General features: G+C 32.0%; 3 protein-coding genes and 1 pseudogene across 3 annotated transcripts; 2 read left to right on the top strand and 2 right to left on the bottom strand.

Annotated features, from left to right (window-relative positions):
• Positions 1-12,177: 12,177 nt before the first annotated feature.
• On the bottom strand, positions 12,178-16,983 carry LOC114750274 (1-aminocyclopropane-1-carboxylate oxidase-like; annotated as a pseudogene).
• A 21,986-nt stretch (positions 16,984-38,969) lies between these two features.
• Positions 38,970-40,348, bottom strand: LOC114750265 (1-aminocyclopropane-1-carboxylate oxidase 3-like). Its single transcript, XM_028938834.1, has 4 exons — positions 40,244-40,348; positions 39,928-40,154; positions 39,490-39,823; positions 38,970-39,257 (listed from the first exon to the last, which is right to left on the bottom strand). Exons 1-4 carry the CDS (start codon positions 40,346-40,348, stop codon positions 38,970-38,972), a joined length of 954 nt encoding a protein of 317 aa, XP_028794667.1.
• Positions 40,349-48,788: 8,440 nt separating this feature from the next.
• On the top strand, positions 48,789-50,876 carry LOC114750264 (1-aminocyclopropane-1-carboxylate oxidase-like). The gene is made up of 4 exons (XM_028938833.1): positions 48,789-48,929; positions 49,336-49,562; positions 49,670-50,003; positions 50,394-50,876. Exons 1-4 carry the CDS (start codon positions 48,825-48,827, stop codon positions 50,670-50,672), a joined length of 945 nt encoding a protein of 314 aa, XP_028794666.1. The 5' UTR covers positions 48,789-48,824; the 3' UTR covers positions 50,673-50,876.
• A 17,184-nt stretch (positions 50,877-68,060) lies between these two features.
• Positions 68,061-69,840, top strand: LOC114750276 (1-aminocyclopropane-1-carboxylate oxidase-like). The gene is made up of 4 exons (XM_028938849.1): positions 68,061-68,258; positions 68,380-68,606; positions 68,845-69,178; positions 69,344-69,840. Exons 1-4 carry the CDS (start codon positions 68,148-68,150, stop codon positions 69,620-69,622), a joined length of 951 nt encoding a protein of 316 aa, XP_028794682.1. The 5' UTR covers positions 68,061-68,147; the 3' UTR covers positions 69,623-69,840.
• Positions 69,841-72,089: the final 2,249 nt, after the last annotated feature.

Here is a 72,089-nt window from a genome sequence, read left to right as displayed (position 1 = left end):
AATCCTTAGAGAGTGATGCTCGAATGACCTCTGATGAGATATTGACAGCTGTTCTTGGTGAGAGGTCAGAATATGTTAGAGGAAAAGGTTATGGAGCAGAGCCTCAAAGGAAGAGACTTCACACTCAATCTAGTGATTCACTTGAGAACATACGCATCCAATTGTATGAAGAGTTTGAAAGAAGATTTCAGGAGGAGTGAGAAAAGATGGAAGCAAATCTTGCTGCAGAGCGAGAGAGGATGGAAGCAGAACGTGCTGCAGAGTGAGCAAAGATGGAAGCAGAGCGTACACAACTTGAACAAAGGATGGAGCAATTGATGGAACAGAGAATACAAGCTCAGTTCACTGCTTTCATGCAAAAGATGCAACTAAATGCTCCTGCACATACCCCTACTTCTAGCGTCTCTAGTATTGGTCCCTCTACGTAATTTTTCTTTTGTATTATGTAATGTATCTTTTAATTGAACAATTTTTTTTAGTTAAAGACATAAAAACACTGTGATGGTTATAAATCTTATTATTTAATATACTATATTTGTGAGTTAATTACTTTATTTTTATTAAATCTTTTGATAATATTTATCAGGAATATAAATAAAATTTTTTTGCATAACTAATATATTATAAAAATAATTAAAAAGACAATCAGCAGCGACATTATGGTCGCCGCTGAAACATGCTTTAGCGGTGACGGAAGTGTTGCCGCTGAAACTGGACATTCAACGGCGACATTAGTCGCTGCCGATTCTTATGTTTTAGTGGTGGGTGGCAAACTCATCAGCTTTCAGCGGCGACAAAATGTCACCGCTGAAAGGAGTTTCAGTGGCGACTTTTTGTGTCGCCGCTGATAAGTTTCAGCCACGACCGTTACGGCAACGACCTGGTGGCGACCAAATGTCGCTGCTGAAGCTTTTGAGCGGCGACTTTTGGACTTTCAGCTGTGACATTTGTCGCTGCTGAAAGTCAAATTTTTTATAGTGACTATACATGTCATGATAAATCAGAGGAAATATCCAACTCTAGAATAAGAGCAGAAAACAAGAAGAAATGTTCTTGCTAAAAGAAAAAGAGTAAATATTTGATGCAAATTGATTTATTTGATGTCAGCAAAAAATGATTGATTTGATTCCAATTTTATCACATTGACTTTTTTGTCCCTCTCTTAATATTGGTTTTCTCCTTCTTAGTACCATTTGGAGCCTGACTGATAGGTCTTCAGAACGCAAACGTCCACATGGAGGGCCCTTGCAAATTGGCTCTTCCAAGTTTCAATTGTGGCTTTGATATAACTATATATTTAAAATATTTTACCAACTAAAGTTATTTACCATTTACGCCAATGTAAGACTACTAAAGGGGAAAAAAACAGAGAGAGAGAGAGAACGACATATCGTCCTCTTGTAATGCGCGGGAAGTTCTGGATTGCGCCAACCATTCCATATAAACATAAATTGAGCAAATTAATCATGGAAAAATGGCACTAAGGTCCCAAAAAAGAATAAATACTGCAGAAAGGTCCCACATAAATTACAAATTAAATAGACTATAAGTTCCAAGGGGACTTCATTGCAAAAGAATGCAAAGCTATAATTATTTTTCTATCCTTAATGATTGAGAAACAGAAAGTGAAAGATAGGGTCATTTTTGTGCATCTTCCTCCAAATGATCCATAAGAAACAAAAGAATTTCAGATTAAACAAATGGATTTCATCGATTATCTTCCTCATCACCTTCTTGAAGTCAAAACACTTTTCCTCTTCATTGTCTCAACAGATTTTTTTATTCATAACATTCATCTCCCTCTTCATTATGCTATGTTGATAGTTTAAGTTAGATTTCATTATGGGTGGGTAGAGTGATTAAAGGTACTCTATTTTTAGGTATATTGTTGGTGGCTTGATGTGTTTGGCTATGATTAAGTGGCAGTGAATGAAAATGATGAAGGTTGTTATAGGTAGAATGCCTATACCATGGAATGGAAAAATGTGGCGTCAACACAGCCCGCAATAATTGTCAATTTAGTTGCTTGACTTGTTAATGATAACTATATGGTATGTTTACATTACAAATGGTAAGTATGTTCGGAAAGCACGTATTTTGTTTCTTTCATATAAGAAGTTTCTAAATGATGATGAAAAAGATGATATGCAATATGTTGAGAGTAGTGTAAGAATAAGAAGCATAAAGGAAGGTACAAGTTATGAAGGGTTGAAAACAATAATAACATCATTTGTTGCAAAAGAAAGTAATTCATTTATTTTGAAAAAATAGACACATTTATATTTTATGTCACTTGTTACTATAAATGATATATTTTGTATCAAACTATTTCAATGTTGTAATGAAATATTAGTTAATGAGTATGTGTTGATAATTTAAGGTGTCATTATTAATAAATCTAATAAATAAGTCTTATATTTAGAAAAAATTAATAAATATAAGAAATAAATCTTATATTTAGGACCAAAATCAACTCAATAATTAGGTCCTATATTAAGGACTGGAGCAGTATTATTTTTATATACTATTTTCATATTTCACAATTATAAATATAAATAATAGCTTAAATAATTAGAAATAAAGAATATAACAAATTATGTTGTATGAATTATATTTTTTATACAAAATGGATATTATAAATAAATATTTTAATCAAATAATAAAATTAAATATAAATATTTAATATTATTATTTAACAATATTTAATATAATAGCCTTTAGGGGTGACAAAAAAGGTCACTTTTAGCGGTAACATTTTTGGTCATCACTGAAGTGTAGTTTCAGCAGCGACTGTTTTGTTGTCGCTGAAAGTCTATTTCAATATTTTATTACTATTATATATATTTGGTTTTATAACAATTATCATCAAATTCATTTTAGTTTAATGGCAAGAAGAAGGGATGTATAATGAGGAGGTCAGGGGTTTGAACCATAGAAAAGTCATATTTATAGTGATAATATCTAGTTGGTGACATGGTGCATTGACGTGTGGACTCGTGGCATAGACAAGGTGGCGGGTGACATGGTGACACCTAGCGGGCTTTTGTCACTGCGAAAAAGGGTCTTGAGCAATGACTTTCATGTACACTTTTCACTACTACTCCCTCCGTTCCTTATTATAAGAGACAAATAATCGAAGTACGTTGATAAAAAAAACAGTTAAAATTAGTTAAGAACAATTAATGTGTAGAAAGTATAATTTTTTTTCCAAAAATGCCCTCATTAATAAGGAGAGAGAGCATGAGAGAGAATAATTAAATTATTAAAAGAAAGAGAAGTGGGAAGGAGAGAGAGTGTGAGTTGGAGATAATAAATATGGGTAAAATAGTAAATCAACAAAAAAGTAGAGATAACTTATAAGTGTCTCTTATATATAGGAACATGCCATAAGCATCAAATGTCTCTTATAATAAGGAACGGAGGGAGTATTAAAAAAAAAAAAAGCTTTCACAATGGTCATCAAGGAGAACATTGTAAACAAAATGGCAATGGTATTTTTGTAATTATATTGAAGTAAATTTTACGTTTCACTATCCAAAAAACCATCGTGAAAAGTTCTTTTATGATAGTTTTTAAAAAAAACCATTGTAAAAGTTCTTTTTTATAGCGGTTTTTTAAAAAACAGCCTTAAAAAGTTTATTAACATTTTAAAACCCTATCCATCGTGTGATAGTTTTCACTTTTCACAATCAAAGCTTATGGTCCTCTATTGCTATCTCCACTCAATTTTCTGCCTCCTCCTACTTTTGCCGGCATTTATCCCTTACTTCTATCATCTTCACCATGTTCTTCCATCGCCATCGCCATCGCTATCGCCGTCACCATCACGTCATCCTTTTCGTTGTTATTTGTGAGTTTTTTGCCCTTTCTCCTCCATCCTTTCTATAGGTTTCATAGTTTTTGTAGTTTGTTTTTTTTAATTAAAAATATGATGTTTGTTCTAAGTTTAAATAGATTTGATTTTTGCTCCTCTCATTACTTAAACATACTTTGATACTTGAATGCTTGAATAGATCTGATTTTTGTCTCCCTCATTTTGTAAATCAAAGTTTGACAGCTTGAAATTCATGAATTCCCTCAGATCTAGGTCTTCAATTTTACCTTCATTAAATCTTAGTGGCTTCGATCTGGTAGTTGAAGGTGAAGCTAAGTAGCACTATTATGGTAGGAAAAGGATCTACTTTTGCTCTATCAGAATGCTTTTGACTAGTGCCAGGTTATTAGTTGATTGATTCTCAAACCTCTTCTCTTGGGACTTTGTTCTCATGTTCCATCCTGATCAATAGGATGAAAGATAAACTAAAAAAAAATCTTTTCAAGGCAGTTATTTATATAACTGTCGTGAAAAATCCCATATCACAACGGTCGTGGAATCCTCTACACTTCATATTGTGGTGTATTCATCGCTCTCAAAACTGCTGTGAAAACGTTATTTTAACTGCCGTAAAATGTCTTTTTTGTAGTAGTGTTTTGTTGCCACTGATAAGTTTCAGTTATAGTCACTGCTAAAAAGTCACCGCTGAAAGTTAATTTTTTTTTTAGTGAAAGAATTATCATACAATCCTAAGAAATGAATGTAATAACTAAAACATCCCATGACAAATGAGTAACACAAACATATTATCATTTTTTATGTGAAACCTTGTGATTGCATGCTGTTCAGTTATTATAGGACTCCTTAGCAATTACATTTCATTATTAAAACATTCATATAGTAATTCTCCCAATATTTTTTGGCCTTGATATGGTAATTCTCCCCCAAAATCTATTACTTGCAAATTTATTTTATCCTTTATAATGCCGACATTCAAATATTGTTTATTCTGGATCAAATCAAACGTTTTGGTGAAGTAACAAATGATGAAACTTTGAAACTTAAATAGTCTTTATTTGAAAAGAAAAAAACGCGGCTACTTCCAAAATAATATATATGGATATCCACTTTGATTATCTTAAGAACTTTGTGTAGTCATTCTCAAAGGAAAAGAAAGTCCAGTGGACCATATTACTTAGAAAGTAACAGATAAAGATAATTGTCCCCAACAAATATAAAGTAGTACTGTATGAATAGTATACTAAATCGTTGGGAAGATGCTCCACTTATATCCTTTTTTTCAAAAAAAAAAAAAAAACAAAGAAAGAAAGAAAGAACGAACTTAGGTCGGCCTCCATATACACTTTTATTTTTTATAACAAAAACTGTAGATGAGTTGGATGCTGGAGCTCATCAGGATCAGAACATACTTTCAGGCTTAAAGAACACTTATAGAGCTACTTACAAATCACCAACATATTTACAAAGCAGAGAGAGATGATTTTTTTGGTCTTATACGAGTTACATCTTAAACTTTTTATTTGAATATACAAGTTTACCATTTATTTATTATTGTGTATACTTTAAACTCTTGAGATAGAATATATATTAAATAGAAGTAAAGTTGTAAAGTCTTTAAATCTTAAGACAGTGTTAACGAGATATATTTTGCTTAATTCTAGTGAAACAGATTGACTTATATTAAAGTTTCAAAAAATAAATCGTATTATTCATAATTTATAAATAATATAATTTTATTATAAATTATATATTTCATTAATACATTTGACATCTTGTCTGGTAAAATCAATGCATACGTATTGCATAAAATAAAAAGAAAATAAAAGTTGGTTTAGTTGATAATAATTTATTTTACATCCAACAAGGACTAGGATTATAGTGGTGGGCTTGATGTGAGAGTCTTAAGAAAACAACTAGAAATGAATATTATATTTTTTCAGTTTGGTGAAGTACGCTTGCATTGCTTGGTAGGTGGATGTTCATTTCGCAAGATTTGGTAGTAATGTGAAAATAAAAATGTACAGATATAAATATACTAAAATCCACAAATTTGATGTAATATACTAACCACTTTTTTTAATATACAGACTAGAACCTCGTTAAATTTCTTACAAGAGACTCGTATATAATTGTGAAAATCGCTATGTGGCTCCAATAAAAGAATTTAATTATAAAAATTTTTTTATAGCAAGTAAATGATAAATTCCAGTGCAAGAAGTAACAAGTTTTTCTTGCTGGGAGCTTCAGGTCATTCACACAAAGGTCTATGATTTTTCTCCATGATTTGTACTGCTTGATAAAGTATAGGTACTGTGAGGTCCCATAACAAGCAAATGATAAATTTTAATGCAAGAAATAACAATATTCATCTTTTTGGCAAAACAAGTTATCTCATCTCTTCCTAGTTTTCACACATTTTGCAGTAGTTTTCCCGCTTTAGGCATGTTTCTAAGCAAGGATTTAGGCTTTTATTTATTTTTTAAATCCCAGCCCCACTATCCCGATTTTCATTTTTATATAAAAAATTTAGACTCGCATATAATTACGAAAACAGGTCCTTACATTGATTCTTCATTCTTTTCTCATGTATTGTACATAAGGATCAACTCTCTAGTGTACGTAAGTGACCCACGGCCGTAAGAGGTCTCCGTATGCGTAGAGTCGAAAATAGATCCTGAAATAACACAAGACCATGGCCGTGTATGGGTTCATATCATATAATTTCAAGAACATATAACAACTATCGGTGCTCAAAGATCATTTCTAAGTTAGCCTTAACATCTATTAACATCCCAAGCCTACAATTAGCAAGCAGAAGTCCTTGAAAGAACTATATTGATCTCATAAGCTAATTGTTGGAGTTGGGGAACCCCAGGCTTTATAATAATGTTCCTCTTTCAAAGTAGCCCTCTTGATATAGGACTCATTACACCCATCAATCCAATTAGTTTAATTCCAACACTTGAGTTAGGGTTTCATGAGGAAAAAAGTCAAAATTTCAAGGTTTGAAGGGTTTAAATCCGATTTAGTTTCATAACCCAACGTCAATCCACTTCTTTAAACCTCCAGTAAACACCCCCAACAAAAGCAATACAAGTCCATGTCATGAAAGATTCTTTGTCAGTGAAAAGTTATGGGATCAATTTTGTTTGTAATTTCATACCATTATTGTCTGTCCCTCTAATTTAAAAAAAGAACTAATGACACAGGGGTTCATGATACATCCCTTTTTGCTTGATAAACTCCCACAATAAGCTCAGCATTTCCACAACCCCTACTTAAGTCCTACAAAACTGATATGTCATTGTTAAGCCAAAAGCAGTCCAATTCATTCCACTATGTATACCATTTTCTTCCCTTTTTGCTCATAGAGGGTTAATGTGGGCTGTAGGGAGTACTTTGGGTAGAGTAGTGAGTTTGAAAGCAGGAAAACATCACAATCAACCACCTTGACAAAGCTAAGTTTGGAAATTATGAGAATTATTTGCCGCCTAGCATTCACCACAAGCGTAACAAATAGTAAAGCGATCAACCTGTAAACCAACATACCTATATTTAATTTCAGAGAACACTTACAAGTGAGTTTGTTCTCTAGGCTAGCATAATATTGATTCAACTAGGAGCAAAGAAAATAGGGGTTAGTTTTGTTTATGAAATACATTGGGAGATTCATAATAATCTTGTGAATGATATTTTTCACGTCCTGTGTGATCCATATCATCTTTCGGATGGCGTGAATGATGAAAAGCAATGGATTTGAATCCTAATGGTAAAAATCTTTTTAAGGTTGCACAGAATCAAATTAAATCCTACCAACAACCACATGTTTGGCCTTCTTTTTGAAAAATAGAACACATATAAGAAAAATGCATGAACTTAGTCCATCTTACTTTTCTCCCAAAGGGACAAATGCTGGAATGAGACTACTTTTCTGCTCCTATGTACTTCTGGTGAATCATATGTCTCAAGGGAATAAACGAACCTAATTTAGGGTATATTCGGTTTTCTAAAGCAAAATTTGAACCAAAGGAGTTGAACATAATATAGAAATTGCACATGCTAAACAACAACTATGGGTGTATTTGGATTAACGGTGACAAAACTAACTTTTACAAATTTAAGTAGAGTAAAAGTCAGTTAGTGTAATATGATTTATATTTGGATTGATATTTATAAAAAGTCAGTTAAAAAAGCTAAAACTGTTTTGATGTTTAATTGAAGAATAAATTTAAATGTAAAATCATTGAAAAGGATATTGAAATTTAAATAATACATATTTATATTATATGCATATAATGCAATAATCCTAGAGCTATTAAAATTATAAAATAAAAATAATTGTTATCAGGAAAAATTTGAAAATAAATTTTAGTTAATTAAATATATTAATTTGGAAAACATCAATAACATCCCCACATCCAAAATACACTGAAGCAGGTCTTTGAAGAAAGAAGAAAAGAAAAAAAATGCAAAGCAGAAAAAAAGAAAAACAATAATAAAAGTGAGTGAGCACAAAAACGATGCGTTGTAAATGAAAGCATGAGGGTTAAATTGTTTTCAAATTCCATCGGGCAATTAGAGGAGATGGGAGGTCCCCGCCTCCATCTTCATTCGATACACCTTCGCCTTCTCTTCCTCTTGAATCATCACCATAAGCCGCCACAGACTCCAAAAAATACAGCAACCATCATCATTCTTTTGGGGCGAGAAATAGGAATAGGAAGGCAATCACGAACTAAATGGCTGAAGACCAACGACAAAAGACGATCGGGTAGATAAGAGCCAGAGAGATAATGGTAAAGAGGTGTGAGACAGAAGAAAGAGAAAGGATAGATAAGAGCTGATAAAATTTTCAGAAGACTATTAACGGTAAAACGACTTCTCCACCGCCGACCGCAGCATTTGTGGCTTCTACGGACTACGGTATGGTGCTTTTACCCCCATAAGTCAGACTGAGAAAAAGTTGATCCAAATAAGCATTTGTCTTCAAACATACTACCAACTCATGTTTTGCACATTCCAATACACGTTTCCATCTCAATACACTGTGTAGATGCTTTTCTTATTTTGAATAACACCTGAACTTAGCTTCAACAGTCGTAGGCAGTATTATTAGTAAAAGTAGTAATAATAACTAGTAAGTCATCATCCAAAGAAATATTTTCATGCAAGTACCCGTTAAAGTGATTGGGTTTTTTCTTCCGAAAACTAGTCCAGTAAATATTGGATTTAAACGGTCCAAAATTATCAGAAAAATATTGGGAAAACTGGGTAATCGGAAGCCAGTTTGAACTGGCTAAGAATATATACACACACACACACACACATATATATATATATATATTATATTTTTTCATGTTTCTACGCTTAATGGTCAATTCTTTTGTGCTTACGCATCTAACCAAATTGAATATACATTGACAGGCAAATAAATTCAGAAACTCACTGTTTAACACGTTTATTCTTGTACAGTGTAATAAAGACTTAATTATTAGGATTGATACAATTTTTAGTCCCTCAAATTTGTTTTTTTTAATCCGTTAAATTTCAAACCATAAGTTTTATTTCCACAAGTTCTTCCCCATTAAAAATATTAGTTCCTATAATCTAATAAATACATCAACTAATTTGTTTTTTGAGGAACCAAAACTTATGATTTAAAACTTCAGAGACTAAAATCAAAAGTCGTGCAAACTTAAGGAATGAAAGATTATATCGGCCCTAATTATTATTTTTGAAAAATCATAATTAAGTTTCTGAAATGATAGTTAACATGAAGCGGATCAATTAATTAATGGTCGAATTGATTAAATATGTAACAATTTCGTGAAATTATCATTTTAAAAAAAAATAATTATTAAGTTTCCGTGCTAGTTAAAATATTACCTCCGGTCCTTAATATAAAATCTAATTGACTAATTTGAAAAGATTAAGAAAATTAGTTAGGTTAATTATTTGTAATGAATAAGGGTTATCTTTCCTTACTAATCATGTGCATTAGTTAAAACCACCATTTAATGGAACCTTTAACATATACAACTACTACAAGGACTACTTTGAAAATAAATAAATAAATATAAAAGACAAAATAGACTGGGGTCTTATATTTATGACCAAATTAAAAATTAAACTAGCTATTATATTAAAGTTCAGAAGTAGTATTTTATTTGCAACTTGGACGTTTTTAATAAAACTTCCGCGTTGTCTTCCGGATTTACATGAAGAAAAGTAAACTTGGGAGGAGATCATGATCTTGGAAATTTTCGACAACTTCTTATGTAAAGAAGTGATGAAATGACATGAACAAGCAGCGTTTTGCGACTAATTGATTGTGCAAATTAGATTTCTATCACAAGGTACATGAGATTCTTTTATACATTATGATATTTCTTCACTTTTTCCTTTTACATTCATTCTTTAAAACTCCTGCCTTTTTGTTTTATTAAAACTCCTGCCTATATGAATTAGCACAATTAACTAATATATGTATGTGTAAATGTATTTTCGATGGAGGTAACTCATGTATAATAATATACCTATAAACCATTTTTTATACTATTCTAAAGGGAGAATTACTATGAGGTCCTAAAAAAATAATTACCAAAAAATGTTAATAATAAGTGAGTAGTTAATATACAAATATAATTCCTTTGCAATTTATGTCATGTATGAAGATATTAATTATGCTTAATTACTAATGTCATTTTTGCTTTTCATAAAAAATATATGTAGATAATAATGTATTTTTCTGAAAAAAAAATCTGAAGTATGAGCGTTTTCCCAGTCATTTATATGCATCAAATAGTATCATATACTTTTGAAACCTGAAACTATTATTTTTTTTCTTTATGGGATAATTTTAAACAAAAGCTAGCCAGAAAACACGTATACTTGCCCAAACAAAAACATAATTCTTGATCTTTTTCAAAAAACAAAAGCTGCATTGTCTTGTCAAATTCCGCGTTCACCTGGGGAAATCACAATTTGAATTCCAAATAAATAAACTGGAAAACCTACCAAAGACAGTGAAATATGTTTTTGTCCAAAAAAAGTGTGAACGATGTGATGTTTAATAAAACCCGTGGTTAAAAAATTTGTGACAACAGAATTAAAATCAGCAGCAGGTGCGCCAGCAAAATCCGTCATAAATTCAATTTATGACAGATTTTCCCCATGCAATTTTTTTTTGGGAAAAATGAATTACTAGCTATACCTAGTTAATTAATTCTAGATGTATAAAGAATAGCCAAATTTAAATTTCAAATCATGATACTCCTGCTTTGACCCACAAGTCAACTCAAATTCATAATAGAGTAGAAATGGCAAATTTGAAACTTCACATTTTGAGCGAAGACTCACCGAAACAAGCATTTAATAGTAGATGACCTGAAAGACATACCCCAAAAAAAAAAAAAAAACGAAGGCAACTTAGAAAGGAAAAGAGTAGTCAACTTGAAGAGTGGTAAAAGAATAAATAACCATACAAAATGAAAACGTAATGAATATGAATAAATAACAAAAGAATCGAATTGAGTAGTTTTGTGTTTTTTGTTCTGGCCAAAGGTTTCTGAACAATTTCTGACATTATTTTCTTTATTAGAACCAAACGAAGTTGTTCAAATCTATATAGTTGCCTCTCCACTCTTTTCCTGTTCTTTCGTTTTGATCAAGTGCTTGAGTTCTTTGTTCAAGGTTTTATGAAATGTATTTCCGCTCGTAAACCAATATAAATATATATTGTGAACTTCTACAACTGCCTCAAACCTACTATCCGTATGGTTTGTAGTTCCAGCACTTCTTCAAAGACATGGAAAGCCTTTAGCAGAATTTGGGAGGATTTCATTGAGAATGTGGAAGCAAAATAGCATGTCTTTTTGGTTGGATAAATGGTCTGATCTCCTACAATCTCTAGCTAATGTTAGGCTGTTTTTTTAGCCATAGATGTTTTCTATTAAAAGCATTCCTATTGAAGACACTATTAAGTACTAAATGCGGATACTTCTTTTAGTAAGAATTTGAACATGCTTTGTCAAGTTGTGAGCGACTAAATCATCTGCTGATATTAGGTCTCTTTTTTTTTTTTTTGGGTTACGTATAGGTATATTCTTCATAAAAGCGTTGGCAAAATCAGTCAATATCTCTCTCAAATTTTATTATTGGCTATGGGTTGGGAAAGGAATGGCCCGAGAAACTGTCGAGGCCCAAGTCATGATGGAAGGAGGCAACGAATTTTGCTCGGCTCTTAACCCACTCAAATGACCATTGAAAAAGAGACCAAGCTCCAATCTCATTGCAAATTTAGATAAGCTCTAAATTTGACGGAAAAAAAGATATTGCAAATTTTATTGATTGAGTTTATCACTGGCACAAGTACGTAAGTAATCAACAAATAGTGATTTCCCTCCATAAGCTGTTCCAGTGGTACTGGAACTCGTAGGTTTCATGGCATCAAATCTTGGCTCTTTTGCTTGTAACTTGAGAGCAGCATAAAGCTTCATGTAATGTTCAAACACAAATTTTGGATAAATAATCTGGCCGTTGGTCTCTTCTTCCTTTCCTTCCATCAATTTTGGTGCTGGAAATATAACAGCATCACTTCCTGGGTTGTAGAATGAAGCTACAGACATCCTAGTACCGTTAGCTTGTGCAATCACACGATGCTCCACACTCTTGTACTTCCCATTTGTGATTACCTGTTCAAGAAAACAAAAGTACCACCAACGATCAAAGTTAGATACTGCATTGCCCAAATTTGATACAACTAATTACTTTATAGTCTATGCCAGTGGAGAAACATGATAATAAGTCTCTAGTGATTGCACATAATTAATGGGTTTTTTATCAACGGGTAGTTAAAATGCACATAAATAGAAACAATATAATTATAGCAAAACCAACACACATTTGTTACACATAACTAATCTATTCATTTTTTAGAAAATTAGTTATCCAACTCTTATATTAAAAGCCAGATGAAGTATATGATTTATTACCTCAATTTGGTCGTCAAGGTTGATGACTATGGAATGGCGCATGGGAGGCACACTAATCCACTCTCCATCTTTGAGAAGTTGGAGGCCACTGACCTTGTCATCTTGGAATAGAAGGATGATGCCGCTGCCATCGGTGTGGGCATGAAGACCTTTCACAAGATTAGGGTAGGGCAGGGAGGGTAGTTGGCAACCTTTGTACCAAAATTTGGTCCTCTAGATCCATGGAAAGCCTTCTTGAGGTAACCCTTCTCTAGTCCAAGATTCTCACAAAGCAAATCCAGCAGTTCCTCTGCAAGCTTCTGTATTTGTTCTACAAATTCCTTCATCACCTTCCTGCATTTAATTTGAATTTATATAGTTCAAAATATATATATACACATGTGTATATAGTAATATAAATATATATATATATATATATATAACACATGCTTGTTTCCTTTAGTTTGATTCCTCACCTATATCCTTCGGTAAGATCTGAGATTTCAAACAAGTTTGAGTCAGGTAAGTGACGCAAGAAGTTACTCTCCCAATCCATGTCCTTGACTTCAGCTTCAACATCTGGGGCTTTGCTTTCTACAAACTCTTTAAACCTTTTTTCCATGCATTTCCTATAATGCTCTTTATTTAACCTCTCCACTGTGTCCAAAAGTTCACGGGCTATTCCATGGTTCACCAACTACAAGAAAAACAATCAGATTTATTTAATAATTGCCTCCAAAATTAACCAAAAATAATAATAATAAATATCCCAAGGTGTATGTGTACCTCAAAAATCCCCAATTCTCACAAGCGTCATTAATTTTCTCCATTGTGCCCTGTCTCTCCTCGCACTACAAAAAAAAATGTGTATTTTCTGGCGGTTAAATTACGACTTTTCTAGCGGTTTTAACCACTACAAACAACATTTGTAGCGGTTAGAAAAACCGCTAGAAAATCAAGTGTAAGAAATAGTTTTCTAGTGGTTAAAGGAATCGCTACACAATATGATCAAAATATTAGAAAATTTCTGGCGGTTTATGACAAGAATGTGAAGAATTTTCTAGTGGTTTTGAACCGCTAGAAAATTTTCACAGAATCGCTAGAAAGTTCTGCATGAAATTTTATTTTGCCAGAAAACAAAATTTTTAAATTGTCGCCAAACCTTTCTAGCAATTATTAACCGCTAGAAATTTGGTGGCAAGTGGACCAAATTTAAATTTTCTGAAATTTTTCCTGCTTTTTTTAAATTTTTCTAGCGGTTTTTGAACCGCTACAAAATTCATTCCAAGTGAAAAAAAATAAAGTTTCATTATTATAAAATATAATATTATTAATTAAAAAACCATTAAATACATTATATTAGAGAATTATGTTAATATGTGTATTTACCAATGTATTACATGTTATATATTTAAATTTTGTGATAGATAAAAAGTAATTAAATTATAATTGTGTCAATTGAATTGAATTTAATAAGATAGTTGAATTGGAGATAGGATAGATTGTAGTGTTGAACCTTTTATGTTGAAAAGTGGTTGAATTAGTTGAGGAGGGCATGACAAATATAAAGAAGAAAAATCTGAAAGAAAAAAATAAATAAATATGTTAGTAAGTTATAAATAAAAATAAATAAAATAAATTAGGATTTATAAAATAAATATCATCTTACCATATAAATAAGAGAGAAAAACTATCATGTGAGAGAGCAAGAAGAAAAGAGAGAATTATAAAGAAGAGGAGAGGAAGGAAAAGAAATGGAGTAAATGAATGAGGAGGTGAGATGATATTTATAGAGATCAGTGAGAATTTTCTAGCGGTTGTCTACTATTAGCAACGGTTTTATATTTTTTCTAGCGGTTCTATTAGTTTCTAGCAGTTTTGTAACTGCTACAAATTGCAATTTTTTTTATTTTTAAAAAACTAAACCAAATTTACGGGTAACAATAAGAATTTTCTAACAGTTAAGTCAAAACCGTTAGAAATATGTGGGGTCAACATTATTTCTGATCAAAACACTGCAGATTTCTTGCTGTTTGTGTTATAACCATTAAAAATATTTATTTTTGTAGTGGTTTTTTTAACCTCTTGAAAGTGACCGCTGGTAATTTACTGTTTTTTTAAGTTTCGATGTTAAGTTTCTCCAAGTTGATTACTGGGAAGTTCTCCGTTTCAAAACACTCAAATTAAAAACCCTCTCTCTCTCTCTCTCTCTCTCTCTCTCTGTTTTTTCTCCCTTTCTAAGAAATGTTTCTTGGTTTATATGCGAATTGGCAATCCAATAAGTGTGTGGTGTGCGTGTGTGTGTAGCAGCTCAGGGTCAGCGTTAGACACGAAAAACATGAGCAAAAAATAACATAAAATAAATAAGAATTAAAAAACATGAAGCATGACTTAAATGCTTTGGCTGACCAAGGGAGAGGATCTTTTTACGTTGTTGAATTTTCTTCTCGTAATTTGGGTTCTGATTCAATGTTCTATGAGTTTTCACTGTAATGAATTAATGATTGTTGTTACTGTGTGTCGGTTTGTTCGTTTCCAGCTTTGCTTTTGCTTGATTAGTACGTGATGCGTCACGATTCTTAAAGGCCACAAAAAGTTAAAGCGATAATCTGAACTGTCACTATCCTTCGAAGGGTCTTGTCATATAAAATCTTAAATACAATAAGTGAAATACTAAATATTCGTATACTACGCTTAATGGTCAATTCTTTGGTGCTTACACGTCTAACCAAATTGAATATACATTGACACGCAAATAAATTCAGAAACTCACTGTTTAACGCGTTTATTCTTGTGCAGTGTAGTAAAGAGATAATTATTAGTTTTGAAAAATCATAATTAAGTTTCTGAAATGACAGTTAATATAAAGCGGATCAATTGATGCTCAAATTGTTCAAAACTTTAAATATGTAACGATTTCATGAAATTATTATTTTATTAAAAAAATGATAATTAAATTTTCATCTAATTAAATTAAAAAAATTACTTATTATCCTCTGGATAACTTGCTAGTTGTTTAATTTATATGAAGAAAAGTAAACCTGGGAGGAGGTCATGATCTTGGAAATTTTCGTGTTCATTGGACAACTTATGAAAAGAAGTTATGAAATGACGGGCAAGGTGTCTCCATTTCTTTTACGAACCATTTCCCTCCATTTCCCTTAAACGGTGTCGTTCAGTTTTTCACTAATGTCCTCACCCGAAATTAAAGAACAAATAGCGCCCTCCTCTGTTTTTCTCCCAAAAGCGCGGGAATTCATGAAATAGGCACCGCAATAGGATTTTAATACTCAAACATCGTTGCAATAGGAATCTAATAATCGAAAATAAGGTTTTTAATTCTCCGTTGTGCTATAAGGTTCGTATTCATCTGCAAGTGTCGTCTTCTTCTTTTTTTCTGTAAGTTCTTTTTAATTCGTTACTAATTCAATATCTACTTGATGCAACAAGTTTAAAAAAATATATAAGCCTTATTGCACAAAGGGTATCGTTGGATTTGGCATTGGTTTGGCGGCATTCGTCTGCGTACTCATATATTCGAGTGCCTTTTTTTTTTTTTCCAGATTCTCACTTTGTCCTAAATAATGAATACAAATATGACTCCCACACTTGATCTTGAATTTGATAATTTAGAAGAGGCATGGCAGTATTGGGTTGGCTATGGCAAAAGAATGGGATTTGGTGTTAGAAAGGAAAACTCCAATAAAAGCAAGAAAGATGGTTCTATCATATATTATAAATATGTTTGTCACAAGGAGGGAGTGAGAAAACCAGATAAAAGAGATTTCAAAATTAGGAAGCCTCGACAAGAAACAAGAACTGGGTGTGAAGTCAGAATGATAGTTAAAAAAGTGAATGGAAGATTTAGATTTAGTGAACTTTATTTGGATCATAATCATCCTTTAGAGCCTCAAGAAACTGTTCACATGTTTGCATCACAGAGGAAATTACCAGAAGCACAAGGTTATGCTTTAGAAGCTGCTGAAGACGTCGAGATTAAACAAAAAGCCTCTTTTAATTTAATGAGTAAATATGCAGGAGGGAGGGCTAATTTAGGATATACTGAAGAGGATATAAAGAGTTATCTAAGAGCAAGGAGACAACGAAAAATGTGCTATGGTGAAGCCGGGTGTCTACTTCGTTATTTCCAACATTAACTAATAGAAAATCCTTCATATTTTCATGCCTATCAAGTGGACTCAGAAGATCGAATAACTAATGTATTTTGGGCTGATCCACGTATGTTGTTAGATTATGATTTTTTGGGGATGTCATTTCATTTGATACAACATACTCCACCAATCGTGAAAATAGACCGCTTGCCATTTTCTCAGGTTTCAATCATTATAGAGAAGTAGTGATATTTGGTGCTGCGTTATTGTATGATGAGACCATTGAATCTTTTAAATGGCTTTTTGAAACGTTTCTACAAGCACATAAGGACAAATTGCCATTTACTGTATTTACTGACCAAGATGCTGCAATGGCACGAGCCTTGGAAGAAGTAATGCCAACCGTGAAGCATGGCTTGTGCACTTTTCATATTAATAGAAATGCGGTGAAACATCTTGGAAACTTGATGAAGGATGACTCTCATTTTTTGGGTAAGTTTAATTGGTGCATGTATCATTGTGAAGAAAAAATAGTGTTTGAGGAATCTTGGAAAGAATTATTGTTGAAGTACAATGCAGTAGATAATCCTTGGTTGATGTCCATTTATGAGTTGAAAGAAAAATGGGCAGCATGTTACATGAAGGATTCAAATACTCTTGGTATGAGAAGCACACAGCTTAGTGAAAGTATTAATTCTTTCATAAAAAGTTGTACAAATCCTGAATTGAATATCAATCAATTCTTTGAAATCTTTGAACAGGTTGTTGTAGATAAACAATATAATGAATTAAAGAGTAATTTTAACTCACAGCAGAAGTTGCCGAGGTTGATTTTAAAGAGTTCATCTATGCTTCAACAGCTTTCTGAAATTTACACTCCACCAATTTTTGACTTGTTCCAGCAAGAGTATGACTTGCGTGATGCTACATGTATAAAAGAGAGCAAGGAAAGAAAGATAAATGAAGATGATGATGCCATTGTATTTGAATATGTAATCACAAGAGTTGATAAAAAAGGAGAGTGGAGATTGACATATGAGCCAGCAAGAGAAGACAAGGAGTCTAACATTACTTGTAGCTATAAGAAGTTTGAACAATGGGGAATATTATGTTGTCATGCATTGAGGATATTGTACGATCGAGATGTAAAGTTACTTCCACATAAATATATTTTAAATAGGTGGACAAGAGAAGCAAGGTGGGTGTGGTACATGATAGCAAGGGAAAGGAAATTGAGGTTGATCCTAAACTAGAATGTTCAAATCGATATAGGCAATTGTGTCCAATGATCATAAAATTAGCCAGTGAAGCATCTGAATGTCCAGAGGCATTCTCTATGGTTCATCAAATGGTGCTAGAACTTGGTAAAAAAGTGTCTAAACTTCTTACTAAAAATTCATTAGATGGTGTTGATAATGAAGCTGGCGTTAATAATGATGATGATGGAAAAAATTATGGTGAAGGCATTGGATTCAAAAAAAGAGAACGCAAGAAGATTGATAAAAGTTGGGTTGACAACCCTAATCAGAAAAGAAGAAAATTTAAAAATTCAAAAAAGGCTGCTCACAAGCCTTCGCAAAGTTTGAAGGTAAAAATTATTTATATTGATTTTTTTTAAATGTCATCATGGTTTTTATTGAGATTTTATTTATATCATTACAGGAAACCCAAAAGTCAACTCAGGTACAGCATAGTCTGCCTGTGTCAAATACACTTGTGACTATGCAATATGGCCCTCCTATATCAACTACACCAGTTTCAATGCAATATGGTCCTGCTATGTCAAATACTCCAATGCCAATGCAATATGGTCCCCCTGTCTCAACTACACCAGTGCCACTACAATATGGTCCTCATGTGTCAACTTCACTAGTTCCAATACAATATGGTCTCCCTGTATCAAATACATCAACACCAATGCAACACGGTCCCTTGATCTCAAATATACATGAACTAAGTCAAATGCCATTCACATCATTGATGATGGTGAGACTATTCTATTTCAAGTTCTTGAGTAGTTTATTCTATTTCATTTCATTTTTTTATGCTTGTAGGCTCCATTGGACCATGAAGTGAAGTCACTTGAAGCCTTAGAATTTAGTTAAGTATTTACAAAAGGTAAATCATATCACAACATGAAAATATATTGAAAAGATTGAGACAATTTTATTCAAATAAAGAAACTTCTATTACAATAGAATTATATTACATTGTCTGCATATAAACTATCTTACAATATGTTACAGATATAGGTTTACAAAGGAACTTAGATCATCCTAAATGAAGTCATCCAATTAAGCTCTTATCGTTCCAGACAATGGCTTCAATTCAGCTCCTTGGGCTTTTCTCTTCCTTGTTACAGTAGCTCTTAAGATGACTGTATGGCATTTATTGTATTTCAGCTGCTCTCTTTTTGATCATGTAGCCCATATTGGTGACAACATAGTGATTGATTTCAGCTACTATTTTCTTTTTCAACTGCAATTATAAAGTTTAACATTGAATGGTTATTTTCATTATCTACCATAATATATTCAAGCAAAAGTGTTAAAGATGATCCTTATATATTTCCAACTGTGATGTTCACGCTGTCACAAAGAAGAGAACACAGGATGTCAATAAGTCCTTATAAGTTCTCTCAATATATTGCAAACTCAAAATGCCAACATAATTTGGATATAAAAAATGCCAACACGTCACAGGGCACAGGCATGATTCATTTTCTTAATTTCAAAAGAAAATAATTCTAAATCAGATTTAACAATTAAACAAGTCATCAATTAGTAGGGGGAAAATGTCTCCCTTGCTTTTCGTAACAATATTGAATCATATAAAGCATCTTAAGATAGAAAGATTGAATATGATAGAATCAAAGTAAACACTCTTGTCACTATAGTTGGCCATCACAGCTCCACCCATCCCTAATGAGTTGCCCACAAACTTACAATTAGAATCTGATAGATAATGAAATGATTTTCTGGGGCTAAATTAATTCTAGTAATGAGTTCCATGATCCCTTAGCTACTTGACACTTTTATAATTTATTACCTTGAAGACCAAATTAATATCTGTCCCACTAATTTACAAGGAAACTAAAGATTTAGCACATAATCAAATGTAGAATTAAGCTGACATAATACTTCAATTAACTGCCCGGTCTCATTGAATCTTCATAGGAAGGACACATCCCTTGACAAGTTTTGAACAAGCCATTAACATTGCTCGCCCACATAAACTTGATAGCGGTAAAATTATATGCGGCAGCAAGGAGAAATCAAGTATGGCTTTCAATTAACCCAATTAATGTGTCGGCTTAAGAGAATATTTGAGAATACCTAGTGAGGGAAAAATATAATTCGACCAAATATAGACAAAAACGTAAGGAAAAACTCAAGCTTTGTGTGAAGTAATTTTGAAAAGAGTACCTCTTCTTTGTTTGCGTCTCTTCATCATCCCTGAATTTACAGGATTTTAAGAGAAACCATCACCCACCACAAGATCCATAAGCAATTGGTAAAAAACACCCACACACGAGACCGAAGAGTAAGCACGGAAATCGTCTGAAGAAAGAAGGAGGGGGGCGTGGGTAAAAGGGCAAAAGTGACTATGCAATTTTTTTATTGGGTGGGGACATAACTAAAAAGAAACGATACCGTTTAAGGGAAATGGAGGGAAATGGTTCATAAAGGAAATGGAGACACCCTGCGCCCATGAAATGACATGGACGCGCAGTGTTTACTCTGACTAATTAATTGTGCAAATTAGATTTCTATCACAAGGTACATGAGATTCTTTTATATATTACGATATTTCTTGACCTTTTCCTTTTCCGTATTCATTCTTTGAAACTCCTCCCTATCCGAATTTGCATAATGGCCTTAATTGATTATTAATTGATTTAATATATTTTATTTTGAATTATTATTTTTTAAGGGCAAGTTAACTTAAAGTGGCGCCGTTGCCGGGGAGCCAAGAAATTGGTTCCCTAGTAATTAAGTGTCAAGTAGCCTTGATTGGGGTTCATTTGTTGAGCCTTTTTAGTTTTCATTTTTGTTAGTTTTTGCATTTTCTTTAGTAGTTTGCATTTGTTTCTTTTGATTTTTCATAGCATTTTTTTTCCTTTGCATAGAAATTTTTTTTTTCAAAAATACAACTAAATATCTTGATTTTTCATTTATTGTATTGCATTACATTCATCTGTTTTCTTTTGCTTAATTGCTTCTGGTTGATTTATTGTTTATGCCAAGAAAGGGTAGGTCTAAAACCCTAGTTCCTTCCAATCTTGAGCTTCAAAGTTCTTTAAGGGAAGTTAGACAAGACCAAAGGGTAGAAAGGACTAGTGAGGTTGAACTAGACAATTTAACTGATCTAGATTTGGTGGTTGACTTAGGTGATATAATGGAAACAGTTAATAATCCTAATGGTAACAACAATGGTGGTAATGACAGAGGGGGCAATGGACATAATGAAAAACATGATAGAGTAGGAGAGAATAATGGAGGTAACCCTAGAAGAAGAACCATTAGGGATTATGATCCTTTTAATGTTGCGTGCCCTAATGTTGATGTTCATTTTGAGATTAAAGGTCCGCTGCTTAATTCTTTGCCTAAATTCTATGGTTTGACAGGTGAGGACCCGTACAATCATGTGAAATCTCTCTCTATGGTATGTGCTAGCATGAAGCCGGTTGGAGCTAATCTGGATAAGGTTCTTTGGAAGGTATTCCACATGTCTCTGGAGGGCAAAGCGCGAGAATGGTACATGAGCTTGCCTAAGCATATGGCAAATGCCCACCATAACTAGAACAACCTCAGAAAAGCATTCTTGGAGAAGTATTTCCCTGCTTCCCAGACTTCCCATTGAGAAAAGAGATCTACTCTGCGAAGCAAGATTATGATAAGTCACTTTATGACTACTGGAACCGTTTTCAGGACTTGCTTTCTAGATGTCCACACCATCAGATTCCAGATAAGCAGTTAGTCCAATACTTTTATGATGGACTTAAGACCCAAGATAAGGGGATGTTGGATGCTGCTTCTAGGGGTTCTCTCATTGATTTAACTGCTGAGGAGGCATGGAAACTTATCAAGAAAATGGCATTGAACCATCAACAATATAGCATCAAGGAGTCTAAAAATAGTAATGCAATGCATGCTAATCCTTCTTCAGTCCACATTCCTCAATTGGACATATTCACTTCTCAAATTACTGCTTTGACCACATAGTTAAATAAGCTTGCATCTCACACTCCCCCTACTGACACTCGGAATCCTAATTCCATGGAGATGACTGCACCTAGTTGTGAGCATTGTAACTCTGTTATGCACATCTCTACTGCTTGCCCTCATAGATATGAGGAAGTTTCCGCCATGTATCAAGAAAGGGCCAATCAATCTAAGCAATGGAACCCATACTCAAACACATATAATGAAGGATGGAAAGCTCATCCAAATTTCCGATGGGGAGAAGGTGACAATAGGCAGGTTCAAGAGGGGTTTTAAGGGAATATGGTTCCTCAAGGGCAATCTTGCTATGGAGGGTTACAAGGAGAATCTTCTAGAGCCATGTCTACCCCACAGCAATCACAGTCTAAGGATGATGAGCGGTTCTCTCGAATACTCAAGGGCATTGAGGCAATGACTGAGCACATATCTAAGTCTGAAGCTAAATCTAAAGCTAGATTTGCAGCCCTAGAGAATAGGATGGAGCAATGGGAAACTAGAACCTCTAATTTGACTTCTTATGTCACTAAGTTGTCAAATAGTGTGAGTGAACAGCAAGCTAAGGCTAGTGGTTCAATGCCTTCCAACACGGTGATAAATCCTAAATCTTTGTATGTAATTACATTGAGAAGCGGTAAGGAAATTGGTGCTAAGACAGTACAATTCAAAGATGATGAAGAGGGTGAAGAATCGGTTGATAAAGAGATAGAAGTTGAGTCTCCTCCTTCTAAAACCACTCAAGACATTCCCAAGACTACTCAAGAGACCTCCATTCAATCCAAAGGGCTAATAGAGAAAGGATCATCTCCCAAAGGTGATGAGGTAAACATTTCTGACTTGCCTTTTCCTCATTCATATCTCATGAGTAAGAAAGTTGTTGAAAAGAAAGATAATGATGAGCTTTTTGAAATGTTTAGCAAACTTGAGGTTAATGTGCCATTACTTGATTTGATTAAGAAGATGCCTAAGTGTGCTAAGTTTCTAAAAGATCTATGTACAAACAAGAGGAAGTATAAGCATAGTGAGAGAATCCAACTAGGGTCTAGTGTTAGTGCTATCTTCAAGCCACAGCTACCTATTAAGTGTAAAGACCCGGGTTCCTACACTATTCCCTGTACCATAGGCAAAACAAACATTTCACATGCCTTACTAGACTTAGGTGCAGCCATAAATGTTATGCCTACCTCTATCTATGAGAGTTTGGGTATTCATGCCTTGAAAGACACCAGTATTGTGCTAGGTTTAGCTGATAGGACTGTGAGACATCCTAAGGGCTTTCTTGAGGACGTTCTTGTGCAAGTGAAGGGTCTTGTGTTCCCAGCTGATTTTTATGTGTTAGATATGACTGATGAGATTAAAGCCGATAGTACTTTGATTCTAGGAAGACCTTTTCTTAGATAGCCCAAACCATAATTAATGTGAAAGACGGGGTCATTACCATGGGTTTTGGGGACCAACAGATTACCTTCAACATTTCTGATGCTATGAGTCAAGGTTATGCAGATTGCTCTTACTTGAGTGTTAATTTGATTGATTGTGCTGTTAATGATGTTGATGATTTGCATGAATCTGAGATGCATGAACATGATTGGTATGGTGAGATTGTTGAGCATGATGATGCATTTACTTGTTTATCTACCCCTCATTCTTCTTCTTTTTGCTCATGTTATGGTGACGTGGTGTGTGTTAACTGTTTAGAAGTTGATCAACTCCTTTCCATCTCTCATGATTTTGATTCATCATCTTGTCTTAACTGTGATTCTGCCTTGAACATTACACTTGATGATAGCCTTGAGAAAGGCAAGTTTGTTGATTCTGCAGGTACTGATGATAAAGGAGCTATTACACAAGCTACACCGGTAGCTTCTCCTTTGAGTGGTGCTGGAACATTAGAAGAGGCTAGCAACAAGCTTACTATCACTTCTAATCCCACTCTTTCTTGTGACTTACTTGATGTTTCTGCTGATAAAGTTGATACCGATCCTTCTTTTTATAGGTTATCCAAGAATGGCACTGAGTTGGGAAGTGGAGGACATACACATCATGATGAGCTTATATCTCTTTCCCCAAGCCATATGGACATGCCGCTTGCATTGAATGCACTTGACATAAAAGATTTAGTTCCTTCAGTTGTGCAACCTCCTGATTTAGAATTGAAACCCCTCCCCCTAATTTGAAATATGTCTTTCTTGCTGCTGATTCTAAATTACCTGTTATTATTCCCAGTTCTTTGAGTAGTTCTGAAGAAGAAAGATTGATTTCTGTGTTGAAGAGTCATAAAGGGGCTATAGGATGGTCTTTAGGGGATATTCCAGGAATTAATCCATCAGTTTGCACACACAGAATCCTTTTGAATGAAGGGTCCAAGCCAGTTAGGCAACCATAGAGGAGATTGAATCCTCTCATTCTGGATGTGATTAAGAAGGAAGTCTCAAAGTTGTTGAATGCTGGGATCATCTATCCCATATCAGATAGCGAGTGGATAAGTCCAGTATGGGTAATACCAAAGAAGAGCGGTATCACAATAGTGAGAAATGAAAATGATGAACTGATTCCAACTAGGGTTCAAAATGCTTGGAGAGTGTGTATAGACTATAGAAAGTTGAATGATGCTACGAGAAAGGACCACTTTCCACTATCTTTTATAGATCAAATGTTGGAGAGAATTTCAGGAAAGTCTCATTATTGTTTTCTTGACGGTTTTTCTGGCTATTTTCAGGTGCCTATTATTCCTGAAGATCAGGACAAGACTACCTTTACATGCCCTTTTGGTACCTTTGCTTATTGAAGGATGCCATTTGGGTTGTGTAACGCTCCAGGCACCTTTCAAAGGTGCATGATGACGATATTTAGTGATCTTCTAGAGTAAAACATGAAAGTTTTTATGGATGACTTCAATGTTTATGGTGAGAGTTTTGATGAGTGCTTGAATAGCCTAGAGCAGGCTCTTGAGAGGTGTATTGATAAGAAATTGGTTTTAAACTTTGAAAAGTGTCATTTCATGGTTGATAAAGGGATAGTCTTAGGTCACCTCGTCTCTCAAAAAGGGATTGAGGTTGATAGGGCCAAAATTGAAGTTATTTCATCCCTTCCTTATCCTACTTGTTTAAAGGATTTGAGGTCTTTCTTAGGGCATGCAGGTTTCTATCGGCGCTTTATTAAGGATTTTAGTAAAGTTGCTCTGCCTCTTTCTACCTTATTGAAAAAGGATACTGAATTTAAATTTGATGATGAGTGTAGACATGCTTTTGACACTTTGAAATCTATACTTGTTTCACCTCCTATTCTCACTGCACCTAACTAGAATTTACATTTTGAGTTGTCTTGTGATGCTTCTAACTTTGTAGTAGGTGCCATGCTTGGACAAAAGGAGGAGAAACAGTCTAGAGTCATAGCATATGCCTCCAAGACGCTTGATTCCGCTCAAGTGAATTATACCACTACGGAGAAGGAACTGTTTGCTATTATTTTTGCTTTGGATAAGTTTAGACAATATCTAATAAACTCTCAAGTGGTTGTTTTTACAGATCATGCAATGGTTCGGTACCTATTTAAGAAGCCTCAGTCTAAACCTAGATTGCTGAGATGGGCTTTGCTGCTACAGGAGTTTGATATCGAGATTAGAGATAGAGCTGGAACGGAGAATCATGTAGCTGACCACCTTAGTCGATTACCTGAAGGCACACAAGGAGTTGATTCTTCTGATCTTGTTATTGACTCATTTCCTGATTCTGCACTTTTTGCCTTGGCTATTCATGAGCCTTGGTACTCTAATATAGTTAATTATCTTGTCACTCACCTTGTACCTCCTTCTATGTCTAAATTTCATATTGATAAGCTGAAGAGGGAGGCAAGATACTATATCTGGGATGCTCCAATCCTGTGGAAGCAATGTAGTGACCAGATCATTAGACGTTGTGTCCCAAACAATGAGATCCACTCCATCCTTACCTTTGCACATTTTTTATCTTGTGGGGGGCATTTTAGTGCTAATAAGACTGCTAGGAGGGTTTTAGAGTGTGGTTTTTATTGGCCTTCTCTATTTAAGGATGCTTATTCTTTCTGCAAGTCTTGTGATATGTGTCAGAGGTTTGGGAGTTTGGGTAGGAAGCATGAGATGCCTCTAAGACCTATGCATTTTTTGTGAAATCTTTGATGTGTGGGGCATGGATTTTATGGGTCCCTTCCCTTCGTCTTTTGGGTTTTCATACATATTACTTGCAGTAGATTATGTGTTTCGATGGGTAAAGGCAGTGCCAACTAAGAAAGATGATGCTTCTACTGTTGCCAAGTTTTTACGTTCTCATATCTTTTGCAGGTATGGCATTCCAAGAGCAATCATCAGTGACCAAGGAACATACTTCTGCAACAGGACCATCAAGTCTCTATTGGCTAAACATGGAGTCAATCACAAGCTGGCCACTCCTTATCACCCTCAAACGAATGGGTTAGCTGAAGTCTCTAACCGGGAAGTGAAACGAATACTTGAGAAGATCGTGAAACCATCCCGTAAGGACTGGAGTGAAAGGCTTGAGGAAGCTCTTTGGGCTTATAGGACTGCCTACAAGACCCCTATAAGCATGTCACCCTTCTGGTTGCTCTATGGCAAGGCTTGCCATCTACCTATGGAGATCGAGCACAAATCTTATTGGGCAATCAAGGCATGTGATGCAGATCTCGAATCTTCACTAGTCAATCGGAAGATGCAACTCCAAGAACTTGAAGAAATAAGACTTGACTCCTATGACAATGCCAGAATCTACAATGACAAGCTGAAAATGATTCATGACAAACAGATTCTGAGGAAGCAGTTTTATGAAGGTGACAAGGTTCTGAAGTTTAAAGCCCGATTGAAGCTGATGCCCAGGAAGTTTGTCACCAAGTGAGAAGGTCCGTTTAGAGTTACTAAAGTATATCCCTTTGGCACGGTAGAGCTTGTAGATGAGGAGACCGGTATAACTTCACAAGTCAACGGCCATCTGTTGAAGCACTACCACGAGGATCAAAGACCCCCCTGATCACCCGGTTGTTCCCTTCCACCCTACTCTTTTACTTTCTGTTGTATTGCTGGTGATATCTGTTTGCTGAGATAGTTAGGAGTAAGTGTGGGGGAGGGATCTTTTCCAGTAGTTGTAGTTGTAGCTGTTTATTTCTGTTTAGTAGTTGTTTGTTTTGTTTCCTCTTAATTCTGCCATCTCTTCTGATCACTTGATTTATACTTGTCTATTTTCATTTCACATTATCTTATCCTACCTCTCCTTCTCCCTTCTTCGTGATAGTGACGTGTTGTGCTTCGGTTTCAAATCGGACTTCACAACTTCCACTTCACCTGAGAGTTTAGGTTAAGATGATGTTGTTTTTCTTACATTGAGGACAATGTGTTGATCAAGTGTGGGGGAGGGATTGTTGTTGAGTTGTTGAGCTTTCTCTTGAAAAAAAAAATTTTTGCCTTTGGATTTACACCTGTTTCTTAAGTATTGCTGCTATAATTGTTATCTTCTTTGCCTTATTGGTTGATTTCTGAATTGCATCGCATGATTTGAGAGTGATTCTTGCTTGGGAATTTTGCTGCTAGTTTCTATGTCCTCCTGTTTTCATTCGTCTCAGTGTTCTGCACTGCTGTATGGGCGAGTTGCTGTTTTCTCTGTTGCTGAATTTTGACTTTTGTAATCCTTGGGCATCTCTTTTAAAATCCTTTTGCACAATGCTTGTGAATATTGCACGGTTGAGTTTGATTGCATTTGATTTAAGTGATTTCTGTTCTTAGTTTATTAGCATAGTAGAATGCCTTTAGTGCAGTGTTATTAACTTTGTTTCATAGCTTGATCCTTAAGGAGGAAACATCTTGGAGAAAGCCTTGATGGAAGGATTGTTGAGCCATATATTTTCTCATCTTGTGTGATTTTCATCTAGTTTTGGTTAACCTCTAGAACTTGTCTAGATTCTTTTTCAAAGCTGCACTAATACCTAGATTTGTGAAGATGATAGGGGCATTCATTTCTAAACCTTTACCCAAACACAAATCACTTCATTTAACCTTTGTTCACCCCTTTGAGCCTTCACTTTCATTCCATTCATTTTTTTAGCAAGTGTTTTGCATAAGTTACATTTGGTTTTTTATTTTGAAAAGTACATCATTAATGTCTATATCTTTGCCTTCTTGGGTTTGGATGCCAAACAAAAAAAAAAGCAAAAAAAAAAGAGATAGAAAAAGGCAAGAAAGAGAAGAAAATGTTTAGAAAAAGTCAAAGAAAAAAGTTATAAAAAAAAAAAGAAAATAAGTTGCAACAAAAGAATAAATTTGAAATAAGACATTCCATGGTGGTTTGAAGAGCAAGGATTTCTGTCTCAAAAGGTTAAAATCTGCACATTGGTGTTGTTTCATGATTGTACTTTAGCTCACTTTGAGTTGATTATTTACTACCCATGCATTTCACTTGTTAGTCCATTTCATTCATTTGACCTTGCTTTCCAACATTACAACCCTTCAAGTCCCTTGATCATGAGTCTAAGGCATGTTAGTGGTGGAGATATTAGAATCTCTACAAGCTTATGGTAGGTGCTAATCTAGGTGGATTGAGTGAAATTTATCCTATTTAAGAGATGAGTGAAACACTTATACCCTATGTGAGCTCTATTATGTTTCTCTTCCTTTATCCTGCTATGTTTCTTGTGTTAATTTCTTTGCACTGAAGTATTCTATGATTGTTAATTAGTTAAGAATAAAGGTTGCTTGAGTTAATTGCACATTCATGCTTAGTTAGTTTTATGTTTGCTTGCATTGAGTGTCTCTATTGGATTCTTCTTTAATGATGTTTTGCCTAGGAGTACAAAAGGTTAAGTGTGGGGGAGTTGAAAAACTCAATTATTTTTATATATTTTGATATCTTTTATATGGGTTTTGTCAACTTAATTAGTCCCTTTTGACCTTAATTGATTTAATATGTTTTATTTTGAATTATTATTTTATAGGGGCAAAATTGTCATATTTTGGTTTAATTGTAACTAATTGATTTTTTAGGACAATTAATGCTACCTTATCTTTGAATTTTTGCTTGCAGCTTTTTGGAAGATTTTGAAAATAAAAAAAAATAAAATTAAAAATAAAAAGAAAAGAAAAGAAAAAAATAAATTAAAAAAAGAAAAATAATAAAATAATAAAAGGGGGAGCAAAACGCTGCGTTTTGCTCCATCCCTAATATCTAATATTACCATCTTCTTCATCCGGACAGAGAGACACAAGCGAGGGGGACGAGACAGAGCTGGAGGCGGACACACAAGCAAGACGCAACACGGAGCCGACGGCGTGGGAAAAGAAAAAAAAAAAACAAGGAAAGAAAACGCGAGGGGGGCTTGGCGGAAGGAGATATAACGGCATTATTCATCTTCATTCTTGAACCAGAGGACGCACACACAAGGACCTGGGACTCACGCGAACAGAGTCTTGACGGCACTGGATGAGAGACAAGGAACAGAGTGGGGCGTGAACAGGGAGACGTGAACCAGATCAGCGAACAGAACAGAGCAACTAGACAGCACGAGCTTGACGACGGAGGAAAGGATTCACGCTGTTGTTCTTCCATGGAAGCTTGCAATAGAGTATTGAATATGGCATTCCTTGTGGCAATCCGTGGCTAAGGTTCCATAATTCTCTAATTCAACAATAATGGCAGGAGTTCGGATCATCAAAGGGGAGTTTAGTTACTTTAATTTCCTGTTTAATAATTGTTTAACAATTCTTAGGTCTTAGGATAGTTATTCTGATTATTAGAAAATTTTGTATTGTTAAATCTGATTATCTGCAGAAATTATTGTGACTGGATTATTATTTAACATTTGACATTGGGTTGTTTATAGCTTTGATTTCAATTATGATGTTGTGGTTATGACATTTGTATTGATTTTGGAGTTAATATATTGTGATTTTCTGAAGTGGCTTGGAATCTTGGATTATATTGTCTCTTGCTAGCTTTAATTCTGTTATTTTGGATTTAAGAATTCTAATTAAGCATTGGTTTTTAGCATCCTTAATCCCATTTTACTATTCTGTTGCAGTTAGTAAGTTGGGATTTTAGGAAAATATTTTGTGGCAACTCGAGGTGGCTCGATTGTTAGATTAAAAGCTTAATTATAATTCTTAATTTATTGTTTTTAACTCCCACATCTTTTAGAGTGATAATTGCCTGCATTGTTGAATTGGAGAATTGATTATTATCATTGTTATTTGTGTGTTTCATTTTTAGTTCTTTCATCTTCAATTTATTTCAATCATTTTCATATAAAAACCAAAAAAAATATTTTAATTTCAATTTAATTCAAGGTGTTTACTTAGCAATTATCAAATCAAAAATCCTTTTTAGAGTTTAGGTTACTTACATTTATTTATTAGGATTTAATTTCATTTTCGGCTCCTCAAAGTAAATACGACCCGGATTGTGCACTATATTACATTAATTTGGTTAATTTTTAGAGTAACCCCAAAGCGACAAATTAAGGACAATTAACTTCAAGTGGCGCCGTTGATGATGGACTGGACCGATGGAAGGACCTCTGTTTGTTCACGCTGAATCTCTCTCTGCTTTTTTTTTCTTTTTTTCGCCGCCCACAGCTCGTTCAGCGTCCCTCCTGTCCAATATGAAGATGATTATTGGATATTAGGTTGGGGAGAAAAACGCAGCGTTTTGCTCCCCTTTTTTTTAATTATTTTTTTATTATATTTTTTCTTCTTCTTCTTCTTCTTCTTTTAAATTTTCATTTTTATTTTTAAATCTTCTAAAAACCTGCAAACAAAATTCAAGAATAAGGTGGCATTAATTATCCTCAAAAATCAATTAGTCACAATTAAACCAAAATATAACAATTTTGCCCCTATAAAATAATAATTCAAAATAAAACATATTAAATCAATTAAGGTCAAAAGGGACTAATTAAGTTGACAAAACCCATATAAAAGATATCAAAATATATAAAAATAATTGAGTTTGTCACATAATTAATTAATATATGTATGTATGAATGTATTTTTGATAGAGGTAATTAATACTATTCTGATCCTTAACATAAAGACTTAATTATTAAATTAATTTTAGTTTTAAATATAAGATTTATTTATTAATTTATCAATTTTTTCTAAATTACCTCTATAGATTTCCTTCAACCATAATCAAGTAGAAGAGAGAGAAAGAGGATATTAAGGAAGATGATTATGGTGTTTTAAGAAAACATATCATATTTCTTATAATTAAGTAACTTACCTAATTTCTTTAATCTAAATAAATTAGTTAAATAGGTCTTATATTAAGGACTAGAGGAGTATATAATAATATATTACCTTCGGTTTTTAATATAAAAGCTACTTTAACATTCAATTTGATCTTAAATATAAGATTTTAATTCATTTTATGTCTAATATTTATCAATTCTTTTTCAAGGCAATCCTTGTAATAGTTGAACATATTAAAGGTTTCATCAAATAGTAGTTATAACTAATACACATAATTAGTAAAGATATTTTATGGAAGACAACACATATTTATTATCAATAACTAACTTAACTAGTTTTCTTAATCTACTCAAATTAGTCAACTAGCCTTTATATCAAGGACCAGAAGTAGTACCAATTAACCAAATTTTTTTTTTTACTATTTTAAAAGGAGAATTACTATAAAGTCCTAAGAAAAAGATAATTACCAAAAAGGTTAAATAATAAGTGAGTAGTTGTCATTTTCCTACACTATGACTTGTTATTACATACTACTCTAGTATTATTGAAACTTTTTAGTAATTATATTCTTTCGCAAACTTTACAACAATTCTCCCTGCTTTAAATTACTAATCGTAATGTCTCATCTAATTAAATTTTATTCTTTACAGAGAGAATTACTTGGAGTTCTCTAAAAAAAGAAATGTAATTACTAAGCAACATAAATCTATTATTATTTTCTGCATTGAAATTTGTTATGGCATGCTACTAAGCTATTATAGGACTTTTCAGTTATTATATTCCTTCCTTGAGACATTAGGGCTTGTTTGGTAGGAAGAATTGGTTGAAATGGAAAGGAATGGAATGAAAAATTTCTGAATGATTGCATGTTTGGTAAGCATTGGAATAAAAAATGGGTTAATGAAAAATTTTACATTTGGTTGGATGAAAATAGGTTAGAAAATTATGCAATTTACCAAGTTACCCTTAATGAAAAAAATTATTAAATAAAAAATGCTTTTTAACATTAAAGAATAATAATATTATTAAAAAATTCAATAATCCAAAATTTTAAATTAATAAAAAATATGATGAATTATAATTTAAATAAATAAATATAAATAATCAATATAAATGTAAAAATCATCATATATTTTCATAAAAAATACTCTAAACATTAATTTTTCAAAAAATAAATAACAATAATAAAAAATATAAATATAAATGCAAATATGGCGTTTATTTTTTGTCATTATACTTCTTTCCAATATTCTCTGGTAGCAACTCCTTTCAAATGCTTGTGATTGTGAATGTTTCTAATGATCTGTTTTTTGTCATTATATTTCTCGTCACCTCTACCAATTTGGATTTTCACTTTCTACTCAAAACTTCTCATTTCCAAGCCATGAGGTGGATCAAATTCAAATTTTTGAATGGATTTTTATTTCATTGAAAACCAGAGTTAAATAGCCTTTTAGTGATACTCATTTGTCTAATTTATATTTAAATTGATAAAGTTATGTCTAATAAAATTTAAGCTTCAATATGATTAGGAAAGAAGTAAGCAAAATCGTCTTTGATGCTGAAAATTCAAATGTTCTTCTATCAAATTCGAATCTACACAAAAAAAAAAATTTAAATTCGCTTGCATCAAATTTAAATGTACTCATTTTGTTGTCGTAGCTTAAAATTCAACTATGGACTTATTGATGTAAATTGGAATTTGTATAAACAAATTGGAATTCATGCACGATACATTTTAACTTTCGTACAAAATTTGAATTTTATTGCATCTTACTCAAACACACTGTTACATTCTATTTTGGATACACTGAACAGAGTAATTTTCAATTAGATATAACTTTCTCAACCTAAGTTCAAATTAGGCTAAGCTCCTTGAGTCTAATTTATAATGTAACGAGATCTATTGAAAAATTATTTGTAATTTTAAAGTTATGATCAAAATAGTGAGTAAGGGTTAGACTTTTTATTCTTTTAGATTTTGAACCAGATTTAAAAAATCATACATATTTGATATGAGAATTTTTTTTTTATTTTGAGGTAGATGTTGTTGAAAAACTTATAAAAAGTTGGGTAATACAAATTGAACGCCTTGTTGCTGTTAAAGAGTTGACCAGCGCAATAATTTTCCTCCTCCATAGGCCACTCACATTCTGCAACATTGAATGTTGCTTTTCAAGTATTCTTGTGCAGTGTAGTAAAGAGATAATTATTATTTTTGAGAAATCATAATTAAGTTTCTGAAATGACAGTTAATATGAAGCGGATCTATTAATGCTCAAATTGTTTAAATATGCAACGATTTTATGAAATTATTATTTTTTTAAAAAGATAATAATAATTAAGTTTCCCTCTAATTAAAGTATTTTCTTTGCCACTTACACGTTTTCAATAAAATGTACGTGTTATCCTCTGGATAATAACTCCCCCGTTGTTCAATTTACATGAAGAAAAGTAAACTTGGGAGGAGATCATGATCTTGGAAATTTTCGTGTTTATTGAACAACTTCTTATGAGAAGACGTGATGAAATGACATGAACACGCAGTACTTTCTGACCAATTAATTGTGCAAATTAGATTTCTATTACAAGGGACGTGAGATTCTTTTATTTATTATGATGTTTCTTCACTTTTTTCCTTCACGTTCATTCTTTAGAACTCCTGCCTATCTGAATTTGCATAATTAATTAATATATGTACGTGTAAATGTATTTTCGGTGGGGGTAACTAATGTATAATAATGCACCTATAAACCAATTTTTTTACTATTCCAAAGAAATACTCCTTTGATCCTATTTATAAGGGACTTCTAGCATATTTTACATAAACCAAGTAAAATCTTGAACTTCATTAACTCTCATTTAAAATTTAATAACTTTATAGCTTTATTTCTGTTTAATATACGTTATACCTTATATAAACAAAGTCAACACGATAATAAATTAGGGGTAAAATTGTACATCCATACAAAAAATTTCTCTCAGTACCTATAAATAGGACCAAAAATTATTATGAGGTCTTAAAGGGAAAAAAATTTAATTTTTTGGTCCTTTTAATTTTAATTCACTTATAAGTTAATCTTTCAATTATAGACAGAGTCACATCCACTTCTTCCCTCTCTCCTGGAGTCTATTTTTCCTCATTAACTTTCCAGAGACACACATGCAAATGTATAGCATCTAAATTCATCTGGAACGGTGAGGAGGAAGGAGAAGACGATGAGCTTATTTTTTTTCCCCTTAAAATATTAATTAAATACATATGAGCTAAGTTGGATGACATGTGTGAAATTTTTAATGGTGTTAAATAATTTTTTTTCCATGTAGGACAATTATTTAAAAATAAATTATGTATGATCAAAATTAAATTAGTAAATGTGAAAAGATTAAAGACTGGGTTACAAGCAAAGTAAAAGTTCATAGATTGAGTTACACTAAATTATAGTTGAGGGACTGAGTTATAAGTGGGTTAAAATTTGAAGGACCAAAAGATTAATTTTTTCATAAAATAATTATAAAAAAATCTTAATAATAAGAGAGCAGTTAATATATATATATAATTCCTTTGCAAATTATATCATATATGAAGAAACTAATTGTGCTTAATTACTAATATCATTTTTGCTTTTCATTAAAAAAAAAAAGTGGATGTCTATGTATTTGTCTGAAAAAATTTGAAGTATGAATGTTTTCCCAGTCATTTATAATTTGAAACCTGAAATTATTATTATTTTTTCTTTATGGGATAATTTTAAACAAAAGCTATTCAGAAAACACGTATACTTGCCCAAACGCAAACATAGAAGGCGATCAATGTGAACAATTAAAATTGCATTCTTGATCTTTGTTAACAACAAAAGTTGCATTGTCTTGCCAAATTCCGGGTCCACCTAGGTAAATCACAATTTGAATTTCAAATAAATAAATTGAAAAACCTACCAAAAACAGTAAACTATGTTTTTGTCCAAAAAAAAGTGTAAACTATGATGTTTCATAAAATCCGTAGCAAGAAAATTTGTGACAACCGCATTAAAATCAGCAGCCGTGCGCCAGCAAAATCCGTCATAAATTCAATTTGCGACAGATTTTCCCGTTGCAATTTTTTTTTTTAAAAAAAATGAATTACTAGTTGTTGCTAGTTAATGAGCTAAATGTATAAAGAATAGCCAAATTTAGGGTCCGTTTCCCTCAATTCCATTGCGCCTAGCAATGTAATGCAATGCAATGAAAATGTAATGTAATATTAATAACAAGGATACTGCTTGGTTTGTTTTTTAAGAGGGGTGCAATTAGTTATTTTTTTTAATAATTATCCAAAATTAATATATTGTAAAAGTACTTTCCCTTAGTAATAATTCAAACCCTTAAATGCTCAGAAAAGCTTCTTCAAGATTCCAACCTGGCTCCATAATTCCTCTCTCAGTGGAGGACAATTTTCTAACCGAATTAATGGTCTGCCCTTGTTTTTTATGGGTTCTCGCTTTATGATTCTTCTCTCGTAGGTTTTTTTTTTTTTTTTTTTTTTAACCAGAAAGCAGAACTTTCATTAATATCCAAGAGACAAGTACAAAGCCCAATAACAACCAAAGGTTTGCAAAAAGGAAAGATGCCCAAGAGAACAAGAAAATTCAAAGAAGACTTATAAAGAATCTCCGGCAGCAGCTCCATGGAAAAAGGTAGGGGTTCAAAGAACCACCCCTAAAGGACCCATCCCTTGTTGGCAAGAACACAACTAGATTGCTTGAAGAAGAATCTCCAAGAGAAGACCTTATAGAAGCAGAAACACCCACAACCACCAGCAAAAAGGATGAAAAAGGAGAGAAGAGCTCCTTACCAACGATTGCCTAGCAAACAAAATGGTCGTGTATCCTTTGAATTCGTTGCCACCAATAACCGACAATGATCTTCTGAAAGATGTAGCAATAAAGGAGTAGGATCATTATCATCTGAACCCAAACCCCCAAAAACACGAATCAAAGCCACCATGAGAGATCTCATGCCATTGGAGGCCCCAGGCCTGGTTAATACCACGTAAACCAAAGATACCGCCATCAAAAATCCAAGGAGATGCAAAGAAAGACAAACAACAACACAAAGATGGACATGTCCTCCCCCAGTCAAAGCCGGGGAGGGAGATCCCTTGAAAACTGCTTGCCCAACTGACGAGAGGAGCTCCCACCACCTCTGAAGAGTCAAAAGAGGGAGAGAGAGAAAGGAGTACCCTGGTAAAGTTCCTCTCTCTTCGCTAAGACAATATGCATCTTTGTACTTCATCATTATCAAATTCAAAGTTGTCTCTTTATGGATTTTTTCATGTGTTATTCCTTCTTGCATTTTGCTCCTTTTTTTCTCCCAGGTTTACCTATTCTCTCATTTCTGCAACTTGATAGGCTTTTTGTATCATTCATATGAAGTTTGGATAGTGACAAGCTATCAGCTTTGTTGCTCCGCCAAAAGGGGGGGGGGAGAATTTATCGACTTCTGATGAAATCCTTTGAAATTAGATGCGTTGGGAAAATGCTTATAAACCTCCCTGTGAAGCTTCTGCGTAGTAGGGCTTTTGATGATGATTCACAATTTATTATTTTGAGGGTAAAATATTGTCTTTTTACCTAGTTTAGTAAGGACAAAGTAGACATTTTATAAAGGTTGCATTCCTGCATAGAGTATTCATTAGAGATCTCCTGTGAATAGACAATACCAAAAAATATGCAATCTTTATTACCAATGTAACTTTTTTCACTATCATTAAGTCCAACCAAACAAACTATTTATGATAATACATTGAGGATTACTATGCACACCTGCGACCAACCATAACAGCCCCTTAAATTTCAAATCATCATGATATTCTTTGTTTGACCCACAAGTCAAATCAAATTCATAATAGAGATGGCAAATTTGAAACTTCTCATATTGAGCGAAGACTCACTGAACCAAGCATTTAATAGCAGATGAGCTGAAATACATACCCAAAAAACAAACGAACAAAAAAGCCAAGAAAGATTTGATCTAATTGAGAGAGTGGGGAGCCGAACAAATAAGACGTGGACTTACTTAAAGATCATCCACTCAACGAAGGCAACTTGGGAAAAGAGTAGTCAACTTGAAGAATGGTAAAAGAAAAATTAACCGTACAAAATGAAAACGTAATGAACATGAATAAATATCAAGAGAATCGAATTGAGTAGTTTTTTTATTTTTGGGGTTTTGGCCAAAGTTTTCTGAACAATTTCTGACATTATTTTCTTTATTAGAACCAAACGAATTTGTTCAATCTATTTCCCTCACCACTCTTTTCCTGTTCTTTCGTTTTTGTCAAGTCCTCGAATTTTTCATTCGGGCTTTTATGAAATGTATTTCTGCTTATAAACCATCAAACCAGTATATGTATATTGTGAGCTTTAACAACTGCCTCAAACCTACTTATGGTTTGTAGTTCTAGCACCTCTTCAGATACTGGGAAAATTTGCAGGGGAAACTATTCTTGAGGCATATATGGTTTCCTTCCATTTTTAATTTAGTAGCTGTGTGTTTTTACTCCTTATTTAATATTTTAATCTTACTCTTTTAACGCCATTAATCTCTATAACTCTATTAACATTATTAGACCATATGCAAAAATTAATTGTGTTAAGAAAGTAAAAGTGAATAATTTAATATGAAAAGAAAAGCTAACAGGCATCAAATTAAAAATTGAAGAAAATTATAGGTATCTTAAAAGTGGTTTTCCTTTTGCAGAACTTGGGAAGATTTCATGAAGAATGTGGAAGCAAAATAATTTGACAAATGATCCCAAATTTTATTATGGGCCCATAGAAAATATGGGTTGGGAAAGGAATGGGTCCAGAAACTATAGAGGCCCAAGTCGTTGAAAAATTTTAGACTTGTGGCTTATATGGGCTACTAATGTATGTGCTTATTTCATGAATTTCAATAGAGGGCTACAGTTAGTTTCATTTATGTGCTTGATCTCCAGTATTTCCATTCTTTATTCGCTGTATTAGTGAGGGTGATCATTACATCAAGACTCCCAATCCCCATGGCTATGAAGATGTCATTTGCAAGAGAGATCATCAAGTGATGAAAACTTTTCCCATCAAGTTTGCCCACATTTTGGATCAATAAAATTAAGTGAAAAATAGCACTCTCTCTCCTTCGTTTGGAACAAAATGTTATGAAAGTGACCAACCTCCAAAAAACTTAAAAACATTCCTTTCGAAAGCTGCTTGGAACACGGGTTGCAAGTCAACATGGTCAAATATGATGAGTTTGCAGATGAACCGAATCTTAATTAATTCCTCAAAATCTCATTCGATGTAGGGAAAACATGTTTATCTTTTAGAAGCATAACTTCAAATTTTTATTAGATTATTATATTCATTAGACGAGCTCTTAATTTGACCAACCAAAAAAGAAGAGATTGCAATTTTATTGATTGAGTTTATCACTGACACAAGTGCAAGCAATCAAAAATCAACACCCACAATAGCAAGAATGTGTATAATTAAAAGGTCTAGGTTCTAAGCTTTTTCTTTTATTCTTGTGTATATTATTCCTTAATTATTTTCCCATTCCCAAATCACTAAATAGTGATTTCCCTCCTTAAGCTGTTGCGGTGGTACTGGAACTCACAGCTTTCATGGCATCAAATCTTGGCTCTTTTGCTTGAAACTTGAGAGCAGCATAAAGCTTCATGTAATCTTCAAACACAAATTTTGGATAAATAATCTTCCCGTTGGTCTCTTCTTCCTTTCCTTCCATCAATGACGGTGCCGGAAATATAACGGCATCACTTCCTGGATTGTAGAATGAAGCAACAGACATCCTAGTACCATCAGTTTGTGCAATCACACGATGCTCCACACTCTTGTACTTCCCATTTGTGATTACCTGTTCAAGAAAAAACGAAAGTACCATCAAGGATCAAAGTTAGTTACTGCATTGCACAAATCTGATGCAACCAACTTTATAGTTAAAATGCATATGATTAAAAAGAGTATTCTAGAGAAATCAATATATGTCTATTATAAATAACTAATCTAACCAATTTTCTTAATATCCAAAAATTTGTTATATATCTACTTCTTATACCAAAGATTAGAGGGAATGTATGATTTATTACCTCTATTTGGTCTCCAAGATTGATGACGATGGAGTGACGCTTGGGAGGCACATTAATCCACTGGCCATCCTTGAGAAGTTGGAGGCCACTAACCTTATCATCCTGGAAGAGAAGGATGATGCCGCCGGCATCGGTATGGGCACGAAGACCTTTCACGAGATTAGGGTTAGGGCAAGGAGGGTAGTTGGCAACTTTTGTGCCAAAATTTGGTCCTCTTGATCCACGGAAAGCCTTCTTGAGATAACCCTTCTCTAGTCCAAGATTCTCACAAAACAAGTCCAGCAGCTCCTCTGCAAGTTTCTGTATCTCTTCTGCAAATTCCTTCATCACCTTCCTGCATTTAATTTGAATTTATATAGTTCAGACTATGTACATACGCATGTGCATATAGTAATATGTATATAACACATGTTTGTTTTGTTTAGTTTGATTTTTGACCTGTATTCTTCAGTAAGATCGGGGATTTCAGATAAGTTTGAGTCAGGCAAGTGACGTAAGAAGAAGGTGCTCTCCCAATCCATGTCCTTAATTTCAGCTTCAACACCTTCTAGGGCTTTGCTTGCTACAAACTCTTTAAACCTTCTTTCCATGCATTTCCTATAATGCTCTTTATTTAACCTCTCCACTGTGTCCAGAAGTTCATGGGCTATCCCATGGTTCACCAACTACAAGAATAACAATGAGATTTATTTAATAATAGCCACCATAGTTTAAAAAATAGATAATAAAAATACAAGCAAACATGTATATATACCTCAAAAAATCCCCAACTCTCGCAAGCGTCATTAATTTTTTCCATCGTAGCCTGCCTCGCCTCGCCATTAAGTTTCTCCAAGTTGATTACTGGGAAGTTTTCCATTTCAAAACACTCAAATTAAAAACTCTCTTTTTTTCTCCTTTCTAAGAGGCGTTTCTTGGTTTATATGCGAATTGGCAATCCAGTAAGTGTGTGTATATATACACACACACACAGCAGTTCAGGGTCTGTGATAGACACGAAAAACATAACCATAAAAATAGAAATTAAAAAAACATGAAGCATGACTTAAATACTTAAGCCGACCATAGGAGAAGATCTTTTTACGTTGTTGAATTTTCTACTGGTAATTGCGGTTCTGATTCGATGTTCTAAGCGTGTTCACTGTAATGATTGTTGTTACTGTATGTGGGTTTGTTCGTTTCTGGTTTTGCGTTTGCTTTATTAGCACGTGATGCGTCACAATTCTTAAAAGGCGACAAAAAGTTAAACTGTAATAATTCTTCCAGGGGTCTTGTCTTAGAAAATGCTAAATTGAATATACATTGGCATGCAGATAAATTCAGAAACTCACTGTTTAACACGTTTATTTTGGATAATTATTATTTTTGAAAAATCATAATTAAGTTTCTGAAATGATAGTTAAGATTAAGTTGATCCGTTAATTAATGCACTTTTTTTTTACCATCACATTAATTAATGCTCTAATTGTTTAAATATGTAAGAATTTTATGAAATTATTATTTTTTAAAAAAAGTAATGTTAATTAAGTTTCCGTCCTAATTAAAGTATTTTAGATGCAAAATACTCTTCTGGATAACTCGTTAGTTGTTCAATTTACATGAAGCAAAGTAAACTTGGAAGGAGATCATGATCTTGGAAATTTTTGTGTTTATTGGACAACTCCCTATGAAGAAGTGATGAAATGACGTGAACAAGCAGTGTTTTCTGACTAATTAATTGTGCAAACTAGATTTCTATCACAAGGTACATGGGATTCTTTTATATATTATGATATTTCTTCACTTTTTCCTTTTCCGTTCATTCTTTAAAACTCCTGCCTACACGAATTTGCATAATTAATATATATACGTGTGATCCTAAGAATGAATAACAACATACCTATTAACCAACTTTTTTTAAAAACTATTTTAAAGGGATGATTACTATGAAATCCTTAGAAATGAAAATAATTACCAAAATAAGTCCAAGTGATAAATGGACAGATGTCATTCCTTATACTATAACTTGTTATTACATGCTGTTATATTGTTATTAAAATTTTTTAGTAATTATTTTCATTCCTCAAACTTTATAATAGTCCTCCCTACTTTAAATTGCAATTCATAATGCCTCATCTAATTGTATTGTATTCCTCAGAGAGAATTAATAGGAGCTCCAAAAAAAATGTACCACCTCCTGTTCTTAATATCAGAGCTAGTTAACTAATTTGAGTATATTAAGAAAATTAGTTAAGTTAATTATTTGTAATAAATATTTATTTTTTCTAAAATATCCTTACTAATCAAGTGTATTGGCTAGGAGCTAGTTAACTAATTTGAGTATATTAAGAAAATTAGTTAAGTTAATTATTTGTAATAAATATTTTTTTTTCTAAAATATCCTTACTAATCAAGTGTATTGGCTAGGAGCTAGTTAACTAATTTGAGTATATTAAGAAAATTAGTTAAGTTAATTATTTATAATAAATATTTATTTTTTTAAAATATCTTTACTAATCAAGTGTATTAACTAGAAGCTAGTTAACTAATTTGAGTATATTAAGAAAATTAGTTAAGTTAATTATTTATAATAAATATTTGTTTTTTCTAAAATATCTTTACTAATCAAGTGTATTGGCTAGAACTACTATTATTACAAAGACTATTTTAGAAAATAAATAAATAAATATAAGAGATAAAGTAAATTTGAGTCTTATATTTAGAATTAAAATAAAAATCAAACAAATTTTTATATTAAAGACAGGAAATAGTCATTATTACTAAAGAGTCTTGGTAAAGATTAAAAAAGATGAGGTCAAGTCAAGCTTTAGCCAAATAGGCCTGAGCATGTAACGGAGTTTAAAGCTTGAGCCTACAAAAAAACCTTTATTTTTTTGGGCCTAGACCTAAGCTATTGAAAGCTTTTTTTTTTTAATGGCTTAGACCTAAGCGGTCGAAAGGCTGCCTGGCAGGTTTAGAACTTTTTTAAAGGCCGACTTACAATATAGGGTTTAAAAAAAAAACCAAAAAAGCTCATGTTTCAAGTTTAAAGGCCATAGTAGGCTACACAGACATAGGATGCTCAAAGACCATTTCTGTTTCCAAGTTAGCCTTAACGTCCATCTATCTATCTATCAACATCCGCAAGCCCGCTAGCAAGCACAATCCGGAAAAACGGTATCTCAAAAGTTAACCGTCGCCGTCCTTCAACCCAATACCGTATAAGGTTCCTTTTTCAAGGTTCCTCTCGATGTGTGACTCCTGCCACCCATCAGTCCAATTTCAGCACTTAAGCTAGGGTTTCATGAAGGGGAAAAGAAAAAATCAAAATTTCAAGGTTTCAACGGTTTAAATACAATTTAATTACTTTCATAATCCAACGTCAATCCACTCCTTTAGACCTCCAATAACAAACCCCCCCCCCAAAAAAAAGGTAATACAAGTCGGACACAAACAACCCAATTCGAATTCAGATAGGTTGAAATGAGTGGAAATTGATCTTTTCAAATCACAACGATCTATCCCAAAATTAATGCCTCCGGAACGAAACGCTATTGCTGCTCCCAACTCTCCCAGTGTTCTCCCTCTATTTCTATTTCATTTTGGCCATTATATTTTATAATGCCTTTTGCGATTTCATATGTATAAGCTTGTGTTGATTTCCATTATTTTTTTCTTTTTTCCTTTTAGCTTTTCTTCCTTCCTATTTCTTCTTCGAAAACCTTCAAAATCCCCTTTAAAACATAAATAAACTCATCATTAACCCTTTTTTATTATCATTTGATTACCAATTGATTAATCTCCTTTACATTATTATGGTCATCTGTGACCGCCACATAATTCCTTTACTTAATAGACAGAGAATTTATTAATCATTATGAGTCAGTTCATGCCCCATTATTATGATGTCTCTTTCTGCCGGATCCCGTGAAGGTACACCTTTCTTCGCACGTATAGCAACTCCACTAATCAGGTAATGGCACAAGGCCAATGACTTTGTAGTCTAGTGTCAAGAAATTAAGATTATTTTATAAGTAGGAGATTATGGGTTTGATTCTAACTATAATTGCATACTGTTAATGCCTGCCCTTTTATTTCAAAAAAGAAAAAAAAGATAATGACACAAGGGTTCATGATATATCCCTTATGCTTGATGAACTCCCACAATAGGCTCAACGTTTCCACAACCCCTATATAAGTCCTACAAAACTCATATGTCATTGTTAAATCAAAACTAGTCCAACTCATTCCACTATAACATTTTCTTAACTTTTTCTCATAGCCACTGTAACATCCAGATTTTAGTTTCTAAGACTAAACGTGGGAAGGTAGGGAGTAGTTTGGGTAGAGTAGCTAGGTAGTGTGGGTTTGAAGGTTACGAAAACATGATAAACCAACCACCTTGACAAAGCTAAGTTTGGAAATTATGAGAATTGTTTGCCGCCTCACATTCACTACGAGCGTTTGTGTCGTAACCAGTAATAAAGTGATTAACCTATATGGCTATATTTAATTTCAGAGAAAGCTTACAAGTGCGTTTGTTCTCTAGGTTAGCACAACATTGGTTCAACTAAGAGCAAAGAAAAGAGAGGTTAGTTTTGTTTATGAAATACAAATCATTTGAAATTTTGATAATTTGATACTAATCTTATGAATGATATTTTTCACATCTTGTGTAATCCAAATCATCTTTTGGATGGCGTGAATGAGGGAAGGCAATGGATTCGAATCATATAATGGTAAAAATCTTTACAGAATCAAATTAAATCCTACCAAAAACCACGTGTTTGGCCTTCTTTTTGAAAAATAGAACATATATAAGAAAAATGCATGAACTTAGTCCATTTTATTCTTTTCCCAAAGGAGAAAAATGGTGGGAATGAGACTGTGAAGTTTAACTGCCCTTAATTGTCGCTTTGGGGTTACTTCAAAAATTAACCGAATTAATGCAATATATTGCACAACTCGGGTCGTTTCACTTTGAGGAGCCGAAAACGAAATTAAACCCTAGTAAATGAATGCAAGTAACTTAAACTATAAAAAGAGATTTTTGATTTTGAAAAGCTGTTAATTAAATACTACGAATCAAATTGAAATTAAAATACTTTTTAATTTTGTTTTTATATAAAAGTGATTAAAATGAATGGAGATTAAAGAAATGAAAATGAGACACACAAATAACACTGATAAAAATCAATCCTCCAATTCAACAACGCAGGCAATCATCACTCTAAAAGATGTGGGAGTTAAAAACAATGAATTAAGAATTATAATTAAGCTTTTGATCCAACAACCGAGCCACCTCGAGTTGCTACAAAATATTTTCCTAAAATCCCAACTTACTAACTGCAACCAGAATAGTAAAATGAGATTAAGGATGCTAAAAACCAATGCTTAATTAGAACTCTTAAATCCAAAATAACAGAATTAAAGTTAGCAAGAGACTATATGATCCAAAATTCTAAGCCACCTTAGAAAATCACAATATATTAATTCCAAAATCAATACAAATGTCATAACCACAACATTATAATTGAGATCAAAACTATAAACAGCCCAATGTCAAATACTAAACAATAATTCAGTCACAATAATCTCCAAATATAATCAGATTAAGCAATACAATTATTTTCTAATAATTAGAATAACTATCCTAAGACCTAGGAATTGTTAAACAATTATTAGACAGGAAATTAAAGCAACTAAAGCTCCCCTTTGATGATCTAAGCTCCTGCCATTATTGTTGAATTGGAAGATTATGAAGTCTAGCCTCGGTTTACCATAAAAAATGCTGCAATCAACGCTCTGTTATAGGCTTCCATGAAAGAGATGTTACGAAGTCGTCAGACCGAGAAGGAGAAGACGCTGATATACTCAAGCTAAATCCTTCACCCTGTTCGCACGGCCGTCACTGGTTCCGCGTTCAAGATCAGCCGAGAAGACGAAGGTGAAGTGGCCGATGATGATGATTCTCGTGTTCTCCCTCCCTGTTGCTCTGTTTCGTCTGCGCCGCTTGCGTGTGTGCCTACCCGTTCGTTGCCGCCGCTCAGCTCTGTTCCGTCTTTTTTTCTTCGGCGTCCCTCGTCTCCAATTGAAGATGATTATTACTCCCTCCGTTTCTTATTATAAGAGACGAATAACCGAATTACGTTGTTCAAAAAAACAGTTAAAATTAGTTAAGAACAATCAATGTGTAAAAAGTATAATCTTTTTTCCAAAAATACCCTCATTAATAAGGAGAGAGAGCATGAGAGAGAACAATTAAATTATTAAAAGAAAGAAAAGTGGGAAGGAGAGAGAGTGTGAGTTGGAGATAATAAATATGGGTAAAACAGGAAATCAACACAAAAAAATAGAGACAACTTTTAAGTGTCTCTTATATATAGGAACATGCCATAAGCATCAAATGTCTCTTATAATAAGGAACGGAGGGAGTAGTATATTAGGTTGGGGGAGCAAAACGCAACGTTTTGCTCCCCTTTTTTTTTAAATTATTTTTTTTATTATATTTTCTTATTTTCTTATTTTTATTTTTTATTTTTCAAAATCTTCCAAAAACCTGCAAGCAAGAATTCAAAAATAAGGTAGCATTAATTGTCCTCAAAAATTAATTAGTCACAATTAAACCAAAATATGACAATTTTGCCCCTAAAAAATAATAATTCAAAATAAAATAAATTAAATCAATTAAGGTAAAAAGGGACCAATTAAGCTGACAAAACTCATATAAAAGATACCAAAATATATAAAAATAATTGAGTTTGTCAGACTGCTTTTCTGGTCCTATGTATTTCTTGTGAATCGTATGTCTTAAGGGAATAAGTAAACTTAATTTAGGACATATTCGGTTTTCTAATGCAAAATTTAAACAAAAGGGGCAGTATTAGTAAAAGAAGTAATAATAGCGTCATATTATATTGTTTTAGCTAGTAAGTCCTCATCAAAAGAAATATTTTCATGCAAGCGCTCATTAAAATGATTGGGTTTTTTCTTTCGAAAAATAGTCCAGTAAATATTGGATTTAACCGATCCAAAATTAGCAGAAAAAGATTGGCAAAGCTGGGGAATCGGAAGCTAGTTTGAACTGACTAGAATATATATATATATATATATATATATTTATATATGAATCGAAAGCATGAAATTTAAACTACAAGTGAAGTGTGCGAACATATGCATATTTATAATGTAACTATGAATTTTAAAATAGTTGTATGCATTATACAAATGTTAAATCTCATAATTATAAAAATGTATATTTTTGGCTCAATGAAAGAGAAGACAACCTGCTTTCAATTTTTATATATTAATAAAGTGATATTTGACAATAAAATAGTTAAAATAATTAAAATCATCCAATAAATTTAATTTTGTAAAATAATATTATATAAAATATTCCGTTTAATGCTATATTTAACATATTAAAATTAAAAATATATTAAATTAATCATGATTGTCAGTCCGAGTGTCCGACTACCATTGAACCATGATTATTGACCCTTGGATCGCTCATCACGCTCAATTCAATGACTGCTATAGTCTTTAAAATCTTTGGTCAGGTGTACTGCTTAATATAAAACTTAGTTGATTAATTTGAAAATATTAAAAAAATTAATTAAATTAATTATTTATAATAAATATATATTGTCTTTCATAAAATATATTTACTAATTATATATGTTTGAATCAACCATTATATAACTATTATAGAGATTATATAAGGGCAAAATAAGTAAATACTGGAAATAGTGGATTAAAACCTTATATTTAAGACTAAATTAAATATCAAACTAGTTCTTATATTAAAAATAAAAAATAGCATATATATATATATATAAACACACACACGCACGCGCACACGCATATAGAAGAAGCTATGACTTGCCTTAGATCTAGAAAATCTTGAAGAATATATATAATATGACAAAGGCTAAAATATTCATTTGGTCCTTGAGCTTTATGTAAGATTTTATTTTAATCCCTTAACTTTAAAAAGCATATTTTTAGTTCTTTAACCCTAAAATTATTAGCATTAAATGATGATTTTTACTAATAATTAGGATTGTTTTGAAAATTAAACTTAATATATTAGCATTTAATAATATTTTATCAATATTTAAGAGCTTAATATCTTTCTTTTTTTTGGTTAATGGTTTTCGAGTTAAAGGGCCAAAAGTTTACTTTTTAAAGTTAAGGGGCCAAAATAAAACTTTGTGTAAAATTAAAAGACTAAAAATATATTTTAACCTATAATAAATAATAAAAGAATTAATTTTTCTTAGCCTTTTTTTAAAAGTCAAGCAACATGACAAGATTTAGCCATCGTTTAAAAGGAATCTTATTTTCGGCAGTAATGGAGAAGGATATTGCTGCAAGCAAGAGATCTGACTCATTAGTCAAAGATACAAAAACAAATTTTATTTTGAATTTAGCTCTTCAACTGGCTTTGCTTTCTCACACACTTTTCATCAGAAATTCACTTTCCACGTTTATCAGATTACACTCATTACCAAATGTGTCTATAATTATATGTCTTAAACTATTGGACTAGTTGTGTGCATGCGTCATGAAACTTTAGGGGTTTAACTGATAAATATTAAACTTCAGCGATCAAATTAATAACTGCGACGAACTTGAGAGCCAAAAAAAAAAAATCACTATCTTCACGGGATAAGATAACTTTTTTTATGTTTTGACATTTAATTGTTTGTTCTTTTCATCAGATGGCACCTAAAAAATATAAAATAAAATAATTTAATTTATTCAAAATTAATATTGCTAATATAATGAGTTCTATTATTTTGAATATCAAAACAATTTTTATATCATAAAAATATATGCTTTTAATTTTATTCTTACTTTCAAAGAAATACTTACTCTATTTTATATTTATATTGACATTGATCTAAACTTGCATTATTTTTACCACCTTCATTTTTCTCACGTGTAAGGTAAAGCTTGGTCATCAAACGCGCCTACAAATTTGCTTGCGTGTCCATGATTTTTTCTTCGACTTGACACCTCGAAGACTCAATTGAGACAAATTTAGACCACTTTAACTGTTGCCACCTTCCAAGAAATGGGACATTAAGATCATCCAAAACAGTAATGTTGAAGCAGACACCAAATAAACAGTGGAAAATTCAACAACGCAAATTAATCTCTTCAACGGTCAGATTATGTAAGCGTTTAAGTCATAATTAATGTTTTTCTTTAGTGTAGTTTCCTGCTGGCTTCCTCATCTTTGAACTGCTTTCTATAAATACCACACACTTTACTTGGAAATAAGCATAGAAACTCACGAAGATAGTTCAGAAACTAAAGAAGCTAACAGAGAGTTTTGAGTGTGTTTTCAAATGGCGAACTTCCCAGTAATCAACCTGCAGAAGCTTAATGGTGAAGAGAGACAGGCCACTATGGAGAAAATTAATGATGCTTGTGAGAACTGGGGATTTTTTGAGGTATATATACATTTTTGCATATTTATTTCTCGCTTCATTCCTTTTCAGAAGAAACAATATCTCTCATACCGGTACCCCTAAATGTAAGAAATAAATCCTCTATTTGAAATTTTAAAGTAGTTTTTCTGCTTTTACCTCCATTAAATATGTGCCACTTATTATATATCTGCAATAAATTTCTACTCAAAGTATCTTTCATGTATTCTTTTCACAAAGAAGAGTATAATTAGAAAAATATGTATGTATCCTACACATCTATCGTTTTTAACAAACTTTAAATAATATTTTAAGCCACATGATTTTAGTAGTTATTTCTTATAATAAGAGATGGAGGAATATTATTATTACTTTTCTGTTAATTTTGGTGGCAATTATTAAATTAAATCTGATTGTTTTTCTTTTGTAGTTGGTAAACCATGGGATAGCCCATGAACTTTTGGACACAGTGGAGAGGTTAACAAAAGAGCATTATAGGAAATGCATGGAGCAAAGATTCAAAGAACTTGTGGCAAGCAAAGCATTAAATGGTGTTGGAGCTGAAGTTAAGAACATGGATTGGGAAAGCACATTCTTCTTGCGTCACTTGCCTGACTCAAACTTGTCTGAAATCCCAGATCTTACTAAAGAATACAGGTGAAAAATCAAACTAAATAAAACAAATTAAACCTGTTTTATATATCACAATATACACATGCGTATGTACATATTATACTAACTATATAAATTCAAATGAAATGCAGGAATGTAATGAAGGAATTTGCAGAGGAGATACAGAAACTCGCAGAGGACCTATTAGACTTGCTTTGTGAGAATCTTGGACTAGAGAAGGGCTACCTCAAGAAGGCATTCCATGGGTCAAGAGGACCAAATTTTGGAACAAAGGTTGCCAACTACCCTGCTTGCCCTAATCCTGAACTCGTGAAAGGTCTCCGTGCCCATACCGATGCCGGTGGCATTATTCTTCTCTTCCAAGACGACAAGGTCAGTGGCCTCCAACTTCTCAAAGACGGCCAATGGATCGATGTGCCTCCAATGCGCCATTCAATCGTGGTGAATCTCGGTGACCAACTTGAGGTAAGTTAGACATAAATTAAATGCTCTCATAAAACTTGTTCCTTAGTCTCCATGGGGAAAAAAATAAAGAGAAAAGAATATTCGGAGGAAAAACTACCAAACAAAGTAAACTTTCTTACTATTTTTGGAACTTTTTCTTCCTAGTATTCTGTTTTTATTTTCATCTGATTTTTCCCTCCGTTCAAACCAAGCCTATATGTATAATTGATATTATGTAAATGCTCACAAACAATGCATTAGATTGTGCGGCTATATAGAGAAATCGAGATAATGCAGATGGGACCCAACTTATATTTATCTCTTTCTATAGTTACATAAACTACACTACAGTACTAGAGAATTAATGCTACGTAGTAATATAAATTTAACCCTTGACAATTTCGTCAACAGGTGATCACAAATGGGAAGTACAAGAGTGTGGAACATCGTGTGGTTGCACAAACTAATGGTACGAGGATGTCTGTAGCTTCATTCTACAATCCAGGAAGTGATGCTTTTATTCATCCAGCTCCACAATTGATTGAGGGAAAGGAAGAAGTTATGAAACAGATTTATCCAAAATTTGTGTTCGAAGATTACATGAAGCTCTATGCTGGCCTCAAGTTTCAGTCTAAGGAACCAAGATTTGATGCCATGAAAGCTGCGAACTCCGCTGCCGCAACAGCTTAAGAAGGAAATATATATAACTGATCCGGGAAGGGAAACAATATATAAGAAATTATACACACAAAAGTAAAACAAAAAGGGTTATCACCATCAGGGATTTTTTGAAAAAAACTTATTCACATTCTTACTATAGTGGTTGAATTTAATTGGTTGTACTTCATTGTCAGTGAGTCATGAATTGATCAATAAAAGATAGCATTCTTTTCATATCTTTCTTTGTCCAAATGTTGGATTTCCGCTTTCTCTAATTTCAGCAGTTTCAAGAAATATTAAATTCGATTATATATGTTTCATGATAAACAATTTTTCTGTTTTGCCTATATTCATGTCGCACACCCTATATGTGTCATGATAAATCAGAGGAAACATCCAACATTGGAATAAAAGCAAAAAACAAGAAGAAATGTTCTTGCTAAAAAGAAAAAGAATAAATGTTTGGTACAAGTTGATTTATTTGATTTCAGCGAAAAAATGGTTGATTTGATTCCAATTGATTTATGGATTTGACCTTTTTTTCCATCTCTTAATAATGGTTTTCTCTTTCTTAGTAATATTTGGAGCCTGAAAGATGCGTCTTCGGAACGCAAACGTCCACATGGAGGGCCCTCTTTGCAAACTGGTTCTTTCAACTGTGGCTTTGATATAACTATGTATTTAAAATATTTTATCAACTAAAGTTGTTTACCCGGTCAAAAAAAAAACTAAAGTTATTTACCAGATTTACGCCAATATAAGCATATTAAAGCAAAAAAAGAAAAAAGAAAAGGACATATGATCCTCTTCTAATGTGTGGGAAGTTTTGGATTAATGCGCCAACCATACTACACAAACATAAAATGAGCAAATTAATCATTCCCAACACTGCCCAGCAGCCTCAGTAATATACTACTTCAATCTTTAATATAAAACCTATTTTATAGTCTAAATCAACATAGAACCTATTATACAAACATTGTTCATGTACCATAATATCAAGAGAACAACACATGCGAACGGTTTCTTTAGTATGGTAAATAGCCATCTCTTCTCCTTTTCCCTTACTTAGCTTATACCTTGACCTGATACAAGGTCAGTAATTATAGAATAATGAGATTTGGGAGAATTTTAATAGCAATACTCAAACCTATGCATACTTACATGCAAATACTCAACTAACTTTAGAACATGTTTGGAGATAATCAAGTATTTTTATTTGTTTCAACTCTTTTTCATCAATATTGGTTAAATAACAATATGAAGAGTAATATTTTTGCATAGTGATTGAGGTGTGTTTGGTAGAAACCAGAACCATCATTTTGGATACAAAATGATGGTTTTGGGATCCTACCATCCAAACATGTAAATTTTTTGCAAAATTATTTGACTAACCCAAAACTAGAAGTGTTCATAGGACGAGACAGGACAAGGGCAGCCCCATTCCAGTCTTGTTAGAATGGGACGGACCTTCAGTCATGTGCTCCGTCCCATCCCAATAATATCGATCTATTTTTTTTAAGTTTTTTTTTTTTATTTCAAAACTAAATGCATTTGAAACATAAAAACTCAGAGTAACCATTATATAAAGAAAATAGATAAAATCTAACTAAAAATAAATAGTAATTGAAAATTAACCCCAAAAAAATGTTTCTTTTTGAAAGACATAAAATATATAAACTCAAAATATCTCCTAAAAAATATCATATAACCCATAAGAAAAATTATAAATTATAAATAACATAATAATTATATTATTATATTAATGATAAGTAAAATAAATTTATAAAATTAAAAAATAATACATTTTTGTCCTTTCTCAAAATGATTGGGATTGAGATGGGACATTGAGACAAGACACAAGTGAATACCCCTACCCAAAACCATGGTTTTCCAAAAGTGAATTTTTTGTGTTTTTGGGGAGTGAAAACCGTCATTTTTCTAAAATTATATTTAATCTTATATTTTATAAATATATGTACACACATATTAAGTAGGGCTAAGGTGCATCCAACATCTTGAGATATTTTTTCAAGTGTATTCAATATCTTAAAAAAATTTTGTGGTGCACTAATATTTTGAAATATCTTTGTTTAGGTGTGTTTAACACCCTAGATTATAGTTTGGTACATCTAATACCCTAAAATATTTGTTCATGTGCATCTAAGAAGTCTTTAAGACATTGGATGCACATTCACCCTATTATTTATTATTTAACTAACTTTAAATAACATTTTGAACTGCATGATTTTTGTAGTTAATAAGGGACGGAGAGAGTATTATTATTACTTTTTTTTGTTAATTTTGGTGGCAATTATTAAATAAAATCTGAATGTTTCTCTTGTGTAGTTGGTGATCTATGGACACAGTGTATATATCTGACATTGTGGTTGAATTTGATTCGTTGTACTTCATTTACAGTGAGTCATTAATTTATCAATAAAAGGGATAACATCTTTTGTAATGCATCCCATACCCTAAATTATATTTTGATGTATTTAATATCTTAAAATATTTTTTATGTTCGCCCAATTAGGCTTCAGGTGTTAAATGCACATTCACCCTATTATTATTATTTAATTATATTTTTTCATATATTGTTTATTGTGTTGGCTGGTACTGAGTTTTGAAAGCAAATCCGAATATTTCCTCTTCGTTATAAAAATTAATCAAAACGGGCCAAGAGGCCACTAATTACGCCACATGTATGTTCTGACACAAATGGCCGACGTATTTAAAAGCTTACACATGTTGGCCCATGTTGGGCCCAATAGAAATTGTTAGGCCAATGTGTGGCCTAGTCCAAATTGTGTGGTCTTTAATTGAAAAGAAAGACTGGGCCTACTCTCAGGTTTGACGTATGAACTGAAGCCAACCCCTTCATCATTTGGGCCAAAAGTATTAAATGATTTTATTTAAAAATAATCATAACGTCGGTCCAACTGATCTTTTCAGTATTCACAATTGTTTTGCTAATTTTCACAATTGATGTGGCTCGGCAAATCACCTCAAGTATCAATTTGAAATTTCAAAACATCAATATAGGTGTATTCTTAAATTTGGACCAAAGTATCATTTTACCCATCAACCGTGAATTAATTAGTATGCTACCTCCGGTGGTTAATACTATCTCTCATTTGTAATATAAGAGTTAATTTGATTTTTAATTTAATCATAAATATAAGATCTCAATTTATTTTGTATCTCATGTTTATCTAATTTTTTTAAAGTAATCATTATAATAGTTGTACATATTAAAGATTTCATTAAATAGTAGTTCTAGTTAATATACATGATTAGCAAAGGTATTCTAGGAAAAGACAACACCTATTTATTACAAATAACTAACTTAACAAACTTTCTTAATTTATTCAAATTAATCAATTAACTATTATATTACCTTCGGTTCTTAATTTAAAAGCTCGTTTAACTTTTATTTTGGTTCTAAATATAAAACCTCAATCTACTTTATCTCTTATATTTATCTATTTTTTCTTAAAGTGGTTCTTGTAATAATGTTAGTTCTAACTAATACACTTGATTAGAAGAGATATTTTAGAAAAGATAATACCTATTTATTACGAATAACTAACTTAATTAATTTTCTTAATCCACTCAAATTAGTCGATTAGCTTTTATATTAAAGACCAAACGTAGTACTAAGGATCAAAAGTGGTAATAAGAGCTAGTTTGGCATTCAATTTAATTTTAAATACAAGATTCTAATTTACTTTATCTCTCATATTTATCTATTTTTCTCAAGATAGTCCTTCTAGTAGTTACGCATATTAAATAATTCATCAAATAGTAGTTATAGCTAATACATATATGGTCAGCAAAGACAATTTAGAAAAAACAACACATATTTATTATTAATAATTAACTTAACTAATTTTTAATTTTCTCAAATTAATTAACTAACTCTTATATATTAAGGACTAGAGGTAGTATTAAGCAAATTCCTAAATTTTAAAATTTTCGTCTGATGAGAATTAGTTTCCGAAAAAGAAAATGTCGTTCAAACTTACCCATATATTCAAATCTTCATCAATTAACTCGTTATTTCTTTCCTAATTTCCTTCTGTGAAACCAATTTTATCTAGTTTTTTTTAAAAAGAAAAAGTTAACAAAACACAGGCTCCAATGGAAAGAGGATGGAATAGAAGACTAAGAGAATGGAGAAAGAGTCATGAACGTGGGTTTTTCCAAAAGACCCATGACAATTTATCAGCAATGAGTTTAGTTGAACTCATATTTAAAACGAATAGAGTCAAATAAAATTAATAAGCCCTCCAAATAAGACATTTAAATTTCAACCGTTAAGCATCCTTCCCTTAAGTCCAATCAATCAAACTTCTAAATAAAGTGACAGGTTTGAATAGTTCACAATATTGACCGGTAGCTCCCTGCCCTACCAAGCCCGAACAAACCTAAAGAAGACCCCAAAAAACAAAAAAATTGACCTAAATGACAAATGAGAAAAAGGCCGGGCACCAAATAGATAATGAGAGAAATTTCATGCGGTTCAAGAAGAATCATCTCAGAAATAGTACATGAAACAAGTTGCCAAGTAGTTTCTACTCTTTGTTTTTTTTTCTTCCCTCCTTTCTTTTTCCTCATATTTTCAATATTTTTCTGATGCAATGGAGTGTGATGCTCAAAGCAACAAATATTTCTGTCATTTATCTATTTGGCCATTTTGTACGTGTTGATTTTTCTTTGTACTCTTTAGATTGACTATACACTGTTCTTTTTCCCACGAAGTTTTTCTGACCAGCTATTTCCTAGGAAGTTGCCTTCATTTATTCAGCATCGACCATATCTCTAAATGCATAAGAATTATGCTGGTGAAAAAAATGTATATATATTAAGTGTACAATTTATTATTTTTTTTGGTGAATATGTTTACAATTTATTTAAATTGTCCAGGTTGAATTTGCACCGCTACAGTTAATACTACTGCAAAATTAAGCCAATTACTTGACACTACATACATATTAATATTTAAACATAAAAAATTGAGGCGTGAGTTGAGCAAGGACTTATTTGACGGTTATTATATTGACCATCACATAAGTATGGTCACATATTTGATGGTAAGATAAAAAAGCCATCAAATTATTGTATTTTTTAAAAAAAAATTCATCATTTGCTGGCTTTTTTATAGTTTTCTTTAAAACAACCGTCAAATAGTTAAAGTTAATATTTGACGGTTTTTCGGTAAACAACTTTCAACAAGACTTATGTTTCTCGTCAAATAGTTCGTGCTTTTTCTATCCTTTTTTTTTTTTTTGTTTAAATGGGACATGATCATATTGGACAACAAAAGTAACTGAATGTATAAGTGATACATATGGTAAAATCAAGTGCGATTTTTTGCTTGCTGATGGAATATTTAAAAACTAAGTGTTAGCTTTCAATTATAAAATTACGGGGAGTTCCACCTTTCTGAGGATACTTTGTCGAAATTTATGTAGTATTATCTAACTTGAATTTTTCTGTGCCTCCTCATTTAAGTAATCATAGATAAATCGTAGTTAGGTACATGCTAGAAGAACGAGCTAATTGATGATATCTGTAAGAGTTAAGAATAATATGACATGGGGAAGAATTAGAAAGGTTGAGTGCGTTCCAATGAGAGGGAAGTTGATCATAATGATCAGGATACGGATACGATCGGTTAAAATATGGTATCAACTTTAAAAAGAAGTGCGGATATATTCTGATCGTAAATGGGACCAATCTTCTTTCCAGACTCTTCTAAACGAAGGAGTAGTTGGAGCTTGAATTGTTAGGCGAGCAGAAGGAGGATTGTTTTATTGCTTAGGGTGTTGTTGAACACTACTCATCACATACTATTGGTTTTTCTTGAAAAAATAAGTATTTGAAGAGAGATTTTTCCTCAATTTTGTATTATTTATGTTCTTTAGAGTTATACGTGTGTGTATATATATCAAAAATTCACCAAACACCATATATTTTCATTGGGTGCAAATCTACTTTTGTAAATTTAAGATGGGTGCAAAAATGACATGACCGTTAAAACACCCTAATATCTGTTTCTTTTGATAGTATGACCCATGATATTTTAATGAAAGTACCAAAATGCTCCCAATCTCAAGAGGCTTTTATAATGAAAATAATTCGTAAAAAAGTTTAAACTTGAATTGAATTGGTTTTCAACAATAAGTTGCTTATACCTCCAATAATTTTTTATGGTAGACATTATGCATATATTTTGAGCATAAGTTATTTGTATCAGGGACATATGGAGTGGTTTGTTAATCTTTCAATCTATGTTATTAAATTTAATAGTTAACGTGAAATTTCTTTATAAAGTTTATGCTCAATTCCTTGAAAGAATTTGAAGCCACTTTTGATAATAGGACCCATGATATTTTGAACGAATGTACTAAAATACCCCAATTAAAAGAAAAGGGCAAAAAAAAACCCCCTCTCCCTTCAATCTTCTCAATAGTCTTCTCGATTCATAATTTCCCTTTATCCCCACATAATCGGACCTAAGAGTAAGGCTTAAGGGCTCACGAAGTGAGAAGGATCATAGCTTCACAAGTAATGGCAGCTCAGCTTCAGTGCAAGATCCAAGACGACCAATACAAAGGATCGCAAAGCGAAGGATTTCTCAAGTAAGGATATTATTGTTCATGAAGCTGTAAATGAGTTGAGGAGGATTATGTTCTAAGTATGTGGGATAAAAGAGATTGAAGAGATAAACACCACCATTAAGGTGTTTTAACAGTGGCGTCATTTTGCACCCATTTTAACTTGCATAAATAGATTTGCACTCATCAAAATTATCTGGTATTTATTGAATTTTTTATATAAATTAAGTTCATGAATATTTTTGACTCTTAACTCTGTTTTTCAATTGGGAATATTTTGATATTTTCATTAAAAATAATCATGAGTCCCACTACTAAAAGCAATGAACATTGTGTTTTAACGTTGGTGTCATTTTTGCACTCATTTTGAACTTGGATAGGTAGATTTGCATGGACAATATATATATATATATATATATATATATATGATGTTTGATAGTTTATAGGTATTTTTGACCCTTAACCCTATAAATTAATAGAGTATACAGTTTGTGTACAAGAAACCCCAATTTTTTTAAAAAATCATGCATAATACTTTACAATATCTACGTAGAAAAAAAAACAAATCAATATTAAGAAATTAATTTATGGTTATCTTAAAAAACCGTCAAGTAAATCAAGAGTTAGAAGAGGATTGCAAGGAAGATATGGAGCGTCCCGATGCAAAAGTTTTTCGATTTTAATTTAGTTAAAAGTTCAAGATTGAGTCACGTCAAATTAGGGTATAATTGAGGGGCTAAATCGTAATCATGTTAAAAGTTAAAGACCCAGAATTAATTTTCCCAGAAATTTATTTAATTAGATTAAAAGACTTATAACAGGAAAAAACAGAGCTCATATAACTTAACCTTTTTTATTTTTGACAAGACGATCGATCACTACTGATTATCAAACTTCAAATTTCAGCAAATCGTTCTAATTTATAAGGAGTCACATCTATCTCATTCAAATTTGGCTGTATATGAACCTCTCGATCTGCGTCAATTTTTGACTCTTCAACATTTAATATTTAATTAATTATAGACGAAATAATTACAGTGAAAATATTATTACTGCATACTGATGAAGAAAAAGGTACGTGCACGTTTCTGCCTTCTATTTAAATGCATGCGCATGCATATTTAAAACAATTATTTAATCATTAATCCACCTGATTAGGGTTAACAATTAGAATTTTAAAAATTAATTAATATAATCGTTTCAAACATGTTAATTTAGTAATTCTTGCTTCAATGAATATAAAATTTTTCAAAGCTGGACTCTTCATCAAATTTGTAAAGACACTGATTCAAGATTTATAAGTCTATACAGCTGAATTGGTTTGTACTTATTCATGACTAGTTTTTATTATTTTCCTTATCGATTTTCAAAATATTTATTAATCTTTAACTGGGTATATTTCATAAAAAAAATTAATTCCCAATTTTAAATTGAGCTAGGATTGGTTAATTAGTCGATTTGTGGTTTGGTTCCATCAGCTAGCTGATATCGCAAATAAAATAATCAAAATAGATAAATCCAGAAATGAGATGTCATCAACCATGTAATTAATGATTTCATCAAATTTTAAGTGGCCAGTTGTTTTTTTTTTTAATTTTTCTGGGTCAAATCAATTTTCCATTAGCCATCATTCCCCTTATAGAATTACACTATATAAATGTCTAAAACGTGAAAATTAATAAATTATGCTTTTTCAAAATTGTGACAAAAACAATTACCTAAGCAGCCAAAGTCAGACTTAATGGATCTTCAGTCCAAAAAGAAAAAATTAATGGATCTTGCAGAATTTACTTGTAAGTCACAATTCAAAACTTCCATCCATATAGCTCCATAAGAACATAAAAACTGTAAGTATGTCGCAAATTTATTTATTATCATTCAACATTTAACAATTGAATAATAGACTGAGAGAAAATATATATATATGCTTAGTAATTAGTATATTTATATAAGTTGTCTTTAAGAATAGTATATATATTTATATATATTCGCATCTCATCTCAATTTACGTTAATAAGTCGTGTGGGAAAATAAGAAAAACAAATGCTGAATTCAGATAATCAGTTTTCAATTTTAACACTAATTGGAAAAGTCCCTTTACGCAGATGCATAATATTATTTAAATTCACAATTACTCCGTTAATTAACACTATTCAGTTATTTTTGTAAAATTTTAAAATTATATTTAATAAAAATTATTATTTAAAAGAGTTTGGTTAATTAATCTGCAAACTTTATGATTATTATTTAGAAGTGGAATAACTTAACATTTTAGATAAAACATGTTATATTATAAAATAAGAGAGGTCAATAAAATAGTTTTGAAGAAACAAAAAGAGAAGAAGTGAGTTTATCCGTGGAACAAATAACATTGATCCTGGTGGAAGAGATTTTGGCCGCTAAAGCATGAGGTCTTAAACTCGAGATCGTGTGAATGCCAAAAACACATATGAGAAAACTATTTCTTTTCAAATCTAACTTATGGGGTGTTTGGCTCTCCCCTAAAAAATTTGCCAAACACCTCTCAAAAAACTGAAACCATGGTTTTGGAGGAAACTATGGTTTTGTCCCCCAAAACCTTGGTTTTGGATAATAGGACAGAGGGCTGCTTCTGCGCCTTGCGAGAGTGGTTTTCCTATCTCGTTGACGAAGAGTGGTTTTCCTCTGTGCCTTGCGAGAGTCTGTGAGGGTGAGCCTGAGGTTTAATATATATTTTACAAAAACATATTTACTTATTTTATTAATATATATACGTTTAATTTTAGTTATTTATTAATATATATTATTATATATATACATATTATTGAAGAAACAAGAAGACAAGAAGTGAGTTTATCCGTGGAACAAATAACATTGATCCTGGTGGAAGAGATTTTGGCCGCTAAAGCATGAGGTCTTAAACTCGAGATCGTGTGAATGCCAAAAAAAACATATGAGAAAACTATTTCTTTTCAAATCTAACTTAGTCAAATAGTCATAAAAAAAATAATAGACTTCTAAGTATAAAATGGTATATGAATAGTAAATTTAAGAAAAAATGCCCTAAAATACTAAAACTTTTTACATAGAAACATAAAATAAAAATTTAAGAAAGTGAAATGAATAATAATTCTATAATAATACACGCACACAACAGTTTATTCAATTGTATTATGTTATATTGATTGTTTAACAGCAATTCAATTGCCAATAACTCAATGCTTAATCCTACTAAATAATCAAAACTTAGGGAAAAAAACCATTGTGTGTGAACAACAATATCTTCATATTGGGAATGACAAATAAAAGAAAATAAATATGAGCATAAAATTTAGGGAAAATTACTATAAAATCCTAAGAAATGAACGTAATAACTAAAATGTCCCATGAGAAATGAGTAACACGAACATATTACCAGTATTATAAGACTTTTTAGTGATTACATAACTTTATTAAAACATTATATAGCAATTCTCCCTAAATCTATTACTTGCAAATTTTTATTTATCCTTTATAATGCCGACATTCAAATACTATTTATTATGGATCAAATCAAACTTTACAACTTTTGGTTACAAAATAAAAGATGAAACTTTAAAACTTAAATAAAGTCTTTATTCGAAAAGAAAGTAAGGCGGCTACTTCCAAAATAATATATAAGGGTATCCACTTTGATTATCTTAAGAACTTTGTGTAGTCATTCTCAAAAGAAAAGAAAGTCCAGTGGACTATATTATTAGAAAGCAATAGATAAAGATAATTGCCTCCAACAAATCTAAAGTAGTACTGTATGAATAGTATACTAAATCGTTTGCAAGATGCTCCACTTATTTTTTTTTTTAAAAAAAAAACGTAGGTCGGCCTCCATAATATACACTTCATCCTATTTTATTTTTGAAAACAAGAACTGTAGATGAGTTGGACGCCAGGCTCATCAGATAAGAACATGCTTTCAGGCTCAAAAATATTTACAGAGCTATTTACAAAGTAGAGAGAGATATTTTTTGGTCTTATATAAGTTACATCATTAAACTTTTTACTTGAGTATAAAAGTTTGCCATTTATTGTGGATATTTTAAACTCTTGGGATAAAATGTATATTATATAGAGGTAAAGTTGTAAAGTCTTTAAATTTTAAGACAGTGTTAATGAGATATATTTTGCTTAATTCCAGTGAAACATATTCACTTATAAATAGAATCAAATGAGTATACAAACACATATTGTTTAAATTTTCAAAAAATAAATCATATTATTCATAATTTATAAATAATATAATTTATTATAAATTATATATTTTATTAATACATTTGACATCTTGTTTGGTAAAATCAATGCATACGTATTGCATAAAATATTTTTAAAAAAAAGTAAAAGTTGGTTTAGTTGATAATAATTTATTTTACATCCAACAAGGATTAGGATTATAGTGGGGGGCTTGATGTGAGAGTCTTAAGAAAACAACTGGACATGAATACTATACTTTATCAGTTTGGTGAAGTACGCTTGGATTGCATGGTAGGTAGATATTCATTTCGCAAGATTTGGTAGTAATGTGGAAACAAAAATGTACAGATATAAATGTACTAAAATCCACAACTTTGATGTAATATACTAACCACTTTTTTAATACACAGATTAGAACCTCATTAAATTTCTTACAAGAGACTCATATATAATTGCGAAAATCACTCCAATAAAAGAATTTAATTATAAAATTTTTATGGCAAGTAAATGATAAATTCCAGCGTAAGAAGTAACAGGTTCGTCTTGTCTGGAGCTTCAGCTCATTCACACAAAGGTCTATGATTTTTCTCCATGATCTGTACGACTTGATAAACTACATGTGAAGTTCCATAACAAGTAAATGATAAATTTTAATGCAACAAATAACAATATTCATCTTTTTGGCAAAACAAGTTATCTCTTGTCTCCCTAGCGCTTTCACACATTTTACAGTAGTTTTACTGCTTTAGGCATGATTCTAAGCAAGGATTTAGGCTTTTTTTTCCAATCCCAGCTCCACTATCCTGATTTTCATCTTTATATAAGTTAACAATTTATGCTGCTCTCTTATTATTAAGATATTTTGATGATTATATATATCTATATTATTGTCTTGGGATCTCATAGTAATTTCCCCTATATCATTTTCTAAGATAGAAAAATAGGGATAAAGTGCTTAAAAATCCTGAAAGTATTCATGAAGGAGCATTCAGCATTTAGATTTTTGTTTTTTTGTTCTTGTATGCCTTAAAAGTTTATTTTCGTAGCAAAAATACTTTAACTGTTATCTGCCGCTATGTTTGACAGTTAAAATATGCGATCTGACTGGTTATCTTTAACAGTCATGTGACAGCAAATAACAATTTAAGACATAAATGTTATGAAATAAAACTTTCAATGCATATAAGAGCTAAAAAAATTTCAAGAGGCTAGGTTCTCCTTCATGGATATTTTTTCAAAGTATTTAAGCACTTTACTTATAGATAAATATGTAAATATTTCTGTAAGTGCGTATGATGATGAGGCTTCTTTTTGACTCTCGAATGAGCTGCAGATCTCAACTCACATACCTAAACATTTTACTTAATTATAAATTTAAAAAAAAAAAAAAGAGGTTGAGAACAAGACACCGAACATGCAATCAAAAGTGGTTAATGCATACGTGGAGATCCATAAACCATAATTTCTCCAACTTTGTGGCGATATTGGCTATCAAACACTTATATATATATATATATATAAGTAGTGTTTCACATGATCTTTTATATATATATATATATATATATATATATATATAAGATCATGTGAAACACTTTACTGAAAAGCAGTATTCATGGTGGTCCTCACTGTCTTTTGTTTCTTTCTCACTTATATATGCCGGAGCCCACTTTACACATAGTTCATCATTCTTCCCTAAAATTACCTACCATGTTGCTCCACATCCATTTTCTCATATAGGTCATGCAAAAGCAGTATTCATGGTGGTCCTCACTGTCAATTTTGTTTCTTTCTCACTTATATATGCCGGAGCCCACTTTACACATAGTTCATCATTCTTCCCGAAAATACCTACCATGAGCTCCACATCCATCTCATATAGGTCATGCAACTTTAATTCATAACCATTAAATGTAAAGCGGCTTAATGTGCAATTTTGTTTAGAATTTTTTCGCGTGACGTAAGAAAAACTTTCTAATATACATTGCTCTTACGTAAAAGATACTTACCTTAGCCCATGTAATTTAAGGGCCATTTAGTATGAGAGATACGGAAAAGAAAGCAGGGAAGGAAAGAAAATGTTTTAATGAGCTCGCTTTAAATTGAAGAAGCGGGGTTAAAAGTTTTTAAGTAATTTATTATTTTTTTTATCTAATATATTCTCTTTATTAAAATTTTAAAATCTCACTTCTTTAGTTTTTTAAATCGAGCTCATTAAAACTTTCTCTCTCATCCCCTCCCCAATACTTTTCTCGTGCCAAACATAGAGTAAAAGATACTAATCTTAAGTTGTTGTTTGTCACTAGTGCAAAAAAGTTTTTTTTTTTTGCTATACACAAGTATCTCTTCTATTAGAAATAATATTTTGTTTGAGACACTATCGAATACTGAATATAGGCACCTCTTTTAGTGGGATTCGAACCTTTACATAAGCTCAAAAGAAGTCTTTTTATGCCTATGATAAAACCTTTACACCATTTTTGCGTTTGTACAGAAAGTCTCAGTTTTATGGCCGGTGCAAAAAGATTTAGATATCTTGCACTGTCCTCGCAACAACTGGTACAAATTGCTCAATTTAGAAATACTCTTTTGCACTGCTGTGTTTTGCATATTATGATAAAATTCATTATCTCTTGAGTTAGACCTTAAATTCAATCAAATCTTCAGAATATGAATGAAGAATATAGACATTTCAAAAATAATGATGCTAACTTTATTGTTAAAGTGGAAACAACTCGATTCTCTTTAGATACAAGATCAAGGGTTTGTTTCTCGTGGATGCCAAAAAAAAAATTGTAAGAGTTACATCCAATTAAGCGTAGCAATATTTGAGTTTGACCTGGTAGTGTGGGATCTTAGATTAAATGTATTAAAAAAGTAATATAACTTGGTTTTAATGTAATCACAAGTACAATAATTAATATTGTTGTTTTTCAAATTTTGCAATTGCACTATTGATCATTGGTTTATTTATGTAATCAATTTCTCAACAACATATTGTGTACTTCTGGGAATTGACTTGTGATTAATGTAAATATTACATCTGGTCCTTAATATAAGATGAACTTATCTGACTTTTATTTTGGTCCTAAATATAGACCACAATCCATTTTGTCTATCATATTTATATATATATTTTTTCAAAGTAGTCCTTTTAACAATGGTAGTTCTAACTAATACACTTGATTAGCAAGGATATTTTAGGAAAGACAACACTTATTTAGGACAAATAACTAACTCAACTTACTTTCTTAGTCTCTTCAAATTAGTCAACTAGCTCTTATAATTAGGACCGGAGATTGTACTAAATAACAATTTTCTACATCGCAAGTTTTGGGTTATTTATCATCAGCAACAAAACAAAAAACGCAATAATTGTGCTATTGAATAAAAACATTAGATATATTAACTGCCATTGGAATCTTTCTATATTTATTTATTATATAGCAAATAATAATGATGGCTCGTTCTATTTTTGGGTTTATTTCCTGTTCGAATCCATGAACAAAATAGCGGATACATTCATGCATATAAACAGTTCCTTTCAATCTCCCCACATTATGGGACCAATTCATTTGATCATATCCTTTTTCTGCCTTACCAAACAATTCTGGCTATAAATTTTTCCGAAAATATTTCTTTTGACAACCATTGCTGACCTACCATCACCAATTACTGCCTCAAATAAGAGCTTGATAATTAATTTACAGATATTAAGATAATTTGTTAAAAAAGTATGTCATTTTTTTTTAAAAATATCATCTTTATTCACTCGTATTTAAAATAATTTTTAATTGGACCTAACAATGATCAAATATGACCAACAATACTGGATATTAATATATATTTATATTTTTATATTATATGCACTCATAATTCAGTGCATTGTACCTTGCTAGTGTTTGAGAAAACATAAATGGGAAAAAAATAGAGTCCAATAATGACACATGATGGTCGACACTTCGCTGTCCTCATCTATAAACTTAGGGAAGAAGAGAGAAGGGTCACCATTCATTCAAAATGATTTTTTGAAAAATTCTAAATTTGTAGAAAACAATGGTTGTCACTAATTTGAAGCAAAGCTTCAGATAAGTGGATAGCCACTACAACATGTGAAAGATTCCTTTTAAAACACACATTATTGTACTGTATGTCTCTCAAAGGCAAAGCACTTTTTTATGCTTACGTACTCGTATACTCAAATATTTCAAATTTATTTCGTATTATACTAATGTTACTTAATCTGAGTGTCCAAGTGATGGAAGTTTTATAAGTTAATTTTGCACATTAGTAAAGAAAATGGGTTCATCAAAAGGGAGATACCAAACGCGCATTGTGATATTGTTGGCTGGCCACAAATTACAGTGCAATGAGGAAAATGAAAATCATGAAGATCAGATGTAGATATTTTTATTCCCAACCTTATTTGAGTTGGTTCAATGTTTGTTTCCTTTAGGCAATTAATGTCTAGGGTTCATGTGTTATATATGGAAAAAATCACCGTTTGGGAGTTGGAGTCATGTTATTAAAAAAAAAAATACTATTTAATTTTTAATATAAGAACTAGTTAACTAATTTATTTTAGCGCTCAAGTTATATGTCAAGCTCCATATGTATGTACAAAATCCACTTTATAAAATATAGTGTAAAAAGCTATATTGCTTATCCATTTGGTAAGAAATTAACTCATAACTCAGAATATTGTAATTTCAAATCCTACTGCTAATTTGAGAATATTATTAATGAGCAATCTGTAAGTATGTAAGCACTCTTGGAACTCGGAAGCATACTCTGTCTGACCTTGGTGAGCTCTCGATGTCCAATTCATCTAAACTTTTTTTTAAATTAAAAAAAGCTATGTTATTAATAAATCACGAATGGTGGTTAGGGCTGTGTTGCCCGACTGAAAACAAACACTTAAGAGAGTTGTGCCCAAAGTAATCGTGAATGGTACAACTTATCTTATAATCTGCGAAAATAAATGGGACCTAGATCTTTAGCTCTCTAGTAAAACAAAAAGAAAAGATGTTCCATTAAGATTACTCCTCTGACGAGATAAGGTTTGAACAAATGGCAATAATTCTGATGGAAGGAATGACTAGGAAGCAATAATTTTTTTGTCACTTGTACAATAAAAAGAAATTTCATCTGCAAAAGAATGAATGAATGAAGAATTCCAAAATTGAAAAGATGTCTTTAAAATGATAACCATTTGGGAAGCTTCATTGTTGTTTCAAGTTTCCTAATAATGTTCAATTACTCAAAGTACTTAAGCATTTTATCTTAGTAAGCTTTCCATTTTTAACCCATTTTTTCTGTACCCGTGGCCTTTTCCCCTACTAGAGAGAACACACAGGCTTCCAAACGTAAAAATTTATATCATACATGGTGCAACATCATTCTACACCGACATAAAAATAACTCAAAACCATTCAACTTCCTAAAAAAACACACACACAAAGTAATAATCAAAAACAAAATAAATATGAGTCCACCATAGATGATTCATATGTCCCAAGGCTCTACTACTCAAGAGGGACACGGAGAACCAACCAATTTCAATTGCTAAGAAGTCAAGTCATAATTCACATAATTTACAAGAATCTTGTTGATAGGCGATTTGTAAATACTTTTATAAGTCCTTTTCGAGTCTGGAGACATGTCCTGACTCTAATAAACCTCAAAAACCTAACTCACCAAACTTTTTTACGCCAAAAGAACAGAAACACAGGGACAGACACAAGATTATGTATCAAATACATTAATCCATACAGAGAAATTGATACAGAAGAATATAAGTATTATGTGACAGTGAACATCTCAGCATCACACTTGTCACTTTCCTTATCCCCAAATATATAATATGAACGGTCCGTATTTTATTTCATTTTAATTGTTTAATATGTTATTCCTCTGGTCTTAAATACAAGACCCATTTTGTAGTATAAATAACATTACAAAATGGGTCTTATATTTAGGTTAAAATGAGTTTCCTTAAAAAGGTCGTATGGGTATTATGCATTGTAATGAATCTGAGTAAATATTATTATTCTTAGTTTATGACTAGTGCATAACTTATCCGTGTTTTTAAACATTTAAAAATTATATATACTCATGTTTTGTGATGCAAGAAGTTTTAACCGATAAAAATGTGACTCATAAATACCCACCCATGAGTTGAAACAAAAGAATTTTCCAGAGAAACATTGACCATTATCAGAGGTAGGAATTTTGTATGTGCTAAGGAAGTGAAATTGCTCGGCTCCTTCCTTCGCATCACCTTCAGCTCACAAAATGAGAAAATAGACCCCAAAAAAAAAAGTGAGAAGAAAAAAAAAACTTGTGAAGAATGCGTAATTAATGTGCTTTAGTGGCAGCCTGTCCTCCCTGAGTCTGGTCAAACTCTCAAGAAAGAAATTCAGCCTCCAAGTGGGGTACGCAACCAAAGCTTTCTATCTATATTAGCTGTGTAATGGACAAAAAGGTAGTGAGTTCGGTCACATTAATGAAATATTTTAATCAGATATTATATTATTTTCAATATTTCTCTCCTAATCCCAAACCATCGCCTATAAATGCCACCCTCACGAAGCATTAATCTGCATTGAGCAACGTAAGCTATTGAGATAGAAAGAGAAAGAGAGAGAAAAACAGAGAGAAAGTAAGTGTTCTTAGAGAGATGGAGAACTTTAACTTCCCAGTTATTAGCTTGGACAAGCTCAATGGTGATGAGAGGAAGGCCACCATGGAGAAGATCAAGGATGCTTGTGAAAACTGGGGATTCTTTGAGGTATATACATGTATTCCCTTCTAATAACTTTCTGGGTTTTCTTCAAGTTATTCCTTGATTTAGATCTGTGTTTTAGCTTTGTTGGTTTTTTCTAATTTGGCTTTCAAATCAAAAACTGTAGCTGGTGAATCATGGAATCCCACATGATTTCATGGACACTGTGGAGAGGTTGACCAAAGAACACTACAGGAAGTGCATGGAAGAGAGGTTTAAGGAATTAGTGGCAAGCAAAGGGCTAGACGCTGTTCAAACTGAGGTCAAAGACATGGATTGGGAGAGCACCTTCCATTTGCGACATCTTCCTGAGTCAAACATTTCTGAGATCCCTGATCTGACTGATGAGTACAGGTATAACATAGACACACACAATCGAAAAAAATCATTCATCCACAAACCCTTTATGAATTTATGAATCCCCATGTGAAGTGTGAACAGAATTCCCTACTAACAAATAATTAACCCAAAAACAGAGAGGTCCCCATGTGAACAGAATTCCCATCTTGATGTGATTTGTTTCATTATTAATATTTGATTGATTGATTCTGAGTATCTAACTATAAATCACTATTCATTATGATTCATGCAGGAAAGTGATGAAGGAGTTTGCTTTGAAGTTAGAGAAGCTAGCAGAGGAGCTTCTAGACTTGCTTTGTGAAAATCTGGGGTTAGAGAAAGGTTACCTCAAGAAGGCCTTCTATGGTTCAAGAGGTCCAACTTTTGGCACCAAGGTTGCAAACTACCCTCCTTGTCCTAACCCAGAGCTTGTCAAGGGTCTTCGTCCCCACACCGACGCCGGCGGCATCATCCTTCTCTTCCAGGATGACAAGGTCAGCGGCCTTCAGATGCTCAAAGATGGCCAGTGGATCGATGTGCCTCCAATGCGCCACTCCATCGTCGTTAACCTCGGGGACCAGCTCGAGGTAAAATCACTCACTCTTATATATCTGACAAGACAAACAATATAAAAAACCATAAAATTTTAATGCCAAGAACGCACAAGGTTTTATTCCTCAGAGACATTTCATCGAACACCTTGCCTGTAACTTCCAGATTCTCAGAAATTAAAAATTTCCTTCAATACGCAGGTGATCACAAATGGGAAGTACAAGAGCGTGGAGCACCGTGTGATCGCTCAAACCGATGGAACCAGAATGTCCATAGCTTCATTCTTCAATCCAGGAAGTGACGCTGTGATCTACCCAGCTCCAGCTTTAGTGGAGAAGGAGAAAAGCGACGAGTACCCCAAATTTGTGTTCGAAGATTACATGAATCTCTACGCAAGGCTCAAGTTCCAAGCCAAAGAACCAAGATTTGAGGCCTTCAAAGCATCAAATGTGAATCTGGGTCCAATCCCAACGGCTTAAGAAGAAACTGAACTACTAAACTGTTGCTTGACCAAAATATATATATATCATTATATATCACCATAAGTAGGAAGATTCTAGTCTGAGATCACGAAATCTCAAACTGGATATTATATATTATATCAGAGTTTTACTCATAGTTGAATTGTGGGGTGGAAGTTGTTTCTTGTATGATAAACTCAAAAAAAATATTACTATTAATATTTAATTAGCATAAATTGTTCTTGCCTTTGTCAAATTTCTTTTTCTTTGGGTGTACGTGTACGTGAGACTTGCTACTTATACAAGTCAAAATACAAAGTCATTAGTATAACTAACTTATTCAAAATTATATTATAGTGCTGACTTTGAAAATGGATCTTAAAATAAAATTATCCTCAACAAAAAAGTCCATATGCTCTCAGAAAAGAAATATTATTTATTTAATATATTTATGAAAAATTTGAGAGACAAATATGTTATTTATTAAAATAAGTTTTAAACAATACAAGGCAGATATGACTAACTACAGGTTTTGCTTAATTATCCATCTCTTTCAGTTAACAAAAATATTTATAAACTTAAGTTTTGATTTTTTGAAATGTAATTATCATACCCATTTTTTATGAGTGAAATATCAAAAGTATAATTTAATAATTAAAAAAGTAAGAAAAACATTATTATTTAGGTAGCACAAGTTTTTTCTTGGCTTCTCCCCTTTGTTGCACTTCTCTTTCTTTCTCTAGCTGGGCTTTGGACCACTTTGCAAGTCAAAAGAAGCCATTAGTTATGACCTCTTCGTGGAAATTATTATTATACTACACCTTGTCCTAATTATAAGACTCAGTTGACTAATTTGAAGAGATTAAGGAAAGAAGTTAAGTTAGTTATTTGTAATAAATAGGTGTTGTCTTTCCTAAAATATCCTTACTAATCAACTATATTGACTCGAACTATAATTATTAGAAGGACTATCTTGGAAAAAAATACACAAATATGAGAGACAAAGTGGATTGGGGTCTTATATTTAAGAACAAAATAAAAATCAAACAGGGTCTTATATTAAGGACCGGAGGTAGTACTACAAAAAGAATTTAGCTATTTTTTTTTTATTTGACTATTCAAATGTAATTTAAAATTAATTGTGGCACAACATATAAATAAACAAATACGTTATGATGATTGTGGAAGATAATATGAGTATAAAAGAAATTCCATATTTTATTCAAATTATATCATTGACATTCGTAAAAGTTAATTTTGAGCATTTCAATACTCCCCTGTTTCTAAATATAAATATGAGAGTTAGAAATTAATTTTTCTTATAAATATAAAATTTTAATTCATTTTAATCAGCTTAGTTAACGATGGAATGATAATAGAAAAGAATATATTATAAACTAATCTTTCTTCAGGTATTAGATGCAAAAAAATTTAAAAATTTATTAAAATAAATATTATTTTTTATTTTTTGCCCGAAAATAAACTTGTTTATATTCAATGAACATGACCATTTATAATAATTATTCGCTCCTAGAAAAAAATAATTATTATTAAGAATCAACGAATATGTTAGTTCAGATTATAAAATGGTGATGATCCAAAATAATCTATGAAAAATGATTTTACATATAAATTCAATATAACTATATAACTAAAGACCTTCCTCTTTTCTTTCCATTCCCTTTGTTAATTATTTTAGGAAAGTTTAGCTTTTATTTTGAACCAGAAGAAGTATCTAGTAAAATTTATTAATTTTGAAATTACAAAAAAGGATTCAATAATTATTTTACTAAATAATAATAATAATAACAACAACAAGAACACAGAATTCAATAAAAATCAAATATCTTAAATCAAAATATTCAAAAAGACAAAACTGAAAAAGATTCCCCATGCGATTTCTTTACACACACACATATTATGCACGTATAAATGCTGTGGATCCATCCAAGGGACACATATAATTGGATCTTGCAATGCGAGAGGACAATGGGGGCCCAGTGTCAGTGTCCATTCAATAATAGAGGAACATTTGCATATATCAATATATTCTCTTACCCTTATTATCATTATTAAAATACTCATACAGCATCTTAATATTATTTTTTAGTTATATTTCTCATCATCTCTAATATTAGAATTAGATAATTAATTTAAAAATATAAATAAAATTATTTAGTTTAGTTATTTATAATAGTTATGTGTTTTTATTTTTAAAAGATCTTTATTAATCATATACTATTAGTACTATCATTTGATTGAAATTCTCTCACATGTGCAATTATCATTAGGAATACATTAGGGGAAAAAAATGATGAAGTCATGTATTTGAGAATAAATTAAATCTTTTGCTAGCTCTTACATTAAGAGTAAAAGATAATATTATTAGTAAAGCAACCCAACATTATAAACCATGAATATGCTGAATGTTACCAGAAAATAACATTAAAGGTGCAAAAGAAAAATAACATTAGATGCATCATTA

The sequence above is a fragment of the Neltuma alba genome, unplaced genomic scaffold, assembly GCF_004799145.2.
Source record: "Neltuma alba isolate B1F8T4 unplaced genomic scaffold, ASM479914v2 tig00006401_pilon, whole genome shotgun sequence".
Taxonomy (NCBI): Eukaryota; Viridiplantae; Streptophyta; class Magnoliopsida; order Fabales; family Fabaceae; genus Neltuma; species Neltuma alba.
This window is presented reverse-complemented; position numbering and strand designations above follow the sequence as displayed.

What these genes read in the sequence shown, in the direction of transcription:
- LOC114750265 (XM_028938834.1), bottom strand. Translation starts at nt 40,348, where the DNA reads ATGGAAAACTTCCCAGTAATCAACTTGGAGAAACTTAATGGCGAGGCG. An exon ending in AGAGTTGGGGATTTTTTGAG is followed by an intron (nt 40,155 to 40,243) that starts GTATATATACAT and finishes TTATTCTTGTAG; the next exon opens with TTGGTGAACCATGGGATAGC. An exon ending in ATCTTGGAGACCAAATAGAG is followed by an intron (nt 39,258 to 39,489) that starts GTAATAAATCAT and finishes TTTCTTGAACAG; the next exon opens with GTAATCACAAATGGGAAGTA.
- LOC114750264 (XM_028938833.1), top strand. Translation starts at nt 48,825, where the DNA reads ATGGCGAACTTCCCAGTAATCAACCTGCAGAAGCTTAATGGTGAAGAG. An exon ending in AGAACTGGGGATTTTTTGAG is followed by an intron (nt 48,930 to 49,335) that starts GTATATATACAT and finishes TTTCTTTTGTAG; the next exon opens with TTGGTAAACCATGGGATAGC. An exon ending in GATCTTACTAAAGAATACAG is followed by an intron (nt 49,563 to 49,669) that starts GTGAAAAATCAA and finishes AATGAAATGCAG; the next exon opens with GAATGTAATGAAGGAATTTG.
- LOC114750276 (XM_028938849.1), top strand. Translation starts at nt 68,148, where the DNA reads ATGGAGAACTTTAACTTCCCAGTTATTAGCTTGGACAAGCTCAATGGT. An exon ending in GATCTGACTGATGAGTACAG is followed by an intron (nt 68,607 to 68,844) that starts GTATAACATAGA and finishes TGATTCATGCAG; the next exon opens with GAAAGTGATGAAGGAGTTTG. An exon ending in ACCTCGGGGACCAGCTCGAG is followed by an intron (nt 69,179 to 69,343) that starts GTAAAATCACTC and finishes TTCAATACGCAG; the next exon opens with GTGATCACAAATGGGAAGTA.